Source organism: Theobroma cacao, chromosome 7, assembly GCF_000208745.1.
Source record: "Theobroma cacao cultivar B97-61/B2 chromosome 7, Criollo_cocoa_genome_V2, whole genome shotgun sequence".
Classification (NCBI taxonomy): Eukaryota; Viridiplantae; Streptophyta; class Magnoliopsida; order Malvales; family Malvaceae; genus Theobroma; species Theobroma cacao.
The window spans coordinates 1,414,341-1,486,429 of NC_030856.1; the positions used below are offsets into that span (position 1 = coordinate 1,414,341).

The window sequence follows — 72,089 nt, forward strand, 5'->3', positions numbered from 1 at the left end:
TTAAATATTTTAATTAGCTTAATTAACATTGTCTGATCTTGGAGTAACCCCAGAGAGGTTTTTTGGTAGCAGGAATTATTTTGAAGAGTTACACCAAGAAAGACGTGGATCCCATTCAGAGATTACTGCCCAAACAAGACTCAAAAGTCAAGTTGCCTGGAAGGCAGCAAACGAAATCCAGCATAAAGCTGAAATGACAGAAACAGAAAATCCAAAGCCAAGAAAAGCAAAACCCAAAAAGACAGTAGAAACAGAAGCATTTAAAGTTTATCATTAGGAGGACTAACTCCAGCCGATGCGCAAGATTATTGGCAGATGTAGGAATCTTGACAGTCGAATTTCTTGATTCTTTCAAGCACTTCAACTACGAGACCTTTTGACTATATTGGTGGGAAGCGCGGTAAATACCGAGTTGGTAAGCCACTTACATCTTTCACTAGTGAAGAAACTAGGAAGGTATGGGGAATGTGGTGTGACGAGTGGGGCATCTCCTGGTTTGTCCCTAGGCAGCCCGTTATGAAAATTTGGCATGTGGCTTCTTTCTTTATTAATGTCACATGGTCTGTATGTCATCGAAGATAAATTACGGGATAATTAAGATGGATGTAATTCTTTGACGTAATTAAACTTCATGTGGCATGGTGGGTAAAGTCGAAGTGGCCTGATGAAACCATTTTGTTCAAGATATTTGTAGATTTCCTTCTCTTGTTATAGCTGTTGGTTCTGTTGTGAAAATAAAGAGACAAAATTGGGTCTTTCATTCAATATGTGCTCTGTTATGGAGCACCAAAAGCTGAGACTTAACAAAGCTTAGTACATAATGATCTACATAACGATTACGTAGTGAAAAGAACATTACAAATCAACTTATACATGAACTTACATCAGTATTAACATTTTAAAACTTGTTGTAAAGAGATTAACATGCAAAACATCATAGTCAAGCTTTCATGCATCAATCCACGTATACTCATCAAACCAGACAAAACATACACTATGGTGCATGATCTACAAGTGGATTTCCACATGTCACAAAGTTCACTTGTCAAAGCAAGCATTAACTCAAACAGGGCGGAGCCTCCCTATGTGATGGGGGGCCCAAAACTTTTAAAAAAAATTTTTTTCATAACATATAAAAAATTTTAAAAATTTCTTTATATATTCTATTACTAACTCCCTTAAAATAATATTTTATTTAATAATTAATATAAATAAAAAATAATAAAATGATTTCACTTATCTCATTCAACATTAATTTTTTTAATTTATATTATTATTTTTATTTTTATTTAATTATTATTTTTATTTTTATTCTATTTGTTCATATTTGTTCATATTTTTTATTTATCTTGATTATGTAAGAGGAAACTAACTTGAGTGTATTTTTTTATATGTTTTACATTTTATGTTTAGTTAAAATGAAATTCTCTTGAATATATAATATTTAAATAATTCTGATTATATAAAAAAAATTATTAATCTTATATATCATTTTTAACTATTTATATTTTACAAATTATAGTTTTATATTTAGTTTCATATTTCTATTATCAATATTTTTATTATTGATTAAATTTAACATATTAATTTTTAAAAATTTTTAACTCATATTCAACTGTGTTTGGCTCCTCCAATAAAATTTGGTTAGCTCCGCCCAATAGGTTCAAGTTTAATATGAATGGAACAACTAGCTGAGTGTCCTGCAGTATCTGGAATTGGTGAAATTCTTCAGAACGACTGACGAATGGTGAAGGCGACCTTCTCTAACAGCTACAAGATGGGGAGATGCAGCCCTTAATTTCATCTTTAGTGCTTCAAACCTTGAGCTGCTAGTTCTGGTTTGATTATTGAGAGCGATTTCAAGAATGCTGTGAAATGGGCAATGTACCCTTGCTAGCAGATACTGTTGTTGTGACTCCTGAAGCAGTCCACCATTGACAACAATTTGTAGGGCAAATCAGTACAACTCAAAACCCTTGTCCAAAGCGATATATATACTCTTTTTTTCCGACCGAATAGTATTAAACCTATGAATAAATTAGTTAAAAAATAAACAAAATACAATAAAATAAGCACACTAAACCTTGATGTGACCGACCTTTGATAACAAAATAAAATAGCAGACTTTTTTTTTTCTCTCTTTTCCTTGTTTTTCTTTCGAGAGCTTTGAAAGAATCTCCAACTTGGGTCCTAATTTCTGTGCACTTTTGCTGTACTAGAGTTCACCACAAGATTGTCAAATAGCAAAATTTTGGACCATCGTAGCCACAATAATAGCATATGATATGACAAAGGCTGACAAACTACCGAAAAAATAGAGATATAAATAAATTATTATCATATGAGTACTCATGAATATTTAATCTGATAATATAAAGTCAGTTATGGGACAAATTAGGGTAAGGTTTTTGAATATAAATACGTTATTGTTTTATGAATATTCATGGATATAAAATTATCTTACGCATATTTTGAAACTAAAGCAGAACTAAATTCTTTAATTTTTAAGTAATTTATAAAGCTAAGTACTTCATGGCCTAACTAGATTGACAGAAGCTTTGCATGAATTGTGAAAACGAAGTGAAATTCTACAATAAGGTAATCTTACTGTAAGCTCGCTCTATCAATTATAATATCAGCCATTGACATATAACCAACAAAAAGGCTGGACCTGAGGTCAAGTTGGCTGTTAGGTATTTTAATTAGGTAATTAACGTTGTCTGATCTTGGAGGGACCCCAAAAATAGGCAGGCTCACAACTTATTTGTCTACCACTTAATTAGGGATAGAAATCTCCTGTACCCTTATTGTGCCCCCATTTGGTGCACCAAATGGGGGCACTATAAGAGGAAATCAAATGTTTCCCACTCCCTGCTGCTCCTTTTTCACTTGGGAAAGATTTTGGGATATCAAATACCCTTTTTTTTTTTCCTCTTTTTTTTAATTAATGTCACATGGTCTGTATGTCATCGAAGATAAATTACGGGATAAGATGGATGTAATTCTTTGACCTAATGAAACTTCATGTGGCATGGTGGGTAAAGTCGAGGTGGCCTGATGATATGAAACCATTTTGTTCAAGATATTTGTAGATTTCCTTCTCTTATTATAGCTGTTGGTTCTGTTGTGAAAATAAAGAGACAAAAGATGATCTTTCATTCAATATGTGCTCCGTTATGGAGCACCAAAAACAGAGACTTAACAAGCCTTACACACTCTCAGTACATAATGATCATGCAGTGAAAATAACATTACAAATACGTTTATACATAAGCTTACATCTATATCAACATATTCAAGCATGTTTTAAAGAGATTAACATGTAAAACATCCTAATCAAGCTTCCATACATCAATCCACGTATAGTGCTCAAACCAGACAAAACATACACAGGTGCATGAACTACAAGTGGATTTCCACACGTTACAAATACAAAATCCACTTGTCAAAGCAAGTATTAACTTCAACAGGTTCATGTTTAACGTGAATGGAACAACTAGCGAGTGCCCTGGAGAATATGGAATTGGTGGAATTCTTCAGAACGAGTAAGGAATGGTGAAGGCGACCTTCTCTAACAGCTACAAGATGGGGAGATGCAGCCCTTATTCATCTTTGGTGCTTCAAACCTTGAGCTGCTAGTTATGGTTTGATTATTGAGAGCGATTTCAAGAATGAAATCCTTGTCCAAAGCCATATATAGACTCTCTTTTTTTTCCAACCGAATAGTTTAAAACCTATGAAATAAATTAGTAAAAAGTTAAACAAAATAAAATAAACTTAATTTAACACACCAAGCCTTGATGTGACCGACTTTTGTTACCAAACGTGACAATGTCATTCGATTTTGGTTTTATATTTGATAGAAAAATAAAAATAAAGAATAAAATAAATAAAAGATATTGGACACGTTTTCTTTAGAAAATTTTGGCATGTCAAATATCTTTTTTTTTCTTTTCTTTTTCCTTGTTTTTCTTTCTAGAGCGTTGACAGACTCTCCAACTTGGGTCCTAATTTCTATGCACTTTTCTAGACTACAGTTCACCACACGATTGTCAAAACTAAAATTTTGGACCATCGTAGCAACAATTATAGCATATGATATATATGACAAAAGACAATAGGTGACAAAATACCGAAAAAATAGGGATGTAAATAGATTATTATTATTATTATATGAGTACTCATGAATATGTAATCCGATAAAATAAGGTCAGTTATGGGATAAATTAGGGTAAGGCTTTTGAATATAAATGAGTTCTTGTTTTGTGAATGTTTATGAATATAGAGTTACCTTACGCATAAAACAAAACTAAATTCTTTAATTTTTAAGTAATTTATAAAGCTAAGTACTTCATGGCGTAACTAGATTGACAGAAGCTTTGCATGAATTGTGAAAACGAAGTGAAATTCTACAATAAGGTAATCTTACTGTAAGCTCGCTCTATCAAATTATAATATCAGCCATTGACATATAACCAACAAAAAAGCTGGACCTGACGTGAAGTTGGCTGTCAGGTATTTTAATTAGGTTAATTAACGTTGTCAGGTATTTAATTAGGAAATCAAATGTTTCCCACTCCCTGCTGCTCCTTTTTCACTTGGGAAAGATTTTGGGATATCAAATACCCTCTTTTTTTTCTCTCTCTTTTTTCCCCTTTTTCTATTTGGCTCCTAATTTCCAAGCACTTTTCCAAGATTATTCGAATAAGGATCACATATATACAAGAAACCAATAAGAGATGTATCGAATCATATCCATGTCCACAATCATTGAATCTACAAACATAGTAATCACCAAACTCTCATGAAAGCTTATAACAGATCAAGATACACCAAAATTTAGATAAATATGAGGAGCATTAACTTGTTTCAACTTCTTATAAAATTCAATACATCAAGGGAATCGAAAGCTCACAAGTTATACAAATATATATGATTAATGTTCAAGGCGGAAGACCTGAGGTTAAGTACATTAATTAGACAGTTTCTGGATGTCAATCCATATCTGCTAGTGCTAATTTTTTTTTTATCCTACTTTTCTAGATTTTGACACGTATTCAAGAGCTAGCGCCTAGCGCTGAAAGAATCTCCAATTTTTGCTTTCGTCTATGCGGTGGTTGGCATAGCAGTAGTTTTGGCTTCCTTGGACTCGACTATCCCAATCAATCGTAGTCGTTCTTGGCTTTACTCGGCGCAATTTTATTATAAACTCGCATTACAAATAAATCTCAGACGTTGAGCCAGTTGAAATTTGTTATTATCTGATGGTTTTTACACAAGAGCTAAACCAAAAACAGTGAAAATTGATTGGACACGTTTGATGAAAAGACAAAAATATTCTTTATTTTTATTATTAATTAATACATGTCCAATTTTCTTAAAAGGAAAAAGAATTTTTTAACGAAAATTTAAATCGATCAATTTGGATTTTCATGTATACATATTTTCTGAAAGTTACATTTTTTAACAAGAAAAAATAAATTACGTACACAACTAACATGAGAAGATATCGAATCATCTATGTCGAATGAGAAGAAACAGTTAAAACCACGTCGGTTTTTCTTTCCTTCTTGATAATATTTAATCGTTTCTGCCAATAATTTTGTTTTTGGGCTACATAAATAAATAAATGACGCCTCAAGCAGCTTCTTTTCAATATTTATAGACCGTAAGAAAGCCCAAAAAGTTAGAAGAATGTAACATGGAACGTATTTCATCCTTCAGAAAGATGACAAGACAGTTTCCTATTAAATCAGAAAACAGGAAATCAATCACTCCAAACACCATAAGTACCTGTGATACTCTGTTTACTTCCTGCAAGGTTATATCCTTTCCTCCAGTAAATATTATATACCACACCAGTAGCTGACTGAATTGATGAGCCAATTAGAGAGGCCAGAGTTGCTTGTTCTGCCGCTTCTTCTGCACGGTTTTTGCTAGAGGAAACTCCTACCCCAAGCATTGCGGTTCCAGAATCTTTCATGACTGCCTTAACATCTGCAAAATCCACATTCACTAAACCAGGTATCTACAAAAAAGAAAGGAAGAAATTTCAGTAAGATACTAAGTTGAATCCAGAAAATGCTTGGTAGGAAAAATTATCATTATATGTCAATAGTCATCGCATAAGCAAAGTCATGCATGGTTAACTAGAATGTTTATATAGAATCTAAAACTTCTTGAAACAGTCCTATTTTAAGAATATGTAGCTTGGCATATGAAAGAATCACTGACCGTGATTATATCTTAAATTCCTTGCACACCTTGGCGCAGAACATCATCAGCAAGAAGAAAAGCATCTTGCAGAGTTGTCTGCTCATCAGCAATATCAAGCAGACGGTCATTGGGGATCACTATGAGAGTATCAACATTCTTTTGCAACTTTTCAATAGCATCCAGAGCCTGCAAATTTACAGATATGACAAAATTATTATAACATTAAAATGACAGAAACTTTTGCATACCTAGTTATTATCATGGTTTTAGTGCATAGCCCCATTGCTAACGTATAGACTAGACTTTCACTATAATATCCCCATTATCTAGAGCTCATATAAGAAGTTAAATGCACATGCCTATATGGTTCTTTTCCGTCCTTCAAAGCTGAAGGGGTAGGTCACCACACCAACAGTCAAATAACCAGCCTCTTTTGCTATCTGGGCAACAACTGGAGCAGCACCTGATCCAGTGCCTCCACCCATGCCAGCAGTTGTAAAGACAAGATCTGAGCCCTTAAGAGCATTTGAAATGGCATCTCTGGATTCCTCTGCAGCTTGTTCCCCCAAAAGCGGATTTCCCCCAGTGCCTATATTTCAGTCAATTGATTCAAATCATTAACACAATACAAAGCCAAGTGTATAGCCATACATATAATCACAAAAAACATGATTTATCTTGATCAAAAAAGAGTGCCTGACCTAGCCCACGAGTCAAGCACTCTCCGATTTGGAGTGGATTCTCTGCAGCAGACTGTAATAGTGCTTGAGAATCCGTGTTTATCGCATAGAAATCCACACCCTAATTCCAAAACAAAGCAGCAATATCATCAATAATTGCCTCCATGAAAGCAAAACATTGTGGCAACTATCATACAATTTTACCACCAAAGTCCCCTAAATTATCATCTCCATTATTTTCCTCTATCCAGTCTAAATTCTACACAAACAAATCCAAAGTAAAGAAGACAAAGAGAGCCAAGTTTTTAGCTCAAGTAGCACTAAGGCAAATTCACACAAAAACCAAACTTGACTAAAAAGCGCTATACACCAATCGAAAACACTAATTGCCACAATGGCACTGGGTTTATACAATGGAAAACTTGAAATTGGCTTCAAGAAACAAAATATTTGAGTGAGAAAGAGCTTAGATTTCCCAACTTTTATCAAATGAAGATGTAGGCTAAAACCCACTAGCAAAACCACTTCAATAGTTTACACCAAGTTTCAGAGTCCAAAAAATGGCGGGAAAAACACAAAATTCTTTCAAAAAATGACACTTATTAAGCTTGAAAGTCACAAAAGTTTCAAACTTGAAGTAAAACCCAATTGAGAAAACCTGAAAAACACCAACCTGTAAACCGCTACCAATCATCCGATTAACAGCATTGTTTCCACCTCCACCGACACCAACCACCTTTATCTTGGCTGTCTCCATTGGAGCAAAGGAACAGCTTATCCCTCCAAAACGTTGACGCCTCAAGCAGCTTCTTTTCAAGGGCTTTTTTGAAGAAAAACATGGCCTTGAAGACAACAATGAAGAAGAAGATGTTCTCGATAGTAAGTCCTTGGGGTTTGTCACTTGAACTGTCACCATTTTTTACCAAAAATATTGAAAAAAAAATGTTCTTTCTTTCAAATGAAATTCCGGGGGATTTGAATGAGAGAAGGAAATAGAGAAAACGGTTTTAGGGTTTTAGAGAGATTTCAGTAACATTTCATTTTCATCTTTGGGGAAACACACCCCCACTTGAAGATTAGATGTGGCTCTTGCTGGCGGCCCCTCAGGTTTCAGAAAGGAAGCAGTTAAAACGACGTCGGTTCCTCTATCCTTCTTGATAATTTTTACCTTTGTTTATCTTTTTTTTCCAGGGATTTTTTTTCTTTAATTTTCAGAAGTGAGTGATTTCTTCTAAATTAGAATTTAATTTTTAAAAATAGTGGTTTAGGGTTTAGGGTTGCAAAGGCTTGCAAATATTTGAACATTTTGCCTTGCAAATGCTTTTAGTTGTTTGATTTTACATGGCAATGGTAACCAAGGTTATAACAATTTCGAATAAAGATTTATTCGGTAATTATTAAATCAATAATCATAACAATCATCAAATTCTTATAAATTGATAATTAAAGAGCTCGATGTTTAACAACATGTCCTATTCAATGAATTCGTAATTAAAAACACCTAATTAACAAGTTAAAGAACAAATTGTTCATAGTTTTATGGCAAAGTTCTTTATAAACACCTTAAAATTAAATCTTTGCCAAAATTAAAATTTAAATATATATCAATGAAGTCAGGATGTGAAAATATGGAGACACTATGCCTAAATTTTGAGCTTTTAAATCTAACGAAAGATTTAAAACAAACTCGATTCTCTAATGAAATGATAAATCCGATAAATTTGAAACATATAAGGGTATATCTAATTTCATCAATAGTAGATGATAGATCAGACTTCAATCGATCTCTTTTGAGATTAATTTTAAATTCAAAATGTTTTAAATTGAAATGTTATTATTTTTATAATAAAATATGTATAAACTTTATTAAATTTTTGACGTCGTGGGCTAACGGTATATGTGGGCGAATATGCATGCAATTGCTGACCTCAAAACGTTGGGTGGCATTATTGCAATAAAGTCAAGTATGAAAGGCAAACGTTGTAGTCCATGGTAATCACGTTCGGCAATCACGTTGCAAACTTCGGGTTTTACACCTTGGGTGGCATTATTGCAATAAAGGTCAAGAATGAAAGGCACACAATGAGTGCAATTTGCCGTTTAAATGGAGACTCTGGGTGGCATTGTTGGAATTGAGTCGAGCATGAAAGGCAATCATTTTATGCCAAATGCAACGTCTGAAGACTCGCCACGCATAACGAAAAGCGGGAATCTTAACTTCAACTAGCTGAAGAGTCGCCACGCATAAGGAAATGCGGGAATCTTAACTTCAACTAGCATCTTTGTATGTCCCACCACCGCAGAGTGAGGGTGGTGGTGACGGGTAGAGTCACAAAGTTTCGTATCTATGAAAAATTTTCAACCAAAAGGAAGAATGTTATGATTTGAGAATCATAAATACCATATCAATTATAAGTTAGAGTAATATTGAACATATAAAAGTTCATATCACCTTTAAGTTGTGAGATAAAATCGTAAATCCAATGAGTTATAACAAATAATACTTCATAAGAATTAATATAATTTGATATATATATATATATATATATATATAATATAATATAATATATATATTGATTATTCTTATAAGCCATTGGTAATGTGATAAAGCTAAGATTGGAGGGCACATATGAGGCAGAATTCTTTGAAACATGGACCTTTGTAATGGTTGCAAATTACCTGTATCATCACTCAAAACATGGTAAGCACATGATCATGCTGTTACATCTCTTGGTAATCACTGTAAAGCTGAAAGCAACCTCTTCAACTCTATCATTTTTGTCTCCCCTTCCATCCTCTCTCCAACTCTATCATTTTCCTCTCCTCTTCCAATAGAATTGGCTCTTCCATCCTCTCTCCAACTTTATCATTTTCTCTCTTCTTCCATCCTCTTCCATTAGAATTGGGTCTGACAATTTTGACAATTAAGGATGTATGCAAAGTTTTCTTTATTATTCTCATTAATTAAAGAGGAAAAGGAGGGAAAAAAAGGGGTTTAAAGGCAAAGGGCAACCAATAAAAGAAAGTGAAGATAACGTCAAAAATGAAAGGTGTTGAGTTTTAACCTACATCGTTGCTTTGTCCTGGTTCGACATTTTCCGATGCTCTAAAACGACGACCAAAGGGTGATGATAAGTGGCGCGTTTTCTGCATTCTCCTCTTTGTCGGAGATTGCTTTCTATCATCGTTGGCTTACGTGAACTCGCACTAAGCCAGCAGTCAACAAATAACCATTAAAAAGAAAAATGCTTAAATATTGGGTGAGGTTCCAGATTTGGGCAGATACGTAGCCTCCGAAGAAGAACAAGTTGGCTAGTTCTTCCTCCAGGTGTAAACATCGTAATTTGATTATAAACTGAACAAATATATATAAAAATAAAAACATATGGGTTCATTTGGTACCTGAAGCTCTCTCATGTGACCAGGGTCACTTACAATATCTGCACAGGAAACTTGGAAAATACAGAAATTTGAAGACGAGAAACAAACAAACAAAAGAAGCACTTAAGGTTCAACAAAAGGGCTTGGAACGGAAAACACAAGATGTCTTGTTTTTTGAAGAGCTGAAGTCATGTTCATGCAGCAGGAGGAACTCAACCTCTCCATCCACATAGGAACAAGCCTGCAGATAACAAAAAAAAAATCCCAAAAAAGGCATAACCTCATTCAACCACTCAGAAGATATAGCCATACAAAACAAGCAAAAAGAATTTGCATACCACTAACGAGAAGGCCCCGCTGGCTCATTTGCGTGCTTGGAGCTTGAAGCTGCCATTTTCGTCAAGGTAAAGTGTCACTATAGCACCAAGTTGATAGTGGCGAATGAAATCTTTCCACCCTTCCCCACGAATGATACGTGAATCCCCATCAGCCTGGATTATCTCCAAGTCAAGCTCCCCATGTTCACTCTGAACTGGGAATTTACAGTTTCCTTTGGGGAGCAGATCAAGATTTCCGTCTTTGCTGGTAATTCTCAAGCCCATCTCTTTATCCTTTCGTATCTTGACAACCTTCACAACTACCTCTGTCATGGCGTAACCAGTTAAGACTTTGGCAGAAGCTTTGCATGTGACCTGTGCCACTTGCAACCCCTATATATGGAATGGAGTGAAAATCTACAGTAAGGTAATCTTACTGTAAGCTTGCTCTATCAATTAATCTCAGCCATTGGCATATATATATATATAACCAACAAAAAAAGTTTTGACTGTTAAGTATTTTAACTAGGTTGTCTGATCTGGAAGCGACGAGGTTTTTTTAGTAGAAGATATTATTAGGAAAAGCTTATACCAAGAAAGATGAGATTGGTACAGAAATAAGACTCAAAAGTCAAGTTGCCCGGAGCACAAAGAAGGCAGCGAAAGAAATCAAGCCCAGGCTAAAATAACAGCAACAGAAAAATCAAAGCCAAGAAAAAAAAACCCAAAAAGACAGTAGAAACAGAAGCATTAAAGACATTCTATGTGTGCCAATAACTTCATCAACAGTTGATGATAGATCTGACTTCAACCAAGCTCTTTTGAGATTAATTTTAAATTTAAAATATTTTATGTTGTAATTTTTTTTAATTAAAATATTATAAATTTTATTAAATTTTTCACATCGTGGGCTAACATTCTATTCGTGCAAATATGAATGCAATTGCAGACTTTGGAAACGTTGGGTGGCATTTTTTAAATAAAGTCGAGTATGAAAGGCACACGTTGTAGTCCCATATGCAACTAGTAATCACGTGCAAACCTCGGGTTTTGACAATTTTCGGTGGCATTATTGAAATAGTGGTAAAGTTTGAAAGGCAAACAGTGAGTGCAGTTTGCGGTTTAGACGGGAACTCCGGGTGGCATTACCGAAATAAAGTAGAGTATGAAAGGCAATCATTTTGTGCCGAATGCAACGTCATTGAGTTAAGCGAACCCCAATACCTAACTTGAAAGGAAAAGCGGAGAACCTTATTCCACTGGTCAAGCGATTTTTGTATCAAGCATTACCATGGCAGGGTCAAGGTCGGTGGTAAGAGGTAACGACGGCGTCACCTTTCGTTTTTTTAATTTATTATTAGTATATATATAATTTGATATATATATATATATATATAATATGATTAATTTTTTATTTACGTTTTTAATTACTTTTTCATATAAAATTTTAAATTCGTTACTGTTAACTACCTAGCCCAACCAATCTTTTCTTTTGTATACAGTTTCAGCAGTAGCTATTGCATTGCTACTAATACTGTATTGTGCACCTTGTCATGGAACTCAAACTAACATAAATGGTGCATATCGGAATAATATGCTCATTAATGAGCAGAAGAAGCCATTAATGGCATTGTGATAAAGCTAACACTGGAGGGCACAAACCAGGCGGAATTATTCTTTGAAACCAATAGAAGGATTAGGTTTGACGATTAAGGATGCATAAAGAGGTTTTCTCTCTTTTCCTTTCATCAAAGAGGAAGGCAAAGGGCAAGCATTAAAGGCTTTTGAATAAAGGAGGAAAAAAAGGGTTTAAAAGAAGGTGAAGATCGCATCAAATTGTTGTTTTTTGTAATAATTAGCTCACGTGTGTCTTCTTACCTAAAACAAAAGGTTCCACCTTATATTTGTGTTTTACAGTAAGGTAATCTTACTGTAAGCTCTCTCTATCAATTATAATATCAGCCTTTGATATATAGATATATATAGCCAACAAAAAAGCTGGACCTGACGTAAAGTTAGACTGTTAAGTATTTTAATTAGGTTAATTAACATGGACCCCAAAGTAAGCGGCGCACAACTTATTTGTCTACCACTTTGCTAGGGATAGAAATCTCCTTTACCCTTATTGTGCCCCCATTTGGTGCACCAATGGTCAAAAGGTCTGGTAGCTAGGGAATAGAAATCCCCTGCCCTCCTCCTCTAATTAATGGTACCTCATTTGGTGCACCAATGGTAGGGGAATTTAAATTGAACACTGGATCACAGACCTGAGGTGCACAAGTGAATTCCCCCCCTCTCTTTCTCCTTCATTGCACAAGTGAAGTGCACTTTCTTGCTCGTCGAGTTAGCAATGGATCTATACTACAGTCGGGAAATGAAAATTGGCACAAATCCAATTTTTTTTTTCCAGATTTTCTTTCAGCGAAAAACTGTCGGCAGGAGATCTCTAATAGTGATATGTAACATTTTCTAGTCTATAAAAGACAGGTGGTAGAAAATTATGGATGAGGTACCATTAGAGGGCAGGGGATTTCTATTTGCTAGCCAGGAGACCTTTTGACCATTGCTGCACCAAATGGGGGCACTATAAAGGGAAATCAAATGTTTCCCACTCCCATGCCCCTTTTTCACTTGGGAAAGATGTTGGGATATCAAATACCCCTTTTTTTTTTCGTCTCTCTTTTCCCCTTTTTCTATTTGGCTCCTAATTCCCAAGCACTTTTCCAAGATCATTCGAATAAGGATTGCATATATACAAGAAACCAATAAGAGATGTATCGAATCATTTCCATGTCCACAATCATTAAATCTACAATCATAGTAATCACCAAACTCTCATGAAAACTTATAACAGATCAAGATACACCAAAATTTAGATAAATATGAGAAGCATTAACTTGTTGTAACTTCTTAAAGAATTTAATACAACAAGGGAATCGAAAGCTCACAAGTTATACAAATATATATGATTAATGCTCAAGGTGGAAGACATATTCCGTCAGGCACTGCAATTTGCCAAGGTCTAATTTCTGCCCTCTCACAATAGCCTGCTTCTTCACAGTTAGATGCAGGACTGACTGTCCAACCTTGCCGTAGTACATAATTAATTTGTGGCATCATCCTCACTCAGTCCAAGGAATTGAGCTGCATCTTGGATGCTTATCGTTGAATAAGCAGATACATAGCAGCAGTCCAAACATCCTCTTAGTGTAAAGCTCTGAGAAAGAAGCAACAATAACTTGGTGTTTCTTGACTCCAATCAAAGCCACGAATAGCCTCATGGACACCAGCATACATAGTCCCTTGCCCACAGCTAATTCTGACCAATTTTCCAGGCTGCAATACCAACTCCGGTTGGCTCTCCTTGATTGCTGCAGGTATTGATTTCCAAAGAAACCTTGCACTATTAATATCATCAGCGTAGATGTGACCAAGAAGATGAATTGCGAAAGGCCATTCGTCTCGAAAAGCAACGCCCTCCGCTGCTACCTGAGGCATGAGATTGTTGCATATATATATCAGCGATCTTGTCGAAGGATTTGGAAGCCAATGCTTCATTCAGATCAAGATATTACAAGTGTTCTGTCTTTAACAAATTGTGTTCTTCGTTGAATTCGTAGCTAAAAGAACCTGATGAACAAACCAACAATATATTATTCAGAGTTCTATGACAAGTTCTTTATCAACACCTTAAAGTTCTTTACAACCTAAATTGGCCCAAATTTTAGTTGATTCAAAGCGGTTGAAGACCATTGTCTTTTGTTTTTTTCATGTACATAATAATGACGCTCCCATCAAATCTAACAGAAATTTAATTTGAGGAGTGAGATCTTATTTTCAATGTTATCATCATTTGCTTAAAGAAAGTATATAGATTATCAGCATGCATGGCTGTGATACTATCATCATTAAAGTTTCCTAACTGAAATGGTTGTTTGCTTTTTCAAAACACGTAGCTCATTGGGATTAGAAAGAGTCGGCCAGGCCAACCTAAGCGAGAAAAATGCCACAGCTACAGAGCTTCGCACATGCTGTTGTCTGAACTCTGAAGTGTTATAGAAAATTGGTTTTTAAAGGTAAATAATTTGATTGGTTTGATCGGTTATAATCAAAGATTAAATAGATTAAAATTCTGATGTGGCTTGTATAAAAAATGGGTCCACCTATTTGGGAAGAAATCAATATGAGAATGATAGCAAGCCCCCATCCCCATTTTGATGAAAAGATAAAAATACATTGAAAATTGAGTGACACACGTTTGATGTGAAAACACAGATAAAGAAAGCCCAGGTGGAACCAAATCCTTCCTCTCATTTCTTACCTCACTTTGTGTATCGATTCTTGTAAAATAAAAAAAAATATTTTTTTAAGGAAAATTAATTTTTTTGAAATAAATCGACCAATCTCGATTTTAACTTTTGAAAGTTACATTTTTCAATTAATACTGGATCCAATCATTCCATGTCGACCTCAAAAACAAGACTCAACCGTCAGGATTATATGGTTAATTAAAAATTCTTTGATTTTCCATAACTACGAGACCTTTTGAGTACAAGGCTGGGAAGAGAAGTAGTTATTCCACTTATCTTTCAATAGTGAAGACAGCCAGCTAGTTTTCACGGCATGGATCGATTCATTACGCAAGCTGAAAATTTGGCATATGGCTATCTTTATTGATGTCATATGGTCTATATATGGTTGTCACGCAATGCGATTGTCTTGTAAGATACATTATGGGATAGGATATAATTCTTTAACTTAATTAGTCAAATTTGGTATCGTACGTATGGTGGGTAAAATCAAAGTGGTCTGAGGAAAACATTCTGTCGAATACATTTGTAGATTTCCTTCTCTTGCTATATATTAGCTGTTGATTCAAATTTAACATGAATGGGGCCATTGGTGGGTGTCTCGGGAAATCTGAAATTGGTGGAATTCTTCAGAACGAGTGAGGAATGGTGAAGGCGACCACCTTCTCTAACAGCTATGAGATGAGGAGATGCAGCCTTATTGATCTTTAGTGCTTCACGTGGAGCTGCTGGTTATGGTCTGAATATTGAGAGCGATCCCAACAATGTTGTGAAATGGGCAATGTAGCCTTGCTAGCGGATACTGTTGTTGTGCCTGCTGAAGCAGTCCACCATTGACAAGAATTTGTAGGTGAAATCAGTATAACTTAAAACCCTTGTCCAAAGCCATACATAGACTCTTTTTTTTTCCACCGAATAGTATATTAAATCTATGAAATAAATTAGTAAAATGTTAAATCCTAAATCTATTTCATATGTAGACTCCTAATTGGTTTTCATATGATATCTGCTAGTGCTAGATTTTTTTTATTTTATTTTTTCTTCTCTAGATTTTGACACAATTTTTGTAGGATTCCTAACTGTCATATTCGGTTACGGGGGATTATGGTAAGGCTTTTAAAATTCAAAATGGATTCGAGTAGGTCTCAAGTATTATTTTTAGGATTTCTTAAACTCAAACTCGATTATATATAATGTTATAAAAAGTTTAGATTTTGTGAGATTTGAAATTTTATCCTCTTTACCATCTCAACCAATGTAATTTTTTGTAAATTAACAAATGTAATATTAATTTATATTAGTTCATTATTTTAGTTGAACTATGTGCAAAGTTAAATATGTAAAATTTTCTTATTAGGAGGATGGGAAGCACTCAAATTTTTTGCCAATTTTATCAACGTAAATAGTATTTAATGGATTTGAATAATTGACGGATAGCTTTTTATTATTGAGATTCAGTTTAGATAATATTTTATAATTTTATACAAATTTTAATAAAATTTGAATATTTTGATAACTAAATAGTTTCAAGTTATATACTTAAAAAATAGTGAATACACTACCCATTTACGTCTCTAGCAAATACACTCGAATATGAGAAGATATCAAATCATATCCATTGTCAAACAAGGATTACTTGACAATCACTAAATCTACTATATTAAGAATGGATAATGTGGACCCCACAAACAAGAGTAGCCAGGAATTCAATGAAGGCCGCAAGCAAAACCAAGCACAAACGAAAGGCTGCAGAAAAATATATTTCAGTAAGAAAATCAGAGGGGTAAAGCGGCCAATGGAGAGCTGAAAGAACCCCACCTCAGTTGGTCCGTGGGAAGTGAACCAACACAGAAGAGAGGTAAACATAACCTCAACCCAAGATCCCTGTAAAAAGCCTATCAAAAACGAGTGCAAGAAGGCACTCACAGAGGTAATTACAAAATAAATACATGAGGTCCGCCTCTATGCAAAAAAGAGAGGGCAGAATAAAGGAGCTTCAGGATACCAACCCCAATAGCAAGCAAAAGGCAAAATTAACCAGCAACAGTCCTCATAAATGGAGAGGAGATTAGGAAAAAGTCTCGGAAAAGTTTTTAAACGCCTCATGTTTAAATATTTTTTTGACTAATTTAATAATTTGAGACTCAAACAGAATCTAATTAATAAAAAATAATATTACATGTATATTAAATAATATCTTAAAATTATGATTTTTTTTAAATTTATTTTATAAATATATTGTTTGATTATTTAATTTTAATTTGTAGATGTTTATATTTAATTTTTATCAAGCAAGAATGGATTCACAACTGTAGTCTATGGGGGGCTAAATTCGGTCCTCCAACCGGGTAAAGCCACCAGTTTCTTCCATCTCTTGTCATGCATTCTGATTCTGGTGCCTTGATGATCTAATTAATTAAATTGCGAAAAAGAATGATAAAGGAGTAGGTTGGAAAATTGGGGTCAATTTTGCAAATTCCTATTACATTATCGCTGGCAATCAATGTAGAATAGCTGGATTGAGGTTCAAATGCTTACGTGAGTGAACGCGTTTGATAAAAAATAAAAAGGGTCATGGTGGGTCCGTATAATGGGCATTGGCCCATTATGATTGGACATTTGGGCAAGGGATACTTCATTTGGGCCCACAGCGACTTCCTAGCCCAGCCTCGAGGTGGATCCGATCATGTTTTGAGTTTGAATCATCTCTAATTTAGATAACAATTTGTTTAAATGGTTTCACATTCGAAACAAATTTAATTTTTTTCAAATGAAATTGGTAATTAAACTTTGTACTTTTTTGTAAGTTTGAGTCCAATCGTTCGATTTCAAATTCGAATTATTATGAATTTGGATCATTTGGAGTTTTGTTATATTGAACTCATAGTTATCATTATCATACGATACGATATCATTAAAAAATAATAAGTATATGTAATTGTATCGCATTCGATTAAGCATCGAAAGTGTATTATACAATACGTGATATGTATCTTACGATACGGGACGTAACATATAATACAATCGATATACTTTTTATAAAACTTAATTTTAATTAATTATTATAAATTTTATTTTTTATTTTTTTTAATAGAAACATGAAAAATTATATTTTATGAATTTCAATCTTTAGATTTCAAATTAAAAAAATTTAAAAAATCAAATTCTCTTTTAATTTTAACATGATAAATGTTTTTTAATTTTTAACTAATAAATTAATGTGAAAAATATATATTTTACTTAAAAATCTATAGTATTAAGAAATATACTAAAAGTTTAAATAAAAAAAAATCATCTTTTCAATTTATGCCCGATAATCTTCAATTTTTTTAAAAAATATAATATTTTTCAAAATTTTTCTTATTTTACATGTATAAATATTATTTATAATTAATTTTAAAATTTTTTACTGTATCTTACGATATGATATGATACTCAATACTGTAAAATAAAATTTTTATACATGATGCGTATTTTGATTTAACAATTATGATTGAACTTCAATTCTTTTTTAATTTGAATATTTTACTTTTTATCAATTCAAATATAATCAAATTTAAAATTGAACTTTTCCAAGTTTGTTCACCACCTTTTTTTACTCCCATGGTGATAGTTAAAGGAAGCCCTAAAGGGCTACTTGCTTGACACTTGACAATGATATTGTCAGGAAATCAACTATAAAACCCAAATCCAAAAGTCAATTATTTTGTGAGAGGTTGACTTCTAGGTAAAATTTTAACTATTTGACAAAGCTAATTGCTTTGTCAATCTCATTTCATAAATTTATAAAAACAAAATTCTTGACAACCAAATAAATGAAAATAAACTAAATCCAAAACATGAGCTTGCTTACTTACATATCAATATTTTTTTATGATAGTTATATAAAGGTACACGAATTTCATAAAATTTTCAAAGTGAGTGTTTTTAAAGTTTTTTTACTGCATTTAACAGCTAAAAAATATATTTCCTCTTAAACACACATAAAATTTGATATTACTAGAATACCTTATTTCAAATCTAAATGAGTAGTAAAAAAAATATTATAATTTGTATAGTTACACTCTTTTGCTTCATCATCAGCAGATAAGCACATAATTGATTATATAATTTCATATCACTAAAGAAAACTTGACGATGAAAAAAAAAATAGAGTACTTACATGCATTTTAGGTCACTAAATCAACTTGACTATGAAAAAAAAAAAAAAGAGAATTCTTGAGATTAGTACAAGATCTCTTTTTTTTTTTTTCTCTTCTCTTTTTGCCCTTTTTCTATTTGGCCGCTAATTTCTAGGCACTGAATAAGGATTACGTTCAAGAAACCATTAAGAGAAGATATCGAATCATATCCATGTCGACAATCGTTAAATCTGTAATCATAGCAATCATCAAACTCTCATGAAAACTTATAACAGATCAAGATACACCAAAATTTAGATAAATATGAGAAGCATTAACTTGTTTCAACTTCTTAAAGAATTCAATACAACAAGGGAATCGAAAGCTCAGAAGTTATACAAATATGTATGATTAATGTAAGTTCAAGGTGGAAGACATATTCCGTCAGGCACTGCAATTTGCCAGGGTCTAATTTCTGCTCTCTCACAGTAGCCTGCTTCTTCACAGTTAGCATTTGAGATGCAGGACCCACTGTCCAACCTTGCCGAGATACATAATTTGCGGCGTCATCCTCACTCGTTCCTAGGAATTGAGCTGCATCTTGGATGCTTATCGTTGAATAAGCAGATATATAGCAGCAGTCCAAACATCCTCATAGTGTAAAGCTCTAAGAAAGAAGCAACAAGAACTTGTGTTCCTTGACTCCAATCAAAACCACGAATAGCCTCATGGACACCAGCATATATAGTCCCTTGCCCACAGCTAACTCTGACCTAATTTTCCAGGCAGCAATACCAACTCCATTTGGCTCTCCTTGATTGCTGCAGGTATTGATTTCCAAAGAAGCCTTGCACTGCTAATATCATCAACGTAGCTGTGACCGAGAAGATGAATTGCGAAAGGCCATTCGTCTTGAAAAGCAACGCCCTCCGCTGCTACCCGAAGCATGAGATTGTCGCATATATCAGCGATATAGTCTAAGGATTTTGGAAAACGGTGACGCCTCAAGCAGCTTCTTTTCAAGGGCATTTTGGAAGAAAAACACGGCCTTGAAGACAACACTGAAGAAGAAGATGTTGTTGATAGCAAGTCCTTGGGTTTTGTCACTTGAACTGTCCCCATTTTTTTACCAAAAAAACACCAAAAATATTGCAAAAAAAATGTTCTTTCTTTCAAATGAAATTCCTGGGGATTTGAATGGGGAGAAGGAAAGAGAGAAAAAGGGTTTTAGAGAGATTTTCAGTAACATTTCATTTTCATCACACCCCCATTTGAAGATTAGATGTGACTCTTGGTAGCGGCCTCCCAGGTTTCAGCAAGGAAACAGTTTTGAGCATTTTGGCTTGCAAATGCTTTTAGTTGTTTGATTTTACATGGCAATGGTAACTAGGATTATAACAATTCTGAATACAGAACTGACACGAGAAAATACTTAATCATCTATATTGAACAAAGATTTATTCGACAATCATTAAATCTACGATCATAACAATCTTTGAATTCTTACAAATTGATAATTAAAGAGCTTAGGGTTTAACAACATGTGTTATTCATTGAATTCGTAGCTAAAAATACCTAATTAACAAGTTAAATAATATATTATTCATAGTCAAATAATATATTATTCATAGTCTTATGACAAAGTTCTTTGTGAACACCTTAAAATTAAATCCTTGCCAAAATTAGAACTTAAATATAAACTATGGAGACACTAAGCTTAAATTTTGGGCTTTTAAATTGGGTTTTTAGTCTAATTTGACCCAAATTAAGTTGTGGATTCCTTGTTCATTTCCCTCACTAACTTTATTATCTTCTAAATTCTCTCTCTTTGTTACTTCTCGCCGGCATCAATTTCGGCCTCAGTCTCGACTTGCGTTTTTCTTTTTTAGTCGATTGTAAAGATCGATAGTTAAAAAATCTAACGAAAATTTTAAAACAAAATCGATTTTCTAACGAAATGATAAACTCGATAAATGTGAAGCATATAAGAGTATATCTAACGTCATTAATAGTAAATGATAGATATGATTTTAATCAAATTCTTTTGAGATTAATTTTAAATTTAAAACGTTCTAAATGGAAATGTTATTATTTTTTTAATAAAATATTATCAATTATATTAAATCCTTGACGTCGTGGGCTAACATTCCATGTGTGCAAATATGCCTGCAATTAATGACTTTGGTTGCAATAGAAATAAAGTAAGTGTCAAAGGGGAGCCATCTTATCACTTGGAGGAGAATCTTGGGCAAACAAATCGTCCATCCCCCTATTATTATTTTTTTAATAAAATACTATAAATTGTATTAAATTTTTGACGCCGTGGGTTAACACTCTGTATGTGCAATTATGCATGAATACCCGATGTTGGCAACGTAAGGTGGCAATCGAAATAAAGTAAGTGTGAAAAGGACGCCCTCTTATCACTGGCCTAAAATCTTGGGCAAACAAGTCGTCCATCCCCCAGGTGTAAACATCGTATTTGATAACAAATATATATATAAACTAAAAATATATGAAATATCCATAGCATGCCACTTGGGTCTTGGGGGTTCCCTTTTGGCACTAGAAACTCTCTCCTGCTGAGCAGAGTGAGCACAGGATACTCGGAAAATATAGAAACTTGAAGACCAGAAACAAAAAATAAAAAGAAGCACTTATTCAACAAAAGGCCTAGGAATGGAAAGTACAAGATGTGTTTTGTGTTGAAGAGCTGAAGTCATGTTCATTTCATTGGTAAAGTGAAAAAACAAGCAGCAGGAGGAACTCAACCTCTCCATCCACATAGGAACAAGCTTGTATGTCATCCTGCAAAGTGCAAACACCAGCAAAAGCATAACCTCTCATTCAACCACTCAGAAGATCTAGCCATACAAAACAAGCAAAATAATTGAAAAACCTAATGGATACAAAGGTTCAAAAAGATTTTGCATACCACTAACGAGAAGGCCCCGCTCGCTCATATTCCTGCTTGGAGCTGGTAGCTGCCATTGTCGTCAAGGTAGAGTGTCACTGTAGCACCAAGGTCATAGTGGCGAATGAAATCTCTCCACCCTTTTCCACGAATGATGCATGAATCCCCATCAGCCTGGATTAACTCCAAGTCAAGCTCCCCACTTTCACTCTGCACTCGCAATTCACAGTTTCCTTTGGGGAGCAGATCGAGATTTCCCTCTTTACTGCTAATCCTCAAGCCCTTCTCTTTGTCCTTTACGGTGCTCACCTTCTTCACAAAAACTTCTCTCATGGCGTATAACCAAGTTAAGGCTTTGACAGAAGCTTTTGCATGAATTGAGAGTAGTGAACAGCTTCTCCCATGGTGTATAACGCAGACCCTACATATATATAATAAAAGGTCATCTTACTGTTACACTGTTAGGTATTTTAATTATGTTAAGTTACATGGGCCCCCAAGAATATGTTTGTTTTCCTTCCACTTAAAACAGTTTAATTTGGATCCTTGACTTCTTTGGAATATTAATGATATTATCATACTCATTTGTGGTCCCAATATGCTGATGTATAGCCGATAAGCTTTAAGTTTTTAGATTTTGAAATTAAATACTTGTTAGTTCTAAGTCTACAAGTGTTTGAAAGAGACTGGTTGAAGCATTGTACGTAGCTGAGTTGAGCGTGAACTCTTCCTATAATGATGCCAACATTGAATGGTCTAATGCTCAATTTGTTTTAAACTGATATAGTTATAGGCTTTTGCAGTCTATGGTTTTGTGGTTTTCTCGATTCAATTTTAAATGCCAACATGATATTTGAAATCATTACTTTCATGAAATTACCACAACTTGCAAATTTTTACCCCTCCTACTTTATAAGCTTTTGGAGACAAGCTCTTTTGCAAACGTTTTTGGGCTTGTCAAGGTCAAGATTTGGACTGCTATGACTCTTAACTAATGAAAATGCATTACACTCTTTGCCAATTGTTCGATATAGAGTGTTATGCTTAAGCTAATTTCTTCCTATGACTGCACATTACTAATCATGTTAATGGGGAGGCCTTTCATCAATATGCACTTCCATCTAGTTAATAAATTGCATAATGTGATTTACAAATATTTCCACTTACTGTGTGAAATTATATATTTAATATGCTGTAATTTTAGATCCTTCCATTGTATTTTCTGCAATGTTAGAATGCTTAGCCATACATTACAAGGTAGTCATAGAAAATTGATGTCATTACTGCATAAACTAGAGCTTAAAATATTCATGAATTTACATATGCACTGAACTCATGAATAAATTAATTTATTTATGATACTATTTTAATTTTGATACTATTTAATATTTAATTGGTAAAAAAAATTTAAAGAATAAAAGAATAAGTGGTAAAATGATATAAAGATTTTTTACTTTAAATTTAATAAAATTTTTAAAACTCATTATTTTTCAGCAATGTTATTTTTAAATAATAATTTAATATGCGATGGATAGAAAATTGGAAAAATAATTTGAAAATCAGTATAGCTTAAAACCCTTGTCCAAAGCCATTGAATCTTTTTTTCCCACCGAATAGTATATTAAATCTATTAGTAAAAGAATTTGTGCGCGCTCATCTCGTAACCTCAGCCTCTGATTTCTTGTTCACAGAATTTTGACTACGGTCACCGTACCAATCGAGAAGGTTCTATCGGCCGAGGTGGCAGAGTAATGGACAAGCTCCACTGCCCCAACATTTGGCCAAATGGCGTGTCAGAAACCTTGGCAATCACTTTTGGAAACATGCGTTCTTCGTTGTACACCGTGATGCCATTGGGAACGAGGGGCTTCAAAGTCTAGACATTGCATGTGCTTTCCCGACAAGGAATAAACTAGGAAAAAGTAAGTTACTATCTGTTGTGTAAGAAGCAAAAATCTATTATTCTTTATGTCTTTTATTTTTTTAATATTTTTAGTATAGTGATTTTTTTCGATATTATCTCAATGTTAATAAATTATGCCAAAATACCTGCGTCAACGACAAGTATCCGAACATTTTGTTTCATATTAAGTGCATATATTTTATGTTTAAAGGATTAGATTCAAAATTTTTTAAATAAATATAATAAAAAAGAGATATATGTCCTAATTTAGTGACAAATTATCAACATTTATCTACATAAATAATTTGGGCTATTGAGACCAAACCTGTTCACTGTGATTGGGCTTTAGAAGTTCAATTTCTCAACAAATGGGCTTATCAAGGCCCATTTACCCTGTTTGCATTAGTTGTTATGATAGACTGTCCACATTCTCAAACATTTTTACTATACGATATATCTTTTATTTTTTATCATTTATTGATTTTTTTATATTAAAAAAATCAAATTTCTTTGAAATTTAAGAATTTCTTTAATCGTCATAACCATTTTGAACTCAAAATCTCAATCTTTATTTTTTTATTTATAAAATTTTTCGTGATCATTTTCGATAACAATAAAAGTGTTCATATATCGAGACAGATTAAATATAAAAATACCCTCATTTTTAAAAGTGAAATTCGATCTGACTCGGCTCACTTAATTATTATTTTATTTTTTAAAAGGTCGAGTATACTGTGTCTAATACAATCTATTTCTTGTGCTGCTTGATGATCTGCTATTCTTGTCTGTTTTGATTTTGACCTCGGCTTTGTTGATCAAGGGCCTCAAGGGATCCTTATGTTTCTCTCCTGTTTTAGTTTTTCTCCTTTTCTGGTCCCTGGATTATGCTGTCATTGATTGAGGATGGTCTTTTTTTGGATTTTTCTCTTTGTTGTTTTGCCTCCTTGTTTCCTTCCATTGTTTTCGATCTTTGGCAGGTTTGAGCTTTTTTGAGGTCTCAGTTAGTTGAGGGCATGCTGCTGGTCATTTGTATGCAGTGATGAACCTTCATTTTTCTGGCTTTTCTCGCCATGTTCGGTTTATGGCTAATAAATTCCAATTTTCAAAAAAAAAAAAAAAAACTATTTCTTGTGCTGCAGGGAAGCCTTCCCTTGGCAAATATCAACTATAGTCTATAGATGTTAGCGTATTGGACATATGAACATCTCTATTTCTGGACATACAATATGAAGTAATTAATTTGTCAATATCATAATAAAGCAAAATGCAAATAAATTCCAACCAAAAACCAAACAAACAGGAGAGGCAAGCATCATGGTTACTGCAATATTACATTACCTATAATTATATTATATTGTAAAGTACTAAATGCTACTTACAGGTAATATAATTGAAAGTAATACGATTGTAGAGAAAATAACATTACCGCATTTGGTATACAAGCAAAATAATGATTAAAATACAAGAAAGATAACATTGCAGCGTTTGGTTTACAAGTACTTTGTTGGAAATGTAATGTTAATTTTCAAAATTACCCTTATTTATTAAAATACAAGTTTAATATACTTATTTTTTTTATTATTAATTTTTATATAATATCATCTCTTAAATATATTTTTAATGTCATATATTTTATTTTCATTTCTTATTATAATCTTCTATATTTTATTTTTATTTTTTAATATAATTTTTATATTATATATTATATATTAATTTCTTTTACCTATATCATATAAATTTTAATTTCTTTTATTTTATTTTAATTTCTAATTCTTATATTCTATATTTTTATTTTAATTATAATATTATAAAATGTTTTTAATAAAATAATAAAGTTAAACCCTAAAAATATCTTTAATAATATTATAGAGTGTAATGTAATGTAATGTAATTGTATTGGTTTTGAATTGTAATTATATTACATCCTTTGATTGTAATATGATTACATTACAGTGTTATGGTCTGTTGTAAAACCAATACTATAATATAATTTAAATGAACACATTATAAGAAATATATTCTCACTTATCTCGTACTAAACGTTACCTAAAGGCAACAAGCAGAAGCAAACACAAAATAAATACATGAGGTCCGCGTGTATACAAAAAGAGGGGGCAGAATAAAGGAGCTTCAGTATACCAACCCCAATAGCAAGCAAAAGGCAAAATCAACCAGCAGCTGCAGAGGAAAGCAGTATCCATAAAAAAGCAAACAAAATTATGCTCCCGTCTGAGAATGGCAAATGTATTAGCTGTATTAATCATAGCAGAGCAGTTTTATATTTCTTTTTTCCAGGTTTTTTATTATTCTCTTGTAGAATGTCTTGAACTGTTGAAAATTATTCTTAAATTGCTTAATTTTATATGGAAAACAACTTCTCTCAAAAAAAAGGCAAACAAAAGGCATAACAGGGCAGCGTTCCATCCTCCCATCAGGTAGCAAAAAGTCCTCATAAACTGAGAGGAGATTAGGAAAAAGTACCCGAAAAATAACAGATTATGCGCCTCCGAAAGTTGAAATCTTCTTTCGGCAAGTTCTCCTTGACAGCATTGCTGTCAAACACTAGCTCTTTAAGAGGGGTTTACTCCACATCAACGCATCTCTACGTACATTGTGGAATGCTGATTTAACAGAAAACACCACCCACATGCTCTGTCTGTTAGTTGGCAAGTATGGATTCTGGTGCCTTGATGATCTACAATTGTTACTATGGTCGTCTCTCTCTCGGTTGTGTGGGAGTGGGAATCTTGTGTTTTTAATTGATGGAACACACTGCCAATTGCTCCATTGCACGTTCTTCAAGAAAAAGAAAATAAATAATCAAGACAACATAGCTAATTAACTAAATTGAGAAAAAGAAAAATAAGGGAGAAGGTTGGAAAATTGGGGTCAATTTTGCAAATTATTTGTGGTTGTTAGAAGGTTGATATTACATTATAGGCTTTATAGCTAGCAATCAATGTAGAATAGCTGGATTGAGGTTCACAATCGAGAAGAAAGTTTACCCATTTGGTTTTAGATACATAGTTTCAAGAAAATGACTGTGTTTGTTTCCACTTACAAGCAGACTGTAAGCTACAGCTTTCACTAAAAGATTGAAAGTTTAGTGTTAAAGATATGGTGATTCAATGTTAACAGACTAGAGGATGAATTAAATTATTAGAAAAAAGGCACTAAAGGGGGCACGTACTAGGGGCAGGACGCAGGAGATTTTTATCTCCTTTTTATCTCACACGCTGCATGCATGCATGCATGGAAGTCCAAAGAGAATGCGGCGCATCTCTTTCAAAAGTGACTTTGTCGAGGGACTACTGTCATTGACATAACTAGAACGATGCCGTTACTAGAAAGTTTCACCCATGCATTTGTGTGCAATGTTATACAAGTTTATTTTTAAAAGTGAGTAATTGATCAGTTCGATCAAATTGATCGATTTTATTTGTTATAATCAAAGGTTAAATAATTAAAATTTTGGCACTTTAGTAGTGGATTAGCCACCACTTGTATCAAAGTGGGTCCTGTTTGGATCTTCGCTGGGATGAGGTCAATACCTCTTGGACCAAAACAGGAAACCCAGCACGATAACTGTACAGCTTGCAGTCATAAAAATGGAAATTTCTGGACCCAACAACTTGCCCCAAACGAAAGCCGCTCCCAACTGATTTCTCTATCACTTTAGCTACGAGGCACCATAGATCACGAGCGCACACGCGCCCCTCAAAAACACACTGAAGAGTGAAGGAACACGTTTTTCAAATGCTCGAGTTACGGGAGTGAACACGTTTGATAAAAAAACAAAACAAAACAAAAATTAAGAAGGCCATGGTGGACCCCTACAAATCCTGTCTTATTTCCTGCCCCACTTTTTGTCTGATTTCTCACAAATTGCTACGTGTCTTATTTTTTATTCTTAATTAATACATTCAACTGATTCTGATTTCATGAATACGTACGAAACCAACATGAGAAGATATCAAACCATCCATGTCGAATAAAGGAAAATTCAACAATCATTAAATCTACCAACATAGTAATCATCAAACTCTCACCCAATTGGTAACGTAATTTATAACAAATCAAAGGTATTTAAAGAATTTAGCTTTTTACAAAATGTGTTATTCACTGAATTTATAGATAAAATAACCTAATGAAATATATTATTCAAAGTTTATAATAACAAGTACTTTGTAAACACCTTTTAAAGCTAGGTCTATGCAAAATTAGAATTTAAATAAATGCCATGAGGACAGATTATGGACGTATGAATGAAGACATTATGCATAATATTGGGCCTTTAAAGTGAGCTTTTGTCTAATTTGGCCCAAATCAGGCTGATGGAAATAAGCAATTGGGCTTCCAATGTTGGGTCTTAATGGACCAATTCGATCTAAATTGGCCCAAATTTTAGCTGTGTGCATGGTGGGTTTTCTTGAATAACAAGTATTTACAATAAACCCTACTTTCCCAATAATCCCTTGCCATTATTTTTACCTAGAATTCTTGTCAATCCATTATTCATAGAGTGAGCAATTGATAGAACAAAACTAGCCCCTAATTTATTTGGAAAAGCAAAGTGAAGAACCATGACATCCTTGGCAGCCCTGGTTGATTTGTCTTGGTTAATGGCATTGCTGCAAGAAAAGCCAAAGTTCCATCAATCTTGCCCATGTCAATCAAGCACAAGGCAACAACCTTTCTTCTGCAAAGATTGCATGCTGGGTTTTTTGTTTTGCCAAAATTGCAAGAACTACTCTCTTGATCATCAAGGTCACCAAGTTCTTCAAGTAAGTTCCTTCCCCATTCTTAGAATGGCATTCTTTGATTTTTAATTACTCGATAATTACCCTTTTTGTTTCCTTTTCAGGTGTTCAAATTCATGTGCCATTGATTAGGAATTAGGATTTCGATAATACAAGATTTGTTTTATTTGTCTAATATCGAATATGATAATATCGAAAATTTTGATCGGATTGTTTATATTGATAAAAAAATACAAGAAAATCAACATGAAAGTAGTAGTAATAAGAGTGGCTATAAAGGTAGCAAAGAGTGTGAAGTATGTGGATGTGAATTACAAAGTTCAACATCCAAGTACTGTTCAATCGAATGCAAGGTATATGAATCATTCCCTTATATTTACTTGCATTCATATTTCACTTTAACATTTTTTTTTTCAATTAGATTCTTTTGCAGGTTGAGAAAGAGACCAATTCGATTATTACTTCTTATAAAGAACAAGCTGCAGGTGGAACTTCTAAACAAGAAACAGATCAAAAGAACCCAAGAGCACCATCACCACCAAAGTTTCCTTTTTCCTAGATTTTCCATAGTTTTCTGCAACTATGTCAAGTTCATCCATTCAAGGAATAATGTATTGAAGGGATTTTACACTCTTTCAATAGTAGGGAAAAGTGTACTTTAACAATGTTTCTCTCCCCCACTCTTTAGAATTTTCTTCTCAAGATTACACTTGCTCTAATCTCAAGATGCTACAAGGTAAACGTAGAGTTTTTTTTTTTAATGCATAATACTCAAACTATATTTTATTAAATAGGTTAACAAATAAATAATGTGTGTAATATACAACCTTATCTATATTTTTATTAAATTAATGTTATGTAATTTTTATCTCTAATCTCCCTTTTTTTCATTAAAATATAAATAACATTAACATTATATTTTCAAGTCCATCATTTTCTTTTCCTAATAAAAAAATCAATTCTTTTTTTATTTCACTTCTAACTTCCTTCTTTTAAAAAAGGGAAAACTTATAATGGGTTTTAGTTTTGACTATTAAGGATGAATAGTTATAAGGCCCATTAGAAGCTTTCTCTTTTCTTTTTTTTCAACAGAGGAAGGCTTTTAAATAATGGAGGATAAAAAGTGAGTAATTACTTTTAAATTGGAATTAATTTAAAAATAACAGTTTAGGGTTTAAGGTTGCAAATGCTTGCAAAAATTTAATCTTGCATGGTAATGATAACTGGAGATATCACAATTCCGTATACAAAACCAATACAAAAAGATATTGAATCATCTATGTCAAATAAAGATTTATTCGACAATCATTAAATCTAAGATTATAATAATCACCAAATTTTTACAAATAGATAACATAATATATATCAAATCAAGATAGTTAAAGAGTTTGGTGTTTAACATGTCCTATTCAGTGAATTTGTAGCTAAAAATACCTAATGAACAAGTTAATACAATATATTATTCATAGTTTTATGACAAAGTTCTTTATAAACACCTTAAAATTAGATCTTTTCCAAAATTAGAATTAAAATATATGCTATGAAGACATTATGATTAATATTGGGCCTTTAAGTTGGTTTTGGGTCTAATTTGACCCAAATTAGGTTTGTGAAAAATAAGTAAACAGGCTTTTAATGTTGGGTCTTAGTGGGCTAGTTTGGGCTAAGTTGGACCAAATGTTGGCCGTGGATTCCATTTCCTTTAATTTAGCTATGGAATATATTTTCATATAAAGTAACTGTTGACTTTATTGTTCGTAATTCTTTGAAGGAAGATTGATTTTTCATGCAAAAGAAGAAACAAACAAAATAAAAAGGAGAAACAACAAAATATATAAAATACTGGGCTTCCATGAGAATTTTGACCCTTTTTTTTAGGTTGCCGGTGCCAGAGAGAATCGAAAATCGTCGGTATCGAAGTTTCAGCTGCCGTTTTCGGGAGGTGTTATGTTAAGGAATAATTAGTTTTTGTGAAAATGCTGTTGATGGAACTTGAAAACAAGAAAGAGAAACTGCTAACATTAAGATTCAAAGTCCATAATGTTACCGACATGAAATGGATCATCCATGGTGGACTCGGATGTTGTAGCAGCCACTAGCGTCACAGTAAAGGGTAACGGTATCTCCAACGGTGTAGTCGCCAATGAAACAGATCCACTGTGTTCCTCGAATACGTAATGCTTCGTCGGCTACCTTGAACTCATAAACCATTGGATCTCCTTTGTCATTTTGGAAGCCCAACTCAGAGTTCCTCATGGGAAGTAGATGGAGATTAACACGTCGATTGCTAATGGTCAAGCCCATCTCTTTATCATTTGTGGTAAACATCTTCTCAAACACGACTTTAACTTTCTCCATCGCATGCAAGCGCAACCACCATAAACAATCGTTATGAAAATTAAGCTCATGGGCAAGAGGGTATAATATATATAAATATAAATATATAAATATATAAATATATATATATATAATATATATATATATATATAAGTATATGTACATGTAGAAAGAGAAGAGACCTTTACATGTAAGATTCAACAAATGACCTTCTATATATATATATATAGTATATATTACATGTAAAAAGAGAAGAGACCTTCTTTACATATAAGATTAAAAAAAAGACCTTCGAGAATCCAAGAGAAAATCCACTTGAAAAGGATTGCATATCACTAACGAGAGAAAACCTTGCTGGTTCGTTCATTAATTGCGCCCTTCGATCTTGTGGCTTCCATTATTATTATGATAAAATGTCATTGTGCAGTGGTAGAGTCAGAATTTCATCTTTGAGTAAGCAAACAAGATGTTAGTCGAATGTACGGTCTTGGGGCAATGGGGTTGAAAATAATTCTATTGTAATAGATTTTATTGTAACCTATAAGTTACCAAAAACACTTTAATATGTCACATCAGCACCATGTCAACACCATAACGATTAATTTAGACGAAAAATGTTAGAAGGATTAAATTAAAATAATTTTCAAAATTAAGAGATTAAAATATTATAATTTTGAGTAAATGGATTAAATTGAAAAAAATACTCTACTACAGGAACTTTCCAAATATTTTGTCTAGATTTATATTTTGCTTCTTAAAAATTAATAAATACAAATATAAAAATCATATTTGATTAAAAATTATTATGTTAATTATATATATATAATTATATATATATATATATATATATATATATATATAATAAATTAAGAATCTTGTGTAACTGTCAACCAAAAGCGTCTTAGGTGATGCTTTTCCACATCTAGCTTCGGTAGGTACGAAAAGAGAAACATTCTTGTACCAATATGTAATTTATCAACCACGTTGGGAAACTTTTGGGTGGCATTATTGAAATAAAGTCAAGCATTAATGGCGAACTTTGTCGTGCCACATGCAATGAGTAACCACGTAGGAAACTATGGGTGGACATGCAAATTCGAAACTAATAAAGATGAGAGATGTTTTTGCCCATCTCTTGAGATTTCCTTTCAATCTTTTTTATTTTATTTTATTTCTTTCATATAAAAAAGATTTATTAATATAATATTTAATAAAGGTAGAGAGGAAGAGAAAAAAAAAAGAGAAAGGGAAGATCAAGAGAGGTTATAAGATCGAAAGAAAAGTAGGAAACGAAAAGAAAGCAAAGAGTGGGATGTGAATAGTAAATGCAAAAAAAGTAGGGTATTTGCTGTCTTGTTCGTGATATAAGTTCATGCATCTATTGAGCTACATGGTTTATAGTAATAAACTTTGTTTTTTTTTTTTAAATGAAAAAAAAGATTCAAATTCTATTATTTAAGTAAAGAGATCATGCACTAAATAATAAATCAAATGTTCGGATGCATAATAGCATACTAATTATTTATTTTAATAAAGTTATAATTATATTTGGAATATTTTAGGGATTGAGAAATTATGTTCCTTGTATGATGAACATGATATATATGGTACACACAAATATTTGATTTACAGTTTACTGTTGTGTACTTTACGTAGGGGTTTGGTAGGAGAACATTGTACCAAACGATCACCATTCTGTCTCATGTTTGTTTTAGAACCTAAAACATTACATAAATCCAAACATCATTTTCGATCATCGTTCTCTCTTTTTTTTTTGTTTTAGAATCTAAAACTTTAGAAAAAGTGACATGCTCGGGTCTTCCATGCTACATTGCAAGTGTCAATACCGATTACCCATCCGAACGGTGGGTCTCAATCTTGCACGTGCTGGGTACAGCAATGACCTTTAATCAATGGATACCGATTATGCCAACGTCTGGTAATGATATGGCGGACAATCTCACCAAATTGGGAGTGGATAGAATGAATGATCTGATCCAGTATTTCCCTTAATCAATGGATGTTTGTGATGGATAAAGAGCTACCGGTTCTCATACAATAATTCCTTCTTGATGGTCGTTGAGTTGTGTTATCCTGACAGGTTGGGCCTCCTGCTGTGGGTTGAATGGCGTGTCTGGAGCTGATGCTTTTGAGAGTAAGGATTTGGAAGAAAAGGAAACATGCAATTAGTTTTGTTTCACTTCCTTACTTGTTCTGTTCTGGTCGGTAATTCTTTGAAGGATATTCGGATGTATAGCTGAGAATGAATAGGCTTATGTGAATGTTGGTATAGTGATAGGCTGATGCGTCTGGCTATGTTTTTTTGTATGCCAGGTTGATAGCAAAGCGTTAAGACTGACTTACTCTGGATAGTCTGTCTCCTTTTGTAAAGGGTTAAGCACAAGTTGCAGACAAGCATTCTTAATTCTGACCGACAGCAAACAACAGGTCATGCTGTAAAGAATATGCCCAGCTTTCCGCATCCTGATTACTAGTAATGTTTATTGAAGAAATGATGGAAGAAACCAGCAACAGTACTCTATATCTTGGGTAGCTTGCTGAATCAAAAAAGAGGGTGAAGCTGGATTTGTTGTTCAATATCAAAGAGTGGTATGTCTGTGGAACAGAGGTTCTACAATAGTGTTCTTGGCTAAGACATTGACTCCAAAAACCCACTGTCGACATGAAAGCTGCATGGCTAAGAATTGTTAGCATTGTTCATCCCTCCTTTTCCAGTGGAAATCCAAATCAGGAGAAAAGAAAAATAAAACGTCTTGTTAAAGAGGAGGAATACGCAATTAAGAAGAAATTATCCATAAGCAATATCCGATGGATATATGATTAAGAGCTTGGGCAAACTACCCTTACATTTTGGGATGCAAAGAAAATAACAAACACATAAAAACACAGGCTGATATAGAGAAGCAAATAAACAAAAGAAGCACTTAAAGATTCAACAAAAGACCTTCGCAAATGCAAGATGTCTGATAGATTCAAAGTCCATTATATATCCAAAAAGATTGCATACCACAACATGACAAGGCCCCGATCATTGGTTGCGCACTTGGATCTTGTATTTCCCATCATCGTCAATGTAAATTGTCAATATAGCACCAAGGTGATAGTTGCCAATGAAATCTCGCCACCCTTTACCACGAATGATACGTGAATCCCCATCAACCTGGATTAACTCCAAGTCAAGCTCCCCATTTTCACTCTGAACTCGCAATTCACCGCTTCCTTTGGGAAGCAAATCGAGGTTGCCGTCTTTACAGCTAATCCTCAACTTCTCTTTATCCTTTATGGTACTAATAATTTTCTCAAGGACGACCTTCATCGTGGCGTACTTAATTTGAAAGATACTTGATTACAAAGAACCAATATTTGCATGAATGCGATGATACCAAGCCCATATATAAAAGGGAGTGAACCATTTGATCACAAAAGACAGGTTTGCGCCACTTTTTGAATAGGATATGGGACAGCTGCTGGCACGACATACAAGTCCCTCATTGAAGAACCTGTGGATCATTAGTCATTGCGAAAGCGATTCTCGGATACGCATTGGCAAACATTATATTCTAACAATGAGTCATGGTACTCCTACGTATAAGTAATTAAGTTTGTTAAAGCTCTTTCAGAATAAGCATTACAATTTGATACAACTTCACAAATGCAAACATAACTTTAGTCTCTATGTCACACGTATCAAACTTTAATCAAACCTCCTGCAATCTTAAACCCTTTTGACAGCTCCCGTGGTTACACACGTGCCATGGCATCTGCACTCTAACCGAGGAAACACACCAAGAGTATTCTAATAAACAGAAGGCAAGCTAAGGCAATTCCAAGTCTTCCCCTTTCTCTCTCTTTATGCCATTTATGAAGAGCAAAGTTATAGTGAAAATTAAGTATTTATAAATGTTAATATAGTCTGCACTGTAGTGACTAATATCGCCGTATCTGTTTCTCCTGGAACAGAAAACGGGAACAAAGGATTTGTTTATTCTTTGTCCTCCTTTTTTATCCTCTCTCCCCTTTTTCACTTTCCCTCAAGAATTTGTAAGTGAAATCAACATAGGTTAAGCCTTGTCGAAAGCCATAGACTCTTTTTCCAGTGTAGATCAGCACGCATGTCCAGTGTAGCAGGAGATCTCTATCCCTTTTTATCTCACACGCATACTGCATGCATGGAAGTTGGGTCCATCCTTGATGCTTCTTGCCCACCTTTCCCATGATGACAAACTCATAGTGGGTTTATACAACTCTATCAAGACTTGCCTTCTGCCTCTGGTCAAGGGCACTCTGTGCAGATCGATCACAATGTTAAAGTGCTAGTTGCAGCGAGTGCAAAAACCCTTGGGCCAGTACTACTGTAAAATAGATTCTGCGGGGAAAGCAAGGAAGGTAGTCGGTTGCTCTTGTGTTGAAGTTGTTCTCAGCATGCAACACAAGGATTAAGGAATTCATTAGAGGAGGAGGATTTCTTCAGTAGAAGCACAGTTGATGTAAAACGACACAGTACTTTGCTTGGCCATTTTCTTTCTTCATGAGATTGCGATGCAGAACTGCTTTTTGTCTCTTAAGCAGGGGTCTGTTCAAAGAACAGTTTCCGTGAAATCAAGCATCAGACCCCACCGAAGCTTATTCGGTTCCCTTCTTAGTTCATAAAAAATAAAGCAATCAAGGTCCACCATCCCATCGAGAATACTGGCTTTGTCTACCTCGAAATATTACTTAGATTAGACTTGGCTAAGTAGTTGCATATTTTAAGCAACTTATAAGATCTTAAGCACTACCAGAACATAATTAACATATCATAATCTAATTTTTATAATTACTTTTAAAGTAATTAAAAAAGATTAAAATTAAAAGGTCTTAATTTTGTACTGTGCACCTCATTATGGTAAAGCTAACATACAATAATGTATATTGTAAGACTGCAATATGCTCAGCAATTGAATCATTGGCTGTAATGAGCCCATTATTTTTACTTCTGTCTCTTTGTTGTGTCTTATTAAACTTTGGGGACTAATTTTTGGAACCCTAAATTAATCCTTACTCGAATTAACATTAAATGGGTATTTAATTTCTTTCTACTAATTATTTCAAGTGGAAGAAGTAAATAAAATGCCATAAATAATCATCTTAGAAGAATTTAGCTAGAATTATGGAAATTAAAAAGCTCATAGAATATTGTCATATTATTATATATATAGAAAGTTGTTGGTGATAAATAATTTTTCAGACTGATTAGGGTTAAATATCAACAAAAATTAAAAGTTTCCTCAAAAGATACTTAAAATATTTTTGAATAAAAAATTCTTCTTTTATTAAAATTAGATTAAAAAAATTCTTCTCTATCCAAGCCCATCATTTTCTTCTCCTCTTCTTCTTCTTCCATTAAAATTAGGTTTTGAAAAAATTGTGCATCTTATATTTAAATAAAAAGGTCCAAAAAAAATCTAGTCTCTGTTTTGGCTTCCATCTTATATTTGTTTTTTCCTTGATAAATTCTTTAGATGTTGTGAAAAGAAGACCAAATACTGTTTTTTTTCCCGAAAAATCGGCTTTTTTCCAGTTCTTTTAACTTAATATTTCACAATTTAAACAAGTACACTTGTGTTATGTAGACTAAACATAACGCTTGTTGACACCCTAATGCATGACAAGAAATAGATATGGAGGCGTCTATCATCAAATAGATTTGATTTCAGATTTGACATTTGTGACAATGTACTAAGTAATGAATCAAATGCTCATATACGCTTTCAAATTATAGTTTGTTTTCGTTGATTATGCTCAGCCAATATCACCATTTCTGTTTCTTTCAAGACACAAAAAGGAGAATAAAGGATTTGTTGATATGGTTGTACTACCATTGGTATAGTACATGATTGCGTTTAAAAGTGGTAGCAAATTAAGGCAACATGCATGCAAATAAATCAACATCAACTTTTTTTTTGGCCCCAACTAATTATGCATTGTCATGGCTAATACTTGACTTTTGAGTTCTTCTTTAGGGGTTTTTTTTTTTGTTGATTGTATTAATATTATGTCATGTCATAAAATATTGTTTTAATCAAATATGAATCGTTTTATTGGTTATGACTTTAAAATATAACCTAATGTCACGTGTTTAATCAAATTTTATTAGATGTTAAAATGATTATGACCAATAATTATTTATCACGATTAAAGACGTTTTTTTTTTGCTTTTTTCACATACATAATAATGCCATTCCCCACAAAGATGTCCTTGTTGTCGTCATTAATACATGCGACATTGAATCTAACATAAATTTTATGATCAAATATTCATTAAGTCTCTGTATTCATGCTTTTTGTCTAATTTAATCTCTGAAATATTATCTAATGGTTTTTACACAAAAGCTTAATCAAATTTTATTAAATATTTTAATAAAATATAATATTTAATATTTCATTAATAAATAATATTATGAAAAAAACAAAGTATCTTATTGTGTATTCTAATAATATATATATATATATANTTGGTGAGTGAGATCTTATTTTCAATGTTATCATCATTTGCTAAAAGAGTATATATATTATTAGCATGACGATGGTCATGAGATTATCATCATTAATGTTCTTAATTATATATATATATATTATATTATATAATATATTATATATATATATATATATATGTGTGTGTGTGTGTGTGTGTGTATGATTTAGGAAAGAAGATTTGGATTATGTTCTTTAAGTAGAAAAATTATATATTAATCAATAAATCAAATATTCGGGTGTAAATATATATATATTGTATTAATCTTTAATATTTGTTTGCTTTTCAAAACACATACTTCATTCGGATTAGAAAGAGTAGGGCAACTTGAGCAAGAAAGATGCCATAACTAGAAAGTTCCGCAATTGCAATTGTTTGAAGTGTTATAGAAGTTATTTTTAAAGGTAAATAATTTAATCGGTTCGATTGGTTTAGTTGGTTATAACCAAAGATTAACTAAATTAAAAATTATGATACTTTAGTGGGGTATCTGATATGGCTTGTATCAAAATGGGTCCGCTCCTATGAGAATGATAGCAAACCTTTTGATGATATACCTTTTGGATTGATGAAAACTGTATGATGAAAAGATAAAGTACACTGAAAATTGAGTGACACAAGTTTGATGAAAAGACAAAAATAAAGAAGGCCATTGTGGATCCAAATCCTCTGTTTTATTTCCTACCCCACTCTTTGTCTCGATTCTCGTAAGTTTGTTTTTTAGAATTGGAAAAAATGATTCGAACTCTACATTTCAAAGAGGAAGATCACGTACTAATTAATGAATCAAAGACTCGAATGTGATTTTTGTAAGTTGTAATGTATTTTTTTTATTATTATTAATTAATACATGTTTAGTTTTCTTAAAATAAAAAATATTTTTTAATGAAAATTAGACCTTTTTTTTTATAATTCAACCAATCCCGATTTTCATGAATATATAATTTTCGAAAACCCTTGAAAGTTACATTTTTCAACCAGAAATAACAATAATGTATCGAATCATCCAAATCGAATAAGGATTATTCGACAATCATTGAATCTATAAATATATAGTAATCATCAAAACTCTTACAAAATTGATAACGTAATTTATAACATATCAAAAGTATTTAAAGAGTTTCACTCTTTACAAAGTGTGTTATTCACTAAATTTATACCTAAAATAACCTAATGAAATATACTATTCAGAGTTTATTATAACAAGTTCTTTATAAACACCTTAAAGCTAGGTCTATGCTAAATAAGAATTTAAATATATGCCAAGGAGACAGATCGTGGAGGTATGAAGACACTATGCATAATATTGGGCCTTTAAATTGGGTTTTTGAGTAATTTGGCCCAAATCAAGTTGATGGAAATAAGTAATTAGGCTTCCAATGTTGGGTTTTAATGGGCTAATTTGACCTAAATTGGCCTAAATTTTAGCCGTAGATGGTGGGTTTTCTTGAATAACAAATAGATACAATAAACCCGACTTCCGCCAGAATCCCTTGTCTTTATTTTTACCTAGATTTCTTGTCAATCGATTACTCATACAGTGAGTAATTGATAGAACAAAACTAGCACCTAATACATTGGAAAAGCAAAGAGGAGAATCATGACATCCTTGGCAGCCTTGGTTGATTTGTCTTGGTTAATGGCATTGCTGCAAGAAAAGCCAAAGTTCCATTAATCTTGCCCATGTCAATCAAGCACAAGGCAACAAGCTTTCTTGTGCAAAGATTGCATGCTGGGTTCTATCTTTTGTGAAAGTTGCAAGAACTACTCTCTTGATCATCAAGGTCAACAAGTTCTTCAAGGAAGTAGGTTATCCATCTTTAGAAGTGCATTCTTGATTCTTAATTATTCGATAATTTTTTTTTTTGATCAGGTGTTTAAATTCACATGCCAACAATTGAAAATTAAGATTTCGATAATAAAAGATTCGTTTTATCCATCTGATATTCAATATGATAATATCGAAAATCTCAATCTAATCGTTTATATTGATAGATCGTTTATATTGATAGAGAGAAGGAAGAAAAGCAGTATAAAAATATGGAAGTAGTAATACTAGTAAGAGTGGCTATAAAAGTAGCAAAGGGTGTGAAGCATGTGGATGTGAATTACAAAGTTCAACATCAAAGTACCGTTCAACTGAATGCAAGGTACAAGTCGTTCCCTTATATTTACTTGTACTCATATTTCTCTTTATTGTTTTTCCCTTTTTTTGAATTGGATTCGTTTGCAGGTTGGGAAAGAGCCCAATTCCATTATTACTTCCTATGAAGAAGACAAGCTTCTATTTTGAGTAAGTCTTTATCTAAGAAAATTTAAATAAAACGACAAAGTTTCAAATCCAATCCTCTTGCTTTCCATCTTTCATTAAAACGACGCAAAACTCCCTCACGTGGGCAATATCTCTTGGAAAAATATTTTAATCAAATCCCAATAAAGATTTGCTGCCTTTACCCAAACAATTAATTATGTGGGTCTCAGTTGATTTCATCTTCAAACGTTTGGGTTTGTAGGGAAGTGATATATTGAAAAAAAGAAATGTTGGTTTTGATAATATTTAAATATTATTTTTTAAAGAATATTTAAATATTATTAATATATAAAGTTTTTAATAAAATCTACCTGATTTATTTTTTATAAAATTATAAAAAAATTAATGAATTCATTAATATTATTAAATATATAACATTTTTTAAAAATAATAAAATAAATAAATATTTTTGACTCGCATGTATGTGGGTCCGCCCCATGGCAGTGGTCAGTTTCAGTTGAAGAACCAATTAAAACTATTAAAAAAATAGTTAAATGTTATATCACATACAAGGTTGGGCAGGGCAGATGGCACAACTTCACGTTGAGTAAATAAGCATTACAAACACTAAAGAAACAAGAAAAAAAGCATGAGATTAAAAACCCAACATAGCCTTCATGGCCAGACAGCAATAAGAGGGGACAGCTGCTGCAGATATCAGCAAAGGAAAACACCATCCAAATCAAAAGGCAGCAACAATCGGAGGAACAGCCCAGCAAGAAGAAGGAGAAGAAATGCCCAGAAACCGCAGCCAGAAAACATTGAGTCAATGTCAGCAGGAGCCCACCAGAAAACAAACAAAACATCAGTCATCAAAGAAGCAAATCAAATATATAATTGCATCAATAGAGGCAATGAGATAAAGTCTTGACTTTCCCCCAACACTGTCTTTTGCGTGTAAATCTAATACTGATTAACTGCTCTTAGTCCCTGAGGAAACACATCAAGAATAATTCTAATGAATACAAGACTGGAAACACATTAAGGATGTATGCAAAGTTTTCCCTTTTCTGAGGAAGGCAAGGTTTGGAGGAAGGGGATAAAAAAGAATAGGTTTAGAGACAAAGGGGCAACCATTAAAAGAAGCTGAAGATAACATCAAATGCTTACTCCATCTTAATTATAATTGCCTTTTCCTGGTTCCATTTTTAATTTCCGATGCCCTAAAAAAAATACTTAAATATTGTATCACATGCCTTGGATAATAAAAAGATGTCTGATAGATGCAAAAGGAAAAAACCACTGGAAAACTTGAAAACGATTGCACACCACTAAGCAGAAGGCCCCGGTCGCTCATTGCGTGCTTCGATCTTGTAGCTGCCATTATCATCAAGGTAGAGTGACACCGTAGCTCCATTGTCATAGTGGTGAATAAAATCTCTCCAATCTTCCCCATGAATAGTAAGTGATTCCCCATCAACCTTGAATTCCAATCTAAGCTCTCTGGTTTCACAGTGAACCCGCTGTCTAGAGCTTCCTTTGGGAAGAAGGTGGATATTTGCGTCTCTAGTGCTAACCTTCAAGCCTTTCTCTTTACCAATTCTGGTTATATGGATATTCTCGAAAACGGTCTTCATCGCAGGTAAGAACTAATTTGTTTTCGGACGAGAGAAATAGTTGTGAGTGGGGAGCTTTACGAAGATGAGAAAAAAGAAAAGAAGGGAGTCCGGGGTTGTTCCAGCACTGGTTGTGGCAAATCACGGTGTGATAGGTGACTATATATGCATTAGAAAAGTTTTATGCGATGACTACAAAAATTTTTAAAACCATTAAGAGAGTTAAACAAACATAAGTCCATTTTTATGCAAAAAAACATGCTACTTGTGTTGTGATTAGACTTAATATCCGAATATTTACAGAGTTCATTAGATCCATTTATGAAGAGGCGTTACTTAAAAATTTCCTGAAAATTTTCAATTTTGCAAGGAATAATTTCAAGGTGAAATAGGATAGATATATATAGACATGATCTAAAGTAAAGCTTTGTGATTCATACTCTCTCTCTCATCTTCTCCTTATTTTATTTTTCTTTTCCCTTCGAGTTGTTACTAACTTAGCTATAAGAGAAGAAAACACTAAAAAACCTTCGATACTCCATCTTTTGTAAGTCAAAATGCCTCTGTACAATCCAATTCATCCTAATTCAAGTCCAGCCTTGGAAGAGACATTAACAATCTGTAGAAGCAAATCTTTAGTATTTTGACCAACGCATAATGCATTGATGAGTTGGAAGATTCAAAACAAGTTACTCTATTTTATGAATTAAAGAATATATATATATATATATTTAAATCAATTGAGTCAATCTTACAAGGCGTTCAAACATGATTTATATAATAAAGAAAATATGATAATATGAGATAATATAATAAAAAAATACTAGAAAAATACTCGAATAAGGATTACATACCAAAAATCAATATGAGAAGATATATATCGAATCATATCCACGTCGAATGAGGACAAATATTAAATCTATAATTAGAGTGATCGTCGAACTCTCACAAATTAGTAACAAATTAAGGTATTTAAAGAGTTCCGCCTTTACCAAAGTGTGTTCTTCACTGAATTCATAGCTAACAGAACCTAATGAACAGTGTTTGGCTGCTCTTTACTGTTCTGTTTTTTAGTTCATTTCATAGGCAGGGCTCTCCTCAGGTTTTTCTTTTGCTTTTGATCTCTTGTACCAGTGAGTACCTCTCATCTGCTACCTGCAGTTGCTGTTCCTATGGCTGACATGCTTTCTTTTGTACTTACTAACTAATCTTAATGAATGGCTTAGCAAAAAAAAAACCAGAACCTAATGAACAAACCAACAATTTATTATTCAGAGTCTAATGGCAAAGTTCATTATAGACGCCTTCAAATTAGATCTTTGCCAATTAGAATTAAAGTATATGCCATAATGACAGGTCGTAAACATATGAAGACACTATGCAAAATATTGGGCCTTTAAATTGGGTTCTGAGTCTGATTTGGCCCAAATAAGGTTGATGGAAATAAGTAATTGAGCTTCGAATGTTAGTTCTTAATAGGTTAATTTGACCTAAATTGGCCCAAATTGCAGCCATGTGGATGGTAGGTGTTCTTGAATAATAAAACCCGTACTTTCCCCATAATCCCTTGCCTTTATTTGCACCAAGGATTCCTTGTCAATCGATTATTCATAGAGTGAGTAATTGATAGAACAAAACTAGGCACTAATACATTGGAAAAGCAACGAGGAGAATCATGACATCCTTGGCAGCCCTGGTTGATTTGTCTTGGTTAATGGCATTGCTGCAAGAAAAGCCAAAGTCCCATCGATCTTGCCCATGTCAATCAGGCACAAGGCAACAAGCTTTCTTCTGCAAAGATTGCACGCTCGGTTTTTTCTTCTGTAAAAGTTGCAAGAACTCTCTTGATCATCGAGGTCACCAAGTTCTTCAAGTAAGTAATTTCCCTATTCTTAGAACTGAATTCTTTGATTTTTAATTATTCGATAATTACTTTTTTTTATTTTTTTTTCAGGTGTTCAAATTCGTTACCAACAATTAGGAATTAAGATTTTGATAATACAAGATTTGTTTTACGTGTTTGATATTGAATTTAATAATATCGAGAATCTTAATCGGATTGTTTACATTGATAAAAAAAAAATACAAGAAAAACAACATAGAAGTAGTAGTAGTAGTAAGAGTGACTATAAAGGTAGCACAAAGTGTGAAGTATGTGGATGTGAATTACAAAGTTCAACATCAAAGTACTGTTCAATCGAATGCAAGGTATATGAATCATTCCCTTATATTTACTTGCATTCATATTTGTCTTTACTGTTTTTCATTTTTTTTTTCAATTAGATTCTTTTGCAGGTTGAGAAAGAAACCAATTCGATTATTACTTCTTATGAAGAAGCAGCTGCAGGTGGAACTTCTAAACAAGAAACAGATCAAAAGAACCCAAGAGCACCATCACCACCAAAGTTTCCTTTTTCCTAGATTTTCCATAGTTTTCTGCAACTATGTCAAAGTTCATCTATTCAAGGAATAATGTCTTGAAGGGATTTTACACTCTTTCAATAGTAGGGAAAAGAGTACTTTAACAATGTTTCTCTCCTCCACTCTTTATAATTTTCTTCTCAAGATTATACTTGCTCTAATCTCAAGATGCTACAAGGTATATGTAGAGGTTTTTTTTTTTTAATGCATAATACTTAAACTATTTTTTTTAAATAGGTTAACAAATAAATAATGTGTGTAATATATAACCTTATCTATATTTTTACTAAATTAAAGTTATGTAATTTTTATCTCTAATCTCCCTTTTTTTCATTAAAATATAAATAACTTTAACATTATATTTTCAAGTCCATCATTTTCTTTTCCTAATAAAAAATCATTTCTTTTTTATTTCGCTTCTAACTTCCTTCTTAAAAAACAAAAAGAGAAACAATAATGGGTTTAAGTTTTGACTATTAAGGATGAATAGTTATAAGGCCCATTAAAAGCTTTCTCTTTCCTTTTCTTCAACAGAGGAAGGCTTTTAAATAATTGAGGATAAAAAGTGACTGATTACTTTTAAATTGGAATTAATTTAAAAATAATGGTTTAGGGTTTAGGGTTGCAAATGCTTGCAAAAATTTAATTTTGCATGGTAATGATAAGCGGAGATATCACAATTCTGAATACCAAACCAATATGAAATACACTAAATCATTTATATCAAATAAAAATTTATTCGACAATCATTAAATCTACGATTATAATAATTATTGAATTTTTGCAAATAGATAACATAATGTATATCAAATCAAGATAGTTAAAGAGTTCGGTGTTTAACATGTCCTATTTAGTGAATTCGTAGCTAAGAATACCTAATGAACAAGTTAATACAATTATTCATAGTTTTATGACCAAGTTCTTTATAAAAACCTTAAAATTAGATTTTTTCCAAAATTAAATCGAATAAGGATTACGTACAGAACCAAAATGAAAGGATATGAATCATATCCATGTCGATTAAAGATTATTAGATGAATTGAAAACACAATTTATAACAAATGAAGGTGTTTAAAGAGTTATGCCTTTAAGTAAGTGTGTTATTCATTGAATTAATAGCTAAAAAATTCCTAATGAACAAACCAACAATATATTATTTAGAGTTTTATGACAAGTTCTTTATAAGCACTTAAAATAAGACCTTTGCCAAAATTAGAATTAAAATATATACTACGAAGACAGGTTGTGAAAATAGAGACACCATGCATAATATTGGGCCTTTAAATTGGGTTTTTGAGTTTAATTTGGCCCATATCAGGTTATGAAAAAAAAGTAAATGGGCTTTGAATGTTGGGTCTTAGTGGGTTGGATTGGGTTAAGTTGGCCCAAATGTTTGTTGTGAATTTCATGTCTTTGATCATTTCTTTTGTTGTAGACATAATATCTAAAAAAACTCTTAAGTTATTCATAAAATTTTAAATAAGTTGTTATTTTTTTATTACATTCAATCAAGTTTTTTTATTTTTTTTTAATTCAAATGAACTCTTATGACTAATGATTAATTTTGTTAAAATATCACATACTAATGTGGCATGTTGACATAAACATGTGACATTTTCACTTTTCTTACTTTGTTCCCTTCAAAGCTTCAAGTGTTTTTTGAATTTTTAATAAAATAATCATAAATAATTTATTCTTTCGTTTACATTTTCCTTTTTTTTCATCATTATGTGTCTCTTTTTTATTTTTTAAGTTTTTAAATGTTAAATAAAAATATTTTCATTATTAATCAATTCAGTTAGATTGTGATATTATTTATATTTTAAGTTGATAAAGATTGAATAAAACAATATTTTCATTATTATTTAATTTAATTAGATTATGATATTTTTAGATTTTTTTTAGAGTAATTATGACTTTTTATATATGTAAATAATAGGTGACTAATGGTAATAAATAGAAATGAACTAACAATGAATTTTGAAAGAAAGGAACCAAAGTATACTTTAGAAGTGTATTGAAAGAAGGTTTTGTATTTTACCATATATTTTTAGGGTTTCTATCAATTCTACATGTCATGGATCTCATATCAAATGGGATGTGTTTTGGATTTATAAGTAAAAGTATTTTTTCACTTAATAAATATGTTTTTTGAATTGAAAAATGTGGGCTCATGATAAGCAATATCAAAATCTATCCTTTTTCATTGATGTGAAATTCTCATAAGAGATGCTAGAGTTAAGGTAGGCTCAGATCAAAGTGAATCTCTTTCCTATATATATGTGTAAAAGAGTCATTGATATGGGATCGCCATGAAAGCTATTGAAAAATGTCGAAGTAGGTCCATACCAAAAAGTAAATCTATCTCCTCTATATATAAAAGAGTCATTGATGTGAGATCCTTTTTTTTTTTGACAAATATGATGCTTAATAAAACTATAGATTTGCCCACTATAGACCTAAAATTTTGGGATTAAAATGAAAAAAAAGAGAATGATATGAAAGGATGTATTATTAAAGAAAGAAAATACTTAAATCTTTTTCATGAAATATATACTTTAAAACTTGGATTTTAATATGAAAGTTAATTTAACTTTTTTTAAAAAATTTGTTTCCGCTTCATTTTCTTTTTTTGCCCAGATTTATATTTTGCTTCTTAAAAAATTATTAAATACAAATATAAAAATCATATTTGATTAAAAATTGAATAAATATATAAAAATATAACATCAAGTGTAATTTAATATATATATATATAATCATTTAAATTCTTGTGCAACTTTCAACTAAAGAGCCTCTTAGGTGATGATTTTCCATATATAGCTTAGATAGGTACGAAAAGAGAAAGGTCAAAATACTTGGGAAGTACCTGTATTAGGGTATTTTTTTTAATTTAATTTCTCTACTCAAAATCGTAATATTTTAATTTCTTAATTTAGAGAATTACTTCAATTTAGTCCTTCTAACATTTTTCATTCAAATTGACCGTTACGGTACTAACGTGGCGTAAGATGCTAACGTGACATATAAAAGGGTTTTGGGTACTGACATAGCAATGCCATGTCACCATGGCATGCGAACGTGGCACTACCATGTCACACTTCAAGGTTGGGATCAAGACGTTGGCATGTGTCAGCATATGGCAGTTTATTCTTCAAAAGAAGTATTTGTTAAGATTTGAACCCAATACCTTTAGCAAATAAAAAAATGTCTTTACCATCACACCTAAACTTTTACTTTTAATAATATCTTGTTTAAATTTCTTTTTTTCTTTCTTATTTTTGTCTTTCTTTCTATAAAATTACGTCATTTTGGAGCCTTCTTATACTTTTTAAAACCATAACCATAAAAATTCTTTGGAACCTTCTTCTCAAACGATGTAGTTTTATAGAAAGAAAGAAAAAAAATAACAAAGAGAAGAAGATTCCAAAATGACGTAGTTTTATAGAAAGAAAGAAAAAAGTAACAAAGAAAAAGAAAGAAGAAAAGAAGAAAAAAAATTCAAGTAAGATATTATTAAATGTAAGAGTTTAAGTGTGATGGTAAAGACATTGGTTTATTTGTTAAAAGTTTTGAGGGTTCAAATCTTAACAAGTGTTTATTTTGAAGAATAACTTGCCACGTGTAAGCATATAAGAGTTCCACGTGGCAATCCATATCCATAGGATGGCGTGGCAGTGCCATGTCATCGACCCAACCTTGAAGTGTGATGTGGCAGTGCCATGTCACCCTTGGCATGCTAACGTGGCACTGCCACGTTAATACCCAAAACTCCTTAATATGGCACGTTAGCATCTGGTGCCACATTAATGCCATGTCAATACCGTGACAGTCAATTTGGACAAAAAATTTTAAAGAGATTAAATTGAAGTAATTTTTAAAATTAAGAGACTAAAATATTACGATTTTGAATAGAGAGACTAAATTGAAGAAAATACTTTAGTATAAGAACTTTTCATATATTTTATCCAAATTTATGTTTTGCTTCTTAAAAAATTGATAAATACAAATATAAAAATCATATCTGATTAAAAATTAAATATATATGTACATATATAAAATCAATTAAGAATCTTGTGCAACCAAAGAGCCTCTCAGGTGATGATTTTCCACGTATAGCTTAGATAGGTACGAAAAGAGAAACATTCTTGTACCAATATGTAATTTAGCAACCACGTTGGGAAACTTTTGGGTGGCATTATTGAAATAAAGATAAGCATGAATGGCGAACTTTGTCGTGCCACATGCAATTAGTAACCACGTAGGAAACTCTGGGTGGACATGCAAATTCGAAACTAATAAAGATAAGGTATGTTTTTGCCCATCTCTTGAGATTTCCTTTCAATCTTTTCTTTTTTTATTTTATTTCTTTAAAATAAAATAATTATTAATATAATATTTAATAAAGGTAGAGAGGAAGAGAAAAAAAAAAGAGAAAGGGAAGATCAAGAGAGGATCTAACATAGACAGAAAAGTAGGGAAAGAAAAGAAAGAAAAGAGTGGGATGTGAATAGTAAATGCAAAAAAAGTAAGGTGTTACCTGTCTTGGTCGTGATATAAATTCATGCATCTATTGAGCTACATGGTTTACAGTGATAAAATTTGTTTTTTCTTTTTTTTTTATGAAATTGAAAAAAAGATATTCGAATTTTGTTATTAAAGTAAAGAAATCGTGTATTAAGTAATAAGTCAAATATTCAGATGTACAGTGACATACTACTTATTTTCTCTAACAAAGTTATAGTTATGCTTGGAATAATTTTGGGAAATTATGTTCCTTGTATGATGAACATGATATATATCGTACACACAAATATTTGATTGACAATTTACTTTTGTGTACTTTACATAGGGGTTTGGAAGGAGAGACATTAATTGTACCAAACGATCACCATTCTGTCTCATGTTTGTTTTAGAACCTAAAACTTTACATAAATCCAAATCTGAAACTTTAGAAAAAGTGACATGATCGGGTCTTCCATGCTACAGTGCAAGTGTCAATACCGATTACCCACCCCAACGATGGGTCTCTATCTTGCACGTGCTGGGTACAGTAATGACCTTTAATCAATGGATACCAATTATGCCAACGTCTGGTAATGATATGGCGGACAATCTCACCAAATTGGGAGTGGATAGAATGAATGATCTGATCCAATATTTCCCTTAATCAATGGATGTTTGTGATGGATAAAGAGCTACGGGTTCTCATACAATAATTCCTTCTTAATGGTTGTTGAGTTGTGTTATCCTGACAGGTTGGGCCTCCTGCTGTGGGTTGCATGGCGTGTCTGGAGCTGATGCTTTTGAGAGTAAGGATTTGGAAGAAAAGGAAACATGCAATTGGTATTGTTTCTCTTCCTTACTTGTTCTGTTCTGGTTGGTAATTCTTTGAAGGATATTGGGATGTAAAGCTGAGAATGAATAGGCTTATGTGAATGTTGGCACAGTGATTGGTTGATGCGTCTGGCTATGTTTTTTTGTATGCCAGGTTGATAACAGAGTGTTAGGACTGACTTAGTCAGGATAGTCTGTCTCCTTTTGTAAAGGGTTAAGCACAAGTTGCAGACAAGCATTCTTAATTCTGATCGACAGCAAACAGCCGGTCATGGTTTAAAGAATATGCCCTGCTTTCCGCATCCTGATTACTAGTAATGTTTATTGAAGAAATGATGGAAGAAACCAGCAACATTACCCTATATCTTGGGTAGCTTACTGAATCAAAAAAGAGGATGAAGCTGGATTTGTTGTTCAATATCAAAGAGTGGTATGTCTGTGGAACAGAGGTTCTACAATAGTGTTCTTGGCTAAGACATTGATTCCAAAAACTCACTGTCGACATGAAAGCTGCATGGCTAAGAATTGTTAGCATCGTTCATCCCTCTTTTTCCAGTGGAAATCCAAATCAGGAGAAAAGAAAAGAAAACGTCTTGTTAAAGAGGAGGAATATGCAAAGAAGCTAACAAACACATAAAAGAAACCATGGATAATTAAGAGCTTGGGCAAACTACCCTTACTTTTAGGGATGCAAAGAAACTAACAAACACATAAAAGCACAGGCTGATATAGAGAAGCAAGCACTCAAGATTCAACAAAAGACCTTCACAAATACAAGATGTCTGATAGATTCAAAGTCCATTATATATCCAAGAAGATTGCATACCACAACATGACAAGGCCCCGATCATTGGTTGCGCACTTGGATCTTGTATTTCCCATCATCGTCAATGTAAATTGTCAATGTAGCACCAAGGTGATAGTTGCCAATGAAATCTCGCCACCCTTTACCACGAATGATACGTGAATCCCCATCAACCTGGATTAACTCCAAGTCAAGCTCCCCATTTTCACTCTGAACTCGCAACTCACCGCTTCCTTTGGGGAGCAGATCGAGGTTGCCGTCTTTACTGCTAATCCTCAACTTCTCTTTATCCTTTCTGGTACTAATAATTTTCTCAAGGACGAGCTTCATCTTGGCGTACTTAATTTGAAAGATACTTGATTACAAAGAACCAATATTTGCGTGAATGTGATGATACCAAGCCCATATATAAAAGGGGGTGAACCATTTGATCACAAAAGACAGGTTTGCACCCCTTTTTGAATAGGAGTATAGGACAGCTGCTGCCACGACATACAAGTCCCTCATTGAAGAACCTGTGGATCATTAGTCATTGCCGAAAGCAATTCTCGGATACGCATTGGCAAACATTATATTCTAACAATGAGTTATAGTACTCCTACGTATAAGTAATTGAGTTTGTTAAAGCTCTTTCAGAATAAGCATTACAATTTGATACAACTTCACAAATGTAAACATAACTTTAGTCTCTATGTCACACGTATCAAACTTTAATCAAACCTCGTGTAATTTTAAACGCTTTTAACAGCTCCCGTGGTTACGCACGTGCACCATGGCATCTGCACTCTAACCGAGGAAACACATCAAGAGTAATTCTAATAAACAGAAGGCAAGCTAATGCTATTCCAAGTCTTCTCCTTCTTTCTCTTTATGCCATTTATGAAAAGCAAAGTGTTTATAAATGTTAATATAATCTGCACTGTAGTGACTAATATCGCCATTTCTGTTTCTTCTGGAACAGAAAAGGGGAACGAAGGATTTGTTTATTCTTTGTGCTCTCTTTTTATCCTCTCTCTTCTCTTTTTCACTTTCCCTCATAGGCAATCAACTGTTTCCCTCAAGAATTTGCAAGTGAAATCAACATAGGGTAAGCCTTGTCGAAAGCCATAGACTCTTTTTCCAGTGTAGAATAGGACGCATTTCCAGTGTAGCAGGAGATCTCTATCCCCTTTTTATCTCACACGCATGCTGCATGCATGGAAGTTGGGTCCATCCTTGATGCTTCTTGCCCACCTTTCCCATGATGACAAACTCATAGTGGGTTTATACAACTGTATCAAGACTCGCGTTCTGCCTCTTGTCAAGGGCACTCTGTGCAGATCGATCACAATGTTAGAGGGCTAGTTGCAGCGAGTGCAAAAACCCTTGGGCCAGTACTACTGTAAGATAGATTCTGAGGGGAAAGCAAGGAGGGTAGTCGGTTGCTCTTGTGTTGAAGTTGTTCTCAGCATGCAGCACAAGGATTAAGGAATCCATTAGAGGAGGAGGGTTTCTTTAGTAGAAGCACAGTTGATGCAAAACGACACAGTACTTTGCTTGGCCATTTTCTTTCTTCATGAGATTGCGATGCAGAACTGCTTACTGTCTCTTAAGCAGGGGTCTGTTTAAAGAACAGTTACTGTGAAATCTAGCATCAGACCCCACCAAAGCTTATTCGGTCCCCTTCTTAGTTCATAAAAACTAAAGCAATCAAGGTCCACCATCTCATCGAGAATATTGGCTTTGTCTACCTCGAAATATTACTTAGATTAGACATGGCTATGTAGTTGCATATTTTAAGCAACTAATAAGATCTTAAGCACTAGCAGAACATAATTAACATATCATAATCTAATTTTGTAATTACTTTTTAAGTAATCAAAAAATTTAAAATTAATTAAAAGGTCTTAATTTTGTACTGTGCACCTCATTATGGTTAAGCTAACATACAATGATGTATATTGGAATACTATAATATGCTCAGTAATTGAATCATTGGCGGTAATGAGCCCATTATTCTTACTTCTGGGACTAATTTTTGGAACCCTAAATTAATCCTTGTTCCGAATTAACATAAAATGGGTATATTTAATTTCTTTCTTCTAATTATTTCAAGTGGAAGAAGTCAATAAAATGCCAAAAATAATATTCTAATTAGAACAAGAAGAATTTAGCTAGAATTATGGAAATTAAAAAGCTTATAGAATATCGTCATAAATCATAATCAAGATAGTAATTATCTCTATTAGAACAAGATAGTAATTTAGCATAGGAAGGGTGTTGTTATGAGAAAGAAATATACTTAAAATTTTTTTTTAATGAAATATACAATTTAACACAAAACACATTTATTTAAATTAGGTTAAAAAAAATTCTTCTCTATCCAACCCCACCATTGGTTTTCTTCTCCTCTTCTTCCTCTCCCATTAAAATTAGGTTTTGACAAAATTATGCATCTTATAGTTAAATAAAAAGGTCCAAAAATAATCTAATCTTTGTTTTGGCTTCCATCTTATATTTGCTTTTTCTTGGATGAATTCTTCAGAAGTTGTGAAAAGAAGACCTAATAGAGGTTTTTTTTTTTTTCTGAAAAATCGGCTTTTTTCCAACCCTTTTTAACTTAATTTCACAATTTAAGCAAGTACATCTGTGTTATGTACACTAAACACAAAGCTTGCTGACATCCTAACGTATGACAACGAATAGATATAGATGTGTCTATTATCGAACAAATTTGATTTTAAATTTGACATATGTGATTATCCACCAACTAATGAATCGAATACTCGAATGCGTTTTTAAATTTATTTTAGCTGATTTGCACATGAATGCAAAGCGAATATCACCATTTCTGTTTCTTTGAAGACACAAAAAAGGGAATAAAGGATTTGTTGATGTGGTTCTACTACCATTGGTATAGTACATGGTTGTGTTTAAAAGTGGTAGCAAATTAAGGCAAAATGCTTGCAAATAAATCAACATCAGCTTTTTGTTGGCCCCAACTAATTATGCACTGTCACGGCTAATACCCTTTCTTTTGTAAGGTTTTTTTTTTTTGGTTTTACAATCATACTATAATATTGTTCCATCATAAAATATTGTTTTAATCAAATATGAATCTTTTATTAGTAACATCGTATCTTAGGACAATGATAACCTTGTGTCACGTGCTTAATCAAATTTTATTAGATCTTCAAATGGTTATAACAAATAATTATTTATCACGACACAAGACGGTTGTCTTTTGCTTTTTTGCACGTACATAATAATGATGCTCCCCGCAAAGGATGTCATTGTGGTTATTAATGCAGAAGGCTCTGAATCTAAAAGAAATTCTATGATCAAAATATTTATCAAGTTCTTGTATTCATGTATTTTGTCTAATTTAATTTTTAAAATATTATTTAATAATTTTTATTTAAAAGCTTAATCAAATTTTATAAAATATTTTAATAATATTATGAAAAAAAATCAAAGTATCTTATTATGATAATCTAATCATAATATATATAATCACAACTTTTTTTGTAAAAATAATAAAATAATAAATAATTAATTAATTAAAAACAAAAAGGGAAATTTTATTTGGTGAGTGAGATCTTATTTTCAATGTTATCATCATTTGCTAAAAAAGTATATATATTACCATCATTAATGTTTTCTAACTGAATATTATATCTTAATCTTTAATATTTGTTTGCTTTTTCTAAACACATATCTCTTTGGGATTAGAAAGAGTAGGCCAACCGAAGCGAGAAACATGCCATACCTAGAAAGTTTCTCACATGCATTTGATTAAAGGTAAATAATTTGATCGGTTTGATCGGTTCGGTCTGTTATAATAGAGGATTAAATAAATTAAAATTTTTGATACTTTAGTGGTGTATCTGATGCGGCTTGTATCAAAACGGGTTCGCCTCTGCTGTTGGGAAATAAATCAAATCCGTTGATGGTGTACTTTTTGGACCCCATCATGATTGATGGAAACCGTTTGATGAAAAGATAAAAATACACTGAAAATTGAGTGAAACATGTTTGATGAAAAGATAAAAATAAAGAAGGCCACGGTGGATCTAAATCTTCTATCTTATTTTTTTACCTCACTCTTTGTCTCGGTTGTTGTAAAATTTTAGTAAAGAATTATGTATTAATTAATTAGTTAAATACTCGAGTGTGATTCTCATAAATTGTAATATATTTTTTTCTTATTATTAATTAATACACGTTCAGTTTCTATAAAATAAAAATATTTTTTTAATAAAAATTACTCCTTTTGATAAATTCGACTAATCCCAATTTTCATGGATACGTAATTTTCGAAAATTCTTGAAAGTTACATTTTTCAACTAGAAAAAACAATGACGTATTGAACCATCCATGTCAAACAAGCGTTAAATCTACGAACATAAAGTAATCATAAACTCTCACAAAATTGGTAAGGTACGTAATTTACAACAGATCAAATATATTTAAAGAGTTTGCCTTTTACAAAGTGTGTTATTCACTGAATTTATAGCTAAAATAACCTAATGAAATATATAATTCAGAGTTTATTATAACAAGTTCTTTATAAACACCTTTTAAGTTTATGTCTATGCAAAATTAGAATTTAAATACATAACATGAAGACAGTAACGTAAAGAAGAGGCTATGCATAATACTGGGCCTTTAAATTGGGTTTTTGAGACTAATTTGGCCCCAATCAGGTTGATGGAAATAGGTAACTGGGGTTCTAATGTTGGGTTTTAATGGGCTAATTTGATATAAATTGGCCTAAATTTTGGCTGTGTGTGGTGAGTTTTCTTTAATAACAAGTAGACACGATAAACCTTACTTTCCGGAGAATCACTTTATTTTTAACTAGAATTCTTGTCAATTGATTATTCATAGAGTGAGTAATCGATAGAACGAAACTAGCCCCTAATACATTGGAAAAGCAAAGAGGAGAATCATGACATCCTTGGCAGCCCCGGTTGATTTGTCTTGGTTAATGGCATTGCTGCAAGAAAAGCCAACGTTTCAGCAATCTTGCCCATGTCAATCAAGCACAGGGCAACAATCTTTCTTCTGCAAAGATTGCATGCTGGGTTTTTTCTTCTGTGAAAGTTGCAAGAACCACTCTCGTGATCATCAAGGTCACCAAGTTCTTCAAGTAAGTAGTTTTCCCATCCTTAGAACTGTATTCTTTGGTTCGTTAATGATTCAATAATTATCTTTTTTTTGTTTTCTTTTTAGGTGTTCAAATTCACGTATCAACTATTACAAATTAGGATTTCGGTAATAAAAAATTTGTTTTATTTATCTAATATCGAATATGATAATATCAAGAATCTTGATCCAATTGTTTACATTGATAGAGAGTCACAAGAAAAGCAGTATGGAAGTAGTAATAGTAATAAGAGTGGCCATGAAGGTAGCAAAGAGTGTGAAGCATGTGGATGTAAAATACAAAGTTCAACATCAAAGTACTGCTCAATTGAATGCAAGGGATTGAGCCATTCCCTTCTATTGACTTGCACTCGTATTTCTCTATTGTTTTTCCTTTTTTCAATTGGATACTTTTGCAGGTAGAGAAAGAGACCATTTCGATATTAATAACGTAGCTACAAAAAGAAGAGGGACAACTGCTGCCCAAGGTGGGTGGAGTAGCACCGCCTGAAATATCAAGCTATTAATAAAACAGACCCACCAAATGAAGCCGACATCATCCATCATACCATAAGCATTCCTCCATTTTAGAGAAGACAACTTGCTTTCAACCATTAAGCCAATGTTCAAGGTTTATTCGATTCAACGACCAAACATCTTGACCGACAGACACATAACTGATAGTGCACCAGATGCTGAGCCAATTGCACGTTATAATTTAATTATAATGTTATTATAACTTTTAGTATAACATTAACATATTTGATAGTTTTGAGTTTAACCTAATTAAAGTACTGAACTATAAGAGAAGGTTATCAGTTTGATTATGTCTTTGACTGGACTGTTTTGAAGTGCCCACAGATTGGTGGCAGCTCGAAAGGGTGGCATACCAGTGGAAGAGCAGGTTTAGCTGCAGGACCAGCTATAGATTATTGGAACCTTAATAATTGATCCTCCCAACTATTTGATTTAGAAGATGGTAGTTTAGTAACTTTACTTTAGTCCAAAAAATAGGAAAAAATAATTGATCCTCGACGTGATCATTCTAGACACAAGACTGCTGAGGATGTAACTTTGTCAAAGCATGTGCACACTGATTCAGATAAAAGACGCAGTTCTTCTCGATATGATAGCACTTCAAGAAGAGCTGTAGCAGCGAGCAGGCCTGCTAGTTCATCAGGTGAACCCAGTGACATTCAACAGAACAGACTTGTATCAAGTGGTGGTCGCATGTACGTCTACCACACAAAGAATCCAACTAGCCTTTGGGGCCAAAACATCTAGTCGTGCTGCCCTTGTTGGAGGAAGCCGTGATGATGATCACCCTCTTCAAAGTTTTGAGCTGCTCTCGATTAGGAAATAATGGAGTTTGTAGGCTGATGCTTCTAAGAAGTTCCAATGTCACTGTGTATAATTAATGGGGATATCACCAGATTGAATGGCACTACAGCTCATGTGACTTCCCTTACTACAGTTGCCAATCTTTTTCCCAAGATTGTTTTAGCCCCCGAGAGTTTATGGCCATTGTAACGTGTTTACGTCAGCATGGAAAAAAGAAAAAGGAAAGAAAGAAACGAAAAGGGGATGAATACGAAAAAGTAGTGCAAGAAAGTAGGCCTTCTCTCAGATTGTTAGGTTAGTGAATAATTAGTTTCTATGAAGAAGCTCTTGAGAGGTTTATGGCTGATTGGTCTTGTTTGTTAATTGATTCTTGTCTACCCATGGGTTGATGCTGGCCTTCTTTGTAAACCAGGTTGAAGGTAGAGATCCCGGGCTTGTTTTCTAGCCGAGTCCCTTAGTTATTTGCAAGGACGAAACTAGCTAATTTTTGTTTGGAGGGATTAAAGACAAAAGAGAATAAAGATTTAAAATTTTTAAAATTAATATATTGAACTTAACCAACAATTTCTTTAAGATTGAGAATTATTTGAATGATTCATTTTGTTTTTTTTTGAAGAATTTGTCAATTTGTTTTAACTTACTCATACTTCAATCAAACTTAAAACAAAGTTAATGTAATCAATATCCAATATTTTTATTTTTTTATTTAAACTTAAAATACTAAATATAAAACTATAATGTATAAATTATATAAAGTTAAATATGATATATAAGATTTCACATAATGATTAAATATATAAACAGTTAAATAATATAAATAAAAAGATAAAAGATAAAAAAAATTTACTTCTTATTAATTTCACACAATGGTGATAACTAGCTCACAAGCTCATAAATATTTTTTAAAAAATGAAGTGTATTTCAATGTTGAGTTACAGAGGAAAAAATAAAGTAAAAATAAAAAAGATTTGAAAAAGAAAAAGAGGTGAGGAGAAATTTAAAAATTAAAATAAAATTGAGTAAGGCTTATGAGATCAATTTATTATTATATATATTTTAAAAAATATATATAATAAATAAATAAATTTAAAAATTTTGGAGACAAGACACACTGCTCTCCACCCCTTCCTGTTTGTATGGGATTTTGCGCAAGGAAGATGCTACTGATGGATTAAGTTGAAAACAGGACACCAATAAACAAAAGAACACTAAGATTAAGATTCAACGAAACAGTTTTGGAAATACATGATGTCTGATAGTTATAATGAGAAACTGATATAAGATTAAGATTCAAACAAAACAGCAACTCAAAAGTCCATGATCATATATCAAAAGGATTTGCTTATACCACATGATGATGCTGATGATGATGATGAAGATACCGATTTCATCCATCACCGCACTTGGATCTTGTAGTTGCCATCATCGTCACGGTAAAGGGTTACAATAGAACCAACGCTATAGTCGCCGATGAATTCTTTCCACTCTCTTCCCCGAATAATACAGGATGATTCCCCATGAACCTCGAACTCGAAAACCATGCATCTGTTTTCACTTTTAACGATCAATTGTGAGTTCTGTCTGGGAAGCAGATGGAGACTTGCCTCTGTATTGCTAATCATCAAGCCTTTCTCTTTATCCTTTCTAGTAAGGCTCTTCTCAAAGACTCTCGCCATCGCAGAGCTTGCAGCAGCAAATAATTTGGTGCAAATCTCAATATGAGTTTCTTTGGTGAAATCTCAATACGAGTTGCTTTAGTGGACATGCTGACGAGGTTCTCGTAAAGAGGGAGTCTTAGTTAGGTAAGGTCATCTTACTGTAAGCTCATTGTACAAATAAATCTCAGACATTGACTTATATAACTGACAAAACGGATGAACTCTATCCTTATCGATGGGTTATTATACAAGAGTTTAATCACCTTACGATAAGATCAACTGTTACTAGACACCGCCCACGCCGGTCACCGACCACTGAATAAGTAAAAATTTAATTTTGGGGTTTCTGTGTTTTCTTTTTAAGATATCATACTCCAAATTCGTTTAATTAAAAAAAATATCTGAACTTTATCAAAATTACAATAAAATCATAAAATATTATTAAAAATTGAATCCAATATAGCACTATATGCTAATTATATGAATCAATTAAATAGCCGGTTAAATAACAAAAAGTCAAATAAAAAAATTAATTCTATATTTATTAGTTTATAAAAAAGGAAATTAATTAAGATGACAAATGGTATTGTTGAAGATAAAAGAGGATAAAGATTTGAATTTTTCAAATTATAAAATTTTAAAATATTATAAATATAATATTAATATATATATAATATCAAATTCAGGTTTAAAGTTATACATAAAACTTATTTGAACCCAAGTCAGATATTAAAAGTGTTACCTAAATCCGTCTCATAATCAAATTTAGTTAGCTAAACCCTATATTACCTATGTTATCAAATTTAGTTCTGTCCGGGAAGCAGATGGAGACTTGCCTCTGTATCGCTAATCATCAAGCCCTTCTCTTTATCCTTTCTGGTAAGGCTCTTCTCCAAGACTCTAGCCATCGCAGGGCTTGCAGCAGCAAAGAATTTGGTAGCAATCTTAATGTGAGTTTTTTCTATTGACATGCTGCAGTTGCTCTCGTAAAGAGAGAGTGTTACAGTTAGGTAAGGTCATTGTACTGTAAGCTCGTTGTACAAATAAATCTCAGACGTTGACGTATATAACTGACAAAAGGGCTTAATACTATTCTTATTGATGGGTTATTATACAAGAGTTTAATCACCTTACGACAAGATCAAATGTTACTAGACACCGCCCAAGTCGGTCGTACATTTGTTGACAAATGTTACGATAAGGCCACCTTACGATGACAGAGGGTAAAGATTTGAATTTTACTAATTATAAATTTTTAAAATATCATAAAATATAATATTAATATATATCTATAATATATATAAAAGTAAGATATTTTAATTTTTTTTAATTTGTTTCAATTGAGTTTTCAATTGAATGACAAATGTCATTCAATTAGAACTTTATTTTATTTTTTTTTTATTGAATTAATTTTTTTTACATCTTATGTCAAAAATAAGTTATTTTTGATATATGAAGAGTTTTTTTTTAATTTTTTTATCTTTATTTATTTTAATAAAAAAACTTAAAAATAATAATTTCTAACTTTTAATACTTAGAAGATATATTCATTTAATATTTATCAGTTACAATTTAATATTATTTTTTTTATCTATATTCTCTTATATTGCATGAACTTGAATCTATAATATATAGATATCTCTTTTATATTTAAATGTTTAAATTTTAATAAATATCCATCCAATTCATTATATAAAAGTAGGATAATTGATTGGATTAATTAATTGACATTTGTCATTCTTAATTAAATTAATTTTTTTACACCTTATGTCAAAACTACATTGTTTTTGACATTTGAAAGGTTTTTTTTTTTCTTTTTTACTTTTACTTATTTTAGTAAAAAAATATTTGAAAACAATAATTTCTAACTTTTAATGCTTAAAAGATAAACTCATTTAATATTTATCAATTGTAATTTAATATTATTTTTTATATATATTCTCTTGCTCTGCATCAACCTGAATCTATAGTGTATAGACATATCTTTTGTACATGAATTTTTAAATTCTAACGAAATAAAAAAGTCAAAAAAACCTACTCATTTCTCAAAACACATGGCACACAGTTATTATTGAATAAATAAATCAATTAACTCTTTTTTAGAGGTGGAGGTGGGAGGGCATATAATTGAAAAGCAATTAACTCTTTACTCAACTAATAGTTATAGGTAATTGCAAGGGAAAAGTATATAAACTGCAAGGAGATCTAATTATCACATTAAAAACTTTTTATCATCTTGCAAGGAGACAAAGCAATACTAAGCCTAAGATTTTAAGGCTAGCAACAATGGTTTAGCATGTTGCGGGTGTTCTGAAGTCAAAACATATAATACTAAAAATTACTGACTATTTTATATTAATAAGATCTTTACATTATACTGTTACCTTATATTCTATAACTGTTTATTTTAATCTGTTAATAATATATGTTATATACTTGCTCATTTCTTAATAGTTTATTAGACATGTAATAATCTTTGATAGAATTATCGTTTTTTTTAAATAAGATCTATTTTAAATAAGATAACTAATTGGGTCAATTGGTTGTCATTCTCAATTGAATTAATTTTTGTTTACACCTTATGTCAAAGTTGCATTGTTTTTTTTACATTTGATGGGTTTTTTTTATTTTTTTTATTTTAGTAAAAAAATACTTGAAAACAATAATTTTTAATTTTTAATGTTTAGAATATAGATTCATTTAATATTTATCAATTGCAATTTAATATTATTTTCTATTTATATCCTCTTGTTCTGCATGAACCTGAATCCATAGTATTTAGACATCTTTTTTATATATGAATGTTTAAATTATAATAAATATTCATCCAATTTATTGAATAAAATAAAAGAGTCAAGAAGGTTTATTCATTTCTTAATATACATAGCACATAGCCATCATTGAACAAATAAATCAACTAAATTTGACAACCTTTAGCCATTCATTTTATATATAAAAGATATATTATTAGAAATTAGTAACTATTTTATATTGATAGGATCTTTATATTATACGGTTGTTTTACATTGAACAACTGTTTATCTTAATCTGCCAATAATACATGTTATATACTCTTTTATTTCTTAATATTTTACTGTTTTATAATAATATATGTAGGTGTAAGTTTCCTGTAATTGAAACCAGAGCAAATAATTATTTTAAATTAATACAAGTTTATTTTTTCCTCTATCAGTAAAAATCGAATATTCATGCAGTTGATTAATACAATATTGCTTTCTCTACAAACTTTTTTAAAATCTGCCAAATATAAATCAACTCTAACATAATCAATATTTCATGTGATCTTGTTCGTAGCGTAGCTACGGACACCATCCTAGTATATATAATATTAAGTTCAAGTTTAAGATATCTTAAGGTCATACATAAAACCTATATGAACCGAAGTCAGATATTAAAAGTATTACCTAAATCCGTCTCATAATCAAATTTAAGTTAGCTAAACCCTATATTATCAAATTGGTTACTTGCGAATACTCGTATAACAATAATTCGTTTACGTCCCTCGAATATCATTTCATATTTTGTCACCTCATATATATTTGATTAATTGAAAAACTAAAATTTCATTAAATATTTATAGAAAAAGGAAACATATTTTCTTTAAATACAATTTTTTTCTAAATATTTTTAAATAAAATAATAAAAAAGCAATCAATATATTCTCTAAATTATTAAAGGATTCCACTAATTAACTGCTATAACTACTTTAAACCTCTCATAAAAAAATTATTCCTACATAATTTCAATTTAACATATTTTAATGAATAATCCCTACACCTCTAACAAAATTGAAATTATGCAACAAATATTTTAAACATATTTTAAAAAAACACCTCTAACAAAATTTTCATGAATAATCCGTACACATAAATTTTTATGCAACAAATAATTGAATAAACAATAATTGAGAGAATCCAACATAAATAAATTAAAAAAATAAACAAAAATAACTAAATCTGTTAAAAAAGTGTAAGTATCGAAAACTAAAATCAAATATTATTAAAAATTCAGAACCTTTGTATTAAGGTAAGAGGTAATGGAATGTTGCTGTTCAAGCTTCTACCTTCAGCTCCGCCCTTTCTAAGTAATGACAAGCGGTGGCGCCAACCAGCAACAAACACTCAGCGCCAACAAAACGAGCCGTCACCTAAAAATGCTAACTGCACACCAACGGCCCATATGCTGCGTCGAATTTTCAAACGACGGAACCCTCTTAGCTTTTGCTTCCGTCGACAAAACGCTGACTATCATGTCAGCGTCGACCCTCTCCATTACCACCGCCTCGTTGGCCACTCGGACGGTGTTTCGGACCTAGCATGGTCATCCGACGACCGCTCCCTCCGACTTCGTCTTCTGCGTCAACTTCAATCCACAGTCGAATCTCTCCGTTCGTAGACATGCAAGCAGCGAAGAATTTGACAGAAAGTTTATGCATGGGCTTGTTAAAATGCATACAATAAACCCTACTTTCCCCAGAATCCCTTGTCTTTATTTTTACCTGAATTTCTTGTCAATCGATTATTGAGTTATTGATAGAACAAAACTAGGCCTTAATACATTAGAAAAGCAAAGAGGAGAATCATGACTTCCTTGGCAGCCCTAGTTGATTTGTCTTGGTTAATGGCATTGCTGCAAGAAAAGCCAAAGTTTCATCAATCTTGCCCATGTCAATCAAGCACAAGGCAACAACCTTTCTTGCATGCTGGGGTTTTTCTCTTGATTATCAAGGTCAACAAGTTCTTCAAGGAAGTAGTTTCTCCATCTTTAGAAATGCATTCTTGATTCTTAATTATTCGATAATTACTTTTTTTTTATTTATCGTTGCTCAAATTCACGTATCGACTATTAGGAATTAAGATTTCAATAATAAAAAATTTGTTTTACCTATTTAATATGAAATATGATAATATCAAGAATTTTGATCCAATTGTTTATATTGATCGAGACAAGCAAGAAAAGTAACAGGGAAATATGGAAGTAGTAATAGTAGTAAGAGTGGCTATAAAGGTAGCAAAAAGTGTGAAGCATGTGGATGTGAATTACAAAGTTCAACATCAAAGTACTGTTCACTTGAATGCAAGGTATGAATCATTCCCTTATATTTACTTGTACTCATATTTCTCTTTATTGTTTTTCCTTGTTTCAATTGGATTCTTTTGCAGGTTGACAAAGAGACCAATTCCATTGTTACTTCCTACGAAGAAGAAAAGCTTTTATTTTGAATAAGTTTTTATTTAAGAAAATTTAAATAAAATTTTATTTTTTATTATATTCAATCAAGTTTTTTTACTTTTATTTGAATCAAATAAATCAAATAAACTCTTATAATTAATTGTTAGCTTATCATTTTAAACCACATAGCATGCTGACATGTCATAATAGATAATAAAGAGATTTGATGACACGATCATGTGACATTTTCACTTTTTACATCAGAACTATTGGGTATAAAGTGATAAATGATATTTTAAATTAATTATAATTAATCAATAATTAATTATAAAGACTTACTTGATTCAAAATAAAAATAAAAAAATTTAATTGAACACAATAGAAAAAACTTACATAAATAACTTTGAACAATTTAGAGATTTTTTGGAGCATTATGCTTCTTCTTTTTTCTCTATACATTTGCAACAATGTCCTGAATATACTTCAGTCCCTTTTATCTCAAAATGTATTATTTCCCCTTAACAATCCAATATCAGTAGTTAATATAATTAATAAAATGTTAATATTTTAAGATATCCATATTCATTTCCCTCACTAATTTTATTACTTTCTAAACTCTCTCTCTTTACCCTTTATCTCTCTTTGTTACTACTCATCCATATCAATCACCACCGCCATCTGCAAAATTTAAAAGCCAACGTTAAATACGATGTGTGTACCTTGGGGGTCCCTTCTCACAACCAAAACTCCCTCCCTCTGAAAAGGGTTATGCAATGTCTGCACAGTATACTTGGCAAATACATGGAAACTTGAAAACAAGAAGCAAATAAACAGAAGTACTACTTCAACAAAAGACCTTGGGAAATACAAGATGTCTGATAGATTCGAAGGAAAAGAAAAAAAAAAACCAGTTCAAAACTTTAAAAAGATTGCATACCACCACTAAGGAGAAGGCCCTGGTTGTTCATATACGTGCTCCGATCTTGTAGCTGCCATTATCATCCAGGTAAAGTTACACTGTAGCACCAGGGTCATAGTGGTGAGTAAAATCTCTCCACTCTTTCCCATGAATAATAAGCGAGTCCCCATCAACCTTGAACTCCAAACCAGGGTCATAGAGCACAATCCTCTCCTTAAATTGATTATTGATTGACTCCCTTAATTCTGCACATAATCCCTATGGCATTGCATATCCTTCTCCTTAACTCTCTCGATATTTTTGGGATTGTATTGATTTCTTTCTATTCTTCTTCACACTGTATATTCTATTTATGAGACAAACTCAATGAGAATAAACTAAGCCATCATCATACTCTGTGCAAATTCCTCACACCCAGTTCTAAAGCTGTTGCCTGATGCAGAATATGGGGGGAGTCATTACTCACTAGTAGTTGCCGCTGATACGCAATTAGCAGCAAAACCTTAGATAGCAATTTGTGGAGAACTCTGAATTGCGCACTAGCAAACATTATACATATATATTCTCAAAATGATGAAACATTATATACCTACGTATAAGTAATTAAGTCTGTTTAAAGCTCTCTCAGATTAAGCTCTACAATTTGGTACAACTTCACAAATGTAAACATAGCCTCTAACACTGATTAACTGCACCTAGTCCCTGTGTCAAATGCCGAACTTTAATGGAAACCCGTGCAGCTGTAAATACCTCCAGTAACTTCTGTGTAGTTGATCTGGCAATTCTCGTATGACTTGAACCTGTATCATGACACCCGCACTCTAGCTAAAGAAACACACATCAAATAAAATTTCCCTCTTTGTTTTTAATTAATTAATTAATTATTATTTTTATTATTTTTACCAAAAAAAGTTGTGATTATATATATTATGATTAGAATATCATAATAAGATACTTTGATTTTTTTTCATAATATTTTTAAAATATTTTATAAAATTTGATTAAGCTTTTGTGTAAAAATTATTAAATAATATTTTAAAAATTAAATTAAACAAAATATATGAATATTAAAACTTGATGAGTATTTCGATTATATAAAATTTCTTTTAGATTCAGCGCCGCCTGCATTAATAACCACAGTGACCTCCTTTGTGGGCAACCAGGGTACTCGTTCCAGGATGTTTTACCTCCTTTTAGAGGNTGAGTATTTCGATTATATAAAATTTCTTTTAGATTCAGCGCCGCCTGCATTAATAACCACAGTGACCTCCTTTGTGGGCAACCAGGGTACTCGTTCCAGGATGTTTTACCTCCTTTTAGAGGGAGATATGGCGATTTCCTGAACAAAAAAGCTTTTAGCTCCAGTGTCAAACTGGAGTGTTCTTAAAGCTATGGAAAAACCAAATAAAATTGTTGAAATTATACAAATATTATATTATTGTAACATAGAAACTACGAACCAACAAATTAATCCCATTTCTTCATGCAGACTTCTCATGTTAAGCAAGGAATCACCACCTTCCCCTCTCTCTCTCTTTCAGCTTTAGATGTGTATGTTATATGTTAGGCTTGAATTGAAGTTCTCCTATAGCTGTAATTACAAGAGCTTAATGTGATGTAATATTCTAGTATTTTTTCTGGTGTAACATGACCTGCACCAACTTTCAAGTTGGTCACAATTATATAAATGCATGTATTGTATTTTGTTGTTAATTATATACATGTAATTTACAGCGGTAAGTTCCTTTATAATTATTATTATTATTATTATTTATAGTATATTGAAAGTTTTTGCAAGTGCCAAAGATTGCTTTAGGCACACGAATATACGCAATCACCAGCTAGGAGAAAATTTTGGATAATGAAATCGTTTCAGTAGCCTGCACGTTTCTGAAAGTATATTTGCTCTCTTAAAACCCCCCTCATCATCGCCAAAGATGATCTGATAATGTAGCTTTTTTGGATCAAATGGCTGACAGGCAAGCAACTGTAGGAGGTGGAAAAAGAACATGACCGTGGAAAATCATAATCCTTCACGTAAGTAACGTACCATAGCCGACATTGAGAGGTTATGGATAATATTAAAGGGTTTCCATCTTTCATGTGTTTCGAGAGCTTCATTCAGAAGCCACGCAACAAGAAGAAACTTCTTTGTTAAGCTTTCAACTTTAACGTATGGCTTAGGGTTTTTTATTATTATTATTTTGAGGTGGACTTTGTCAAGATGTGCTATGTTCCCGTTTGAAGAACGTCTTTTTGTTTCCCAGATTCCCTTATCTTTATTTTTACGTAAATTTCTTGTCAATCGATTATTGAGTAATTGACAGAACAAAACTAGCCCCTAATACATTAGAAAAGCAAAGAGGAGAATCATGACATCCTTGGCAGCCCTGCTTGATTTGTCTTGGTTAATGGCATTGCTGCAAGAAAAGCCAAGTTTCATCAATCTTGCCCAGGTCAATCAAGCACAAGGCAACAACCTTTCTTGTGCAAAGATTGCATACTGGGTTTTTTCTTTTGTGAAAGTTGCAAGAGCTACTCTCTTGATCATCAAGGTCAACAGGTTCTTCAAGTGATAGTTTCTCCAGATTTAGAAGTGCATTCTTGGTTTTTAATTATTTGATAATTATTTTTTTATTTCTTTTGATCAGGAGTTCAAATTTACATACCAACAATTAGAAATTAATATTTCGATAATAAAAAATTTGTTTTACTTATTCAATATAAAATATGATAAGACCAAGAATTTTGATCCGATTGTTTATACTGTTCGAGAGACACAAGAAAAGCCGCATGGAAGTCAAGCATGAAAGTAGTAATAGTAGTAAGTCAAGCATGAAAGTAGTAATAGTAGTAAGGGTGGCTATAAATGTAGCAAAGAGTGTGAAGCATGTGGATGTGAATTACAAAGTTCAACATTAAAGTACTGTTCAACGCAAGGTATGAATCATTCCCTTATATTTACTTGTACTCATATTTCTGTGTATTGTTTTTCCTATTTTCAATTGGATTCTTTTGCAGGTTAGCTAAGAGACCAATTCCATTATTATTTCCTATGAAGAAGAAAAGTTTTTATTTTGAATAAGTATTTATTCAAGAAAATTTAAATGAATTTTTATTTTTTATTACATTTAATTAAGTCTCTTTACTTTTATTTTGAATCAAATAAACTCTTATAAATAACAGTTGGTTTGTCATTTTAAGTCACCTGGTATGCTGACATGTCATAATGGATAATAAAGAGGTATAATAATATGGTCATATGGTATTTTCACTTCTCACATCAGAATCTTTGGGTATAAAATGATAAATAATATTTTAAATTAATTACAATTAATTAATTATTAGTCATAAAACTTACTTGATTTAAAATAAAAATAAAGAAATTTAATTGAATACAACAGAAGAATAAAAGCTTATTTAAATAACCTTGAATAATTTAGAAATTTTTTGAAGCATTATGCTTTTTTTTCCTTTATACGTTTTGCAACAATGTCCTAAATATACTTCAGTCCCTTTTATCTCAAAACGTATTATTTACGCTTAACAATTCAATATCAATAGTTAAATATAGTTAATAAAATGTTAATATTTTAAAATATCCATATTCATTTCCATCACTAATTTTTTACTTTTTAAATTCTCTCTCTTTACACCTTATATCTCTTTGTCACTTCTCATCAATATCAATCACAACCCCATCTGTAAAATTTAACGATAGTAAGTGATAGATTGAACTTCAATCAAGCTCTTGTGAGATTAATTTTAAATTTAAAATGTTTTAAGGTAAAATGTTATAAAATTTTTGTTATTATTATTGATAAAAAATTGTAAATTTATTAAATTTTCGTCATCATTGTTGAAAATTTTACTATATGATGTTAATGTCTAGGAGATAATGATTTTGAGTTTGTAATCATAGTGGTGTGTAAAATTCGAAGGAGGAAGAGATCAAGTCGGGAAAGATAGGGGAAGAAAAAGAAAGGAATTATTATGTTTTGCTAACAGAACAAGAGAAGAGGAAAAGAAAAAAGGAAGGAATAATGAGAAAATGATTAAAAAATTATACCTAATTAAATTAAAATATTATTACTTAATTTTTTATACCCCATATGTTTGCTGTTTTCTTTTTCCAATTCGCCCAGACAAGCAAATAGAGCAAGCGCTTAATACAACACTACCAAGCGCATTTTGTCTCACGTGCATGGATGGTGTCTTTATCCCGCGCTTAATGATTTCTTTGTTATTAATAATAAACAATATTACGTAATCATTTTTTGTTTCACAAAAGGTGAGGGTATTAAATTTTTAATTAATTTTTTTGTAAAAAAATCATAAGAACTCTTTTCACAGAAAGCGTAGCTGGCCAAATTAGATACACGTTGCATTATGGCATTTTACGGCTGGTCTTTGCATGCAAACAGTGACATCAACTGTGGGTTTGCCCTGCTTCCCACGATACCATCTGCTTGGCCTTGGCTAAAAGTAGTTTCTGGCATCCAAAAAAGCTTAGAAGATCATTATTAAACGTATCCTTTTGGATTGCAGTGACCACTTTCCGAAACAAATTAAAACTACTTCAACAAATAAACAGAAGTACTACTTCAACAAAAGACCTTGGGAAATACAAGATGTCTGATAGATTCAAAGGAGAAGAAAAAAAAAAAAAACCAGTTCAAAACTTTAAAAAGATTGCCTACCACCACTAAGGAGATGGCCCCGGTTGTTCATATACGTGCTCCGATCTTGTAGCCGCCATTATCGTCTAGGTAAAGTGACACTGAAGCACCAGGGTCATAGTGGTGAGTAAAATCTCTCCACTCTTTCCCATGAATAATAAGTGAGTCCCCATCAACCTTGAACTCCAAACCGAGCTCTCTGTTTTCACACTGAACCCGCAATTTAGAGTTTCCTCTGGGAAGCAGATGGAGATTTGCGTCTCTATTGCTAACCCTCAAGCGCCTCTGTTTAGCCATTCCGGTTAAGTGGATGTTCTCAAAGACTGTCTTCATCGCAGGTAAGAATTTGGGAAGAAAATTTGTTTTCGGACGAGAGAAAATAGTTGTGAGTGAGGGAGCTTATCAAAACGAGGGAGCTGCATGCATTTATATACGTCAAATACGATACCAAAATTGCCACGTAGTAGATTTATTGTAAACATAACTTTAGTCTCTATGTCACACGTGTCAAACTTTAATCGAACCTCTCGTGGGAACGGAGAATGGTGTGCCACGTCTTTTTGGGTTTGCTTAGGGCGGCAGGTACATGGATTATACATTCAATGGCAAGCAAGTTTGACAGGAGAATGGTAGTCATGAATAAAAACACCCCGAATAAGGAAAAACGAAGAAGAAGAAGAAAAAAGAGTATGCGAAAAGAAGATGATAGACTATAAAGGAAATGACAATGCGTACTATCTGGTTCACAAATATCTTTCAGCTAATTAATACTTTGATTGTGAGTTGTTCACCAAAAACTGTATGCAGCGTAGTTCCCACGGAATTCTAATTGCTTTGTCAATTCCACGCCCTGTATTCTGTTTTCCTTAATATATTGTCTGGAACTTTTCTTCAACTTAAAGAAACGTTTATCGGAAGTTTACATGCAAATTCCTTAAACCCACTTCCTGAAATCTCTCGCTTCGTATAATTTTATAAGTGGTGTATGCTCATATAAATTTATGTCACATAACTAGGAATTAATCAAATCTTTTTAATTAATTGAAAAACTATTAAATATTAATAAAAAATAAAAATGTTTTCATGAAAAACAATTTTTTCTTTTAAACTTTGTTAGATAAAATAATAAAAAACAATCAACGTATTATCAAAAGTTTCGAAAATCTCCACTAATTAATCCATCTTATCAGTAACTGCTACAACTACTATAAAGATTTCATATAAAAAAGAATTTCTCACATACAATTTTACTCTAACATATTTTAAGAAACATCTTTAACAAGAGTTTCAGAAAACAATTGGTACTCATCAATTTTTATGCAACAGACAATTGAATAAATTGTAATTGAGAGAATCCAAAAAAAAAAAAGCAAAAACAAATTAATTAAATCTGTAAAAGGAAAGTGCAATTCGAATCAAATAGATTTTGACTTGAGTTTCTTTATCCAAATATGGTGTCTTTATTTTTTTATTATCTATAGCTCAATTTAAAATTAAATATTATATAGTTCATTATGAAATATCTTAACTGAGCTCATTAAGCAAATGAAAATCTTGGGCTCCAAGATTCCAAATAGGACGACAATTTGGATATTGCAACTTGTTTTATTTTTGGGTATTGAAAATACAAATCTAATCAGTAATAATATGTAGGGAATAATAATCATGTTGAACTAATGCACACATGTGAAGCATTAATGCTGGCTTTGGGTTGTAGATGGAGGAAGAAGAGACCAGCTGATTGGAGAATATGAAGAAACAATTGGGACCTGCCTTGTCTTCTCTGAAGATGAAGCTTCCCCTGTAGTTCATGAAGAGACAGGTCCATCAGAAAGCAAATCTCTTCTCAGGAAAATATATAATAGATCCAAATCAAGCTCCAAGAAAGCAAGTAAAACCAGTTGCCCAACTTCACAACATTCCAAAGTTTCAACTGTTACTAGATGATGATGCCCAAGATGAAACAAATTCACCAACTAATTCAAATTTGTAACTAGCAAACTCTAATTTGTAGTCGCTTTTTAATGTACATTGTTAATTTTGAAAGTTACTTTAATGTAATTCAAGCATAGTTATGCTCTGCATTTTCCCAAAAAAAAAATAGAGGGGGAAAATGTGTCAGCTTTTTGTGTATTTGTTTGAAAAAAAAAAAGAAAAAACCGCTTTCAGATTTCTCACCAATCTGTAAAGCTAGCAATAATAATTTAAAATCATGTACACATATTTTTATGATCATATATTGTGTTAATTCTTACCAATCTTTAATCAAACTTGTCGTGTAATTTTAAACGCTTTTAATAGCTCCTGTGGTTACGCACGTGCATCATGGCATCTGCACTCTAATCGAGGAAACACATCAAGGGTAATTCCAATTTTCATGGATACATAATTTTCAAAAACTCTTGAAAGTTACATTTTTCAACCAGAAAAAACAATGACGTATGAATCATCCATGTCAAACAATCATTAAATCTACGAATATATAGTAATCATCAAAACTCTCAAAAAATTGATAAGGTAATTTCAAATATATTTAAAGAGTTTGCCATTTACAAAGTGTGTTATTTACTGAATTTATAACTAAAATAACCGAATGAAATATATTATTCAGAGTTTATTATAACAAGTTCTTTATAAACACCTTTTAAAGTTAGGTCTATGCATAATTAGAATTTAAATATATGCCAGGAAGACAGTGACGTATGAAGAAGAGACTATGCATACTATTGGGCCTTTAAATTGGGTTTTTAAGACTAATTTGGCCCAAATCAGGTTGATGGAAAAAAATAATTGTGGTTCTAATGTTGGGTTTTAATGGGCTAATTTGATATAAATTAGCCTAAATTTTAGCTGTGTATGGGGAGTTTTCTTGAATAACAAGTAGACACGATAAACCTTACTTTCCCAAGAATCACTTTATTTTTACCTAGAATTCTTGTCAATCGATTATTCATAAAATGAGTAATTGATCGAACAAAACTAGCCCCTAATACATTGGAAAAGCAAAGAGGAGAATCATGACATCCTTGGCAGCCCTGGTTGATTTGTCTTGGTTAATGGCATTGCTGCAAGAAAAGCCAACGTTTCATCAATCTTGCCCATGTCAATCAAGCACAAAGCAACAATCTTTCTTCTGCAAAGATTGCATGCTGGGTTTTTTTCTTCTGTGAAATTTGCAAGAACTACTCTCTTGCCCATCAAGGTCAACAAGTTCTTCAAGTAAGTAGTTTCCCCATCCTTATAAGTGCATTCTTAGTTCCTCATTATT

At 32.2% G+C, this 72,089-nt stretch overlaps 1 protein-coding gene and 2 pseudogenes across 1 annotated transcript; all 3 read right to left on the reverse strand.

The window, feature by feature from the left end:
- Positions 6,241 to 7,812, reverse strand: LOC18593405 (cell division protein FtsZ homolog 1, chloroplastic). Its single transcript, XM_018125106.1, has 4 exons — positions 7,570 to 7,812; positions 6,918 to 7,017; positions 6,581 to 6,805; positions 6,241 to 6,407 (listed from the first exon to the last, which is right to left on the reverse strand). Exons 1-4 carry the CDS (start codon positions 7,810 to 7,812, stop codon positions 6,247 to 6,249), a joined length of 729 nt encoding a protein of 242 aa, XP_017980595.1. The 3' UTR covers positions 6,241 to 6,246.
- On the reverse strand, positions 13,564 to 14,165 carry LOC108662696 (annotated as a pseudogene).
- Positions 19,387 to 20,147, reverse strand: LOC18593407 (annotated as a pseudogene).

Bases quoted from the DNA above. Each gene is read 5' to 3' on its own strand.
- LOC18593405 (XM_018125106.1), bottom strand. From the start codon at position 7,812: ATGGTGACAGTTCAAGTGACAAACCCCAAGGACTTACTATCGAGAACA. The intron at 7,018-7,569 runs GTTGGTGTTTTT...TTTTGGAATTAG, and splicing joins TGATTGGTAGCGGTTTACAG to GGTGTGGATTTCTATGCGAT. The intron at 6,806-6,917 runs GTCAGGCACTCT...ACTGAAATATAG, and splicing joins GTGCTTGACTCGTGGGCTAG to GCACTGGGGGAAATCCGCTT.